The sequence below is a fragment of the Microcebus murinus genome, chromosome 2 (assembly GCF_040939455.1).
Source record: "Microcebus murinus isolate Inina chromosome 2, M.murinus_Inina_mat1.0, whole genome shotgun sequence".
Lineage (NCBI taxonomy): Eukaryota > Metazoa > Chordata > Mammalia > Primates > Cheirogaleidae > Microcebus > Microcebus murinus.
This window is the reverse complement of record NC_134105.1, coordinates 71,419,177-71,491,265: the sequence shown is the minus strand read 5'-3', so window position 1 is coordinate 71,491,265 and position 72,089 is coordinate 71,419,177. Positions and strand designations below refer to the sequence as shown.

Below are 72,089 nucleotides of genomic sequence, written 5' to 3'. Positions count from 1 at the left end.
TTTCAATGACCTTTAACTGGATACTGTATGTCAAGTCATGCACATTTCCTCTGGAGAGATTATAATAATAAATGATGTAATAAGTATGCCTTTTACAATAGAGAGATATCAGGCAGATACTGTTTAGGGCAAAATTTTTCTTCCTCATCCACACCACACTTCTAGACACCCTCAGCCCCATGCTCTTCTTTAAGGGTTTATTCATGCCCTGGGATGAATGCTGTGAACATAGAGGAAATTAGATGTAAAGTGAACAAGAATTTTGCTCACAGTTGAGCATCACTCCTAAGTGGTCAATAAGTTACATTTCTTCTAGATGAAAGGGAGATTTTTCTTACCCATGACTGTCTAAGACAACTGGCTGGGCTTAGTGTGTAGAAGGTGTACAGTTTACAGCATGGTGGAAGCTTCATGATCTATAGGCAGTTATGGTTCTCCTGGGCCCTGCCAAGGATGTGCTCTTTTCTGTGAAGAGTGGATTATGTAATGAGAGGGTCAAATTGCTCACTGGTTAATTACTGCCCTAGCCTCAGTCCTCTGTTGTATCTTCAAACTTAAGCAAGAATGGTAAAGACATGTCTTCACTCCTGAACACATATCAGAGTGTGGCAAAATATTTCAGGGGCAATATGGTTACCCCAAAGGAATTATTGTCCCTGGGAATTTCCTCTATCAAGTATCAACATAACAAATACACTTGAGGAAGAAACAGGCAACACAGTAATCCTATATAATTTTTCTTCTCTCTTTTCGTCCTTAGTGGAAGAGGCAAAAACTAAATCTGCACAGCATATAACCAAAATGGTGGAGGAAGTGGAAAGGAAGTTTGAGCAGACGACAGAATAGAAAGAGAGGAGCTGTCAGGAACATGTGAGACAACTGACTGAAATGATGGAGATGGACACAGCCCAGTTGCTGGCAGAGCATGAGGGGACTACAGCTCGTCAAATTGAGGTATCTAATTGTGTCATCTCGATTTTCTCATTCAGTGGGCAGGGATCAAAGGCACTGATTACAGGTTAGCATACTTCTTGGTCCAGATAAAGGCCTTTTGTAGCCAGACACTGGACTGTAGTTTTAACTCCCATCAATGCCTACCTGTGGTTGCTGAAGGCCTTTTACAAGCAGACCCTGTGCCACAGAGCCTGCACTGTTATTTGCATTAGCAGTGGCTAATAATTGCCAAGTCCTACACAAAGTGCTTTACGTGCATTACATATTTGCAATCTCATCTCATGGTACAAGATCTATTCTATTATACTTTTCAAATGTGAAAATTGTAATTTCACAAGAGATAACATAGTATTCTAGGATATAACTCATGGAAAAGTATCTAGCTTGTATTTCTTACCTAGGGGGATCCACAGTGATTTTGTTTTTGTCATAATCTATGTCATTATATCTGTAAGCGTATGACACATCCAGGTCTATATTGAGTCTGCACGTTGGTCCAGAAATGTTCTATGAGTGCCTACATTCCCAGGATTCCTCAACTTTTTTCTCTTACTACTCCCACCAAAAATTTGGAGGCTTATATTGAATCCCCTAATCAGATATCACCCCTGTATCTGAGCATCATGTAGAAGTCTTCCTAGTGGATCTTGACTATCCTATGGAAATTTATGTAAACATATATACATAAACTATCTACATTATGTGGTAAAGAGTTGAGACGATTTTTTAAAAACAAAATGACAGATTTCAGAGAATAATTCGCTGAATATGGGTTAAAAGTCCCACACATAGATTAATAGGCAACAATATCATAGGAAATATAGACAAAATATTTCTTAAGGTAAAGAAAGCACAGAGAAATTAATACCAGACATAATTAAGAAACTAAAGGGGAACTTATGTGACAATAAATGAACACATTTAGTGATCTTATTTTATTCTACACAAGTTTTAGTCTGTACTTTCCCTTTTCAGAATCAGGAAACATGTTTCAATGAGACAATCAGGAAAATGAACAGTAAACATCAGCAAGAATTACAGAGTATCAAAAAGAAAAAGAAGATTCTGAATCATCACATTCCTTGATGTGAAAAGTCATAAAACAATGCCATTCTCCCTGTTCTCTCCACTCAGGGCCTAGGTTTAGTGAGTAACTTCAGAAATTCTCACATTTGGAATTAAACTAAGCCCAAAATAATAAAGTTTACAAAGCCTAAGTGTGAAGGCAATGTGTTACTTTCTCAAGGGTACTTATTTCATACTTATTCATAGTATTAATGACTAATGTTTAGCTGGATGTTATTAGAAATAATGAACATTTACTCTTGGAATTTTGGATTATATGATTGAGATGCATTTACACCTGTCCAAACTCAAAGGGTTCTGTTTAGTATAAACTTTTCAGACTCAGACATAATGCTCTTCCAGATTTCCTCACATGCATGTTTTTACTCAAGGGTTTACTTGCGTCCTTGCATTCAGTTGTAGTGTTAAATACACTAAAAGACCTACAACTTAACTCCATTCTAATCTCTGCATTTCTGCTATGACATCACTTCATGAAAAACACTGAGGTCATAATGCTTAGCTAGGAAGGAAAAGCATATACAAGGATAAAACACAATTCACAATTGCAAAGCTATGGAAACAACCCAAGTGTCCATCAATTCATGAGTGGATTAATAAAATATGGTGTATGTATACCATGGAGTACTACTCATCTTTAAGAAACAATGGTGATAAAGCACCTCTTGTATATTCCTGGATACAGCTGGAACCCATTCTACTAAGTGAAGTATCTCAAGAATGGAAAAGCCAGCACCACATGTACTCATCAGCAAATTGGTATTATCGGATCAACACCTAAGTGACATATAGGAGTAACATTTATTGGGTGTCGAGAGGGTGGGAGGGGGGAGGAGGGGATGGTGTATACAACCACAACGAGTAAGATGTGCAACGTTTGGGAGATGGACATGCTTGTAGCTCTTACTTGAGGGGGGAGGGGGGCATGGGCAATATGGGTAACCTTAACACTTGTACCCCCATAATATGCTAAAAAAATCAAGAATAATTCAGTAATCTATACATAGGAACCTACCAGAAACATTTTAGAATGGGTATCCAACATCATGCCTTAATGTAATCAACAGAATCCACACAGATTTTAAGTAAAAATTAATTTTACATTGAATTCTGTTTGGTAGAAAAGATTATCCAGGATCCAACTCCAGACTCTATAGCTATTCAGCCAAGAACAATAGCACACATACAGGTCCAGCATCTGAAGTGAAAACTTCACAGCTGCTACCACTTGGAATCAAAATTGATCGCTGGATCAAATGTCAGAAAATACACCAATGTCAGCTCTCGGGACAAGAATACCTCTATGTTTATATTTAAAGTACACAACTTCCTCCGTGATTAGTAGCATCACATCTGCTTCTAAGTCTGACAGAGGTTCATTTTCTTCACAAGCTCTAAATACCTTTGTGAGGGTCTGGGAATGAGGGTGTCTGTCTTCTATATTGAAAGTAGAACTTCATACATTGGAAAATGTCTTCCCATTTAAAGTCGTCCAATCCAGTAAGGTGGGTCACCACGCAGGCTGGCCACATTATGGTGGGAGCCAACTAAGACTCTCATTACTATTTTCATGCACATCAAATGCACTATTTCTTATGTTTATCTTTGCTGTGGACTCTTAATAGTCCTTATATTTTTTCCTTCACTGATTTCAAGTCGTACACTTTATTAACATGCTTAAAGTTATGCTTTACTTCCAAGCATCATACTTAAGAAAGTATTAAAAGGACTATAAAAAGTAATTTTAACAAAAATGGGAAAGGAAGAGTCTTAATGGACCATCCCTCACCTAAAAATGAAAATGTGGTTAAAACTACCAAAACCAACTTTATCAGAACTCTGAAAAATATTCAAGGCCAAATGCAGAAGAGTGCAATTGAATCTTTATATCTCACCATATAAAAAATTTCTCAGTCATATCTGGGAGCTAAATATTAAAACAATGGATCTCATGGAGACAGAGAGTAGAATGATGGTTACCAGACTCTGGGAAGGAGAGCAAGGATAGGGAAAAAGTGAGGTGGTTAATGGGTACAAAAATATAGTTAAGTACAATGAACAATATTTATTAGCACAACAAAATGACTATAGTCAACAGTAAGTTATGGTATACTATAAAAGAACTAAACAAGTAGAATTGGAATGTTCCTAACACAAAGAAATGATAAATGCTTCAGGTGATAGATACTGTAATTACCCTGATTTGGTTATTACACATGGTATGCCTATATCAAAAGATCACATATACCCTATAAATGTAGAAAGCTATTATATACACATAATAATGAAAAATTATAAGTTGTTAAAAAATAATAAAATGTTTACCATGAACCAGGCTCCAAAGACAGATGACACAGATGTAAATGAAAGATTTATTATTCCTGTCCTAAATATGCCAGGGCTAAAATGAATAGAAGCATTCAAGAAATACAGCTTCCTAATGTGAAATAGAGATTCCCAACCCTTGATGTGCATACATATCACCTAAGCATCTGGCCAAAGGTAAGGCTCTGTTTTAGTAGTTCTGAGGAAGATTCTGGGAATCTGCATTAGTATCAGGCTTCCAGGTAATGCTAATAGCATTGAGGAGGCAAATAACTGTTAATAGACATTCTCAGAATTACACAATATAAAAATATTTCCTTTCTCTAAATGCAGTGAATTTCATCCTTTGTATTTGTAGGTCTGGAGGACCTGGTGCTGACCTATATTAATGGCATTAGCACTGGGGATCTGTCCTGCTTGAAGAATGTAGTCCTGGCCTTGGCCTGGATGGAGAATTTAGATATAATGCAAAAGGTTCTTATCTACCATGAACAGCCAGGAAGTGCAGCTTATCACAGAAATCTCATTGGAGCTGCCAGACCTACATAGAGCCAAGGAGAGAGAGGCCATCAAAGTCTGTTAGGAGTCCTTCAAAGATGTAGATCATTAGGACACTGACTTGCAATTAACAATAAATAAATGAATGAATAAAATGTAGATCATTTATTTCAAAAGGATTACTGGTAATATATATTCAAGTTTACATGGGATTAGATGTCGCTATGTCTTGAATATGGCCCTCAACGTTTATGTATTGGAAACTTAATTCCAAATGCAACAGTGTTGAGATGTGGGAAGTAAACCTCTCTTCTTAAAAATTGCCCAGTCTCAGTTATTCTGGTATGGCAGAGCAAAGACTAAAACAGATAGCAAAGTACTATTAAGAAATGAAATGAGTATTTCTTTTGAAAGAAACAATTCTTGCTAGATGTTGAATTTGCAACTCCCTATTTGTAATCATAATAATCAGAAGAAAAAATGTATTACATGGATTCAAGGTTTTGAAACATGCTCTATTTAATTCATGAACTAATAGTGTTGCCTTTAATTAAAGAAATACATGTGGCAAATAGAGCTGATGATACTTTGATTACATACCTACTATTATCAGACTAATTTGCTATCACACTAAACAAAAGCAAAGAAATATATAGTTTTAGTTTTCTGTAGCAGGCTCACAATATGCCACATCTATTCCATTCATAGCTATCTTTAGTTTGATTATTTTGAAAAGCAGAAATTTACATACATAAGTGTGGCATAAAACTAGGAATCTATGCTGTGAACATCATCTCCAAGGAGAAAACAACTTTAGAAAATAGTTTGAGTCAAGAGAAAGGATACAATTTTGTTGAATTGTCTGTAAATTTTTGGGTACATGGAGTTTTTGAGAAGCATTTTCAGAATGCTCATCATAGCATCAAAAGAATCTGGCAGGGTGCCAGGCACATATTAAATGCTCCACCCCATATATAACTTTTAACAAATGCATCAACATTGTTTTTTTTGTTTTGTTTTTTTTTTGAGACAGGATCTCACTCTGTCACCCAGGCCAGAGTGTAGTGGCATTATCATAGCTCATTACAACCTCAAACTCCTGAGCTCAAGTGATCCTCATGCTTCAGCCTCCTGAATAGCTGAGACTGTAGGCCAGTGTAGCACGCCTGGATAACCCTTCTTTTTGTAGAGATGGGGTCTAGCTCTTGCTCAGGCTGATCTTGAACTCCTAATCTCAAGCAATCATCCCACCTTGGCCTCCCAGAGTACTAGGATTACAGGCGTGAGCCATGGCGCCCGGCCTAGCAAATTTCCTTTAAAATGGAATAATTTCCACTACACTTTCAAAATAATAGCAAATGTTCTTTGAGACATTGGTAAGTGGTTTCATATTTCATTTGCATTGAATCCAAATAAACTCACGCCTTCTTAGGCTCATGGAGTCTTCCACATATTTTGAGAGTTCTTGATATATTTATCCAGTTGAAAAACCTTATGTTATTAATAAATCTGTCTTGGTGAAAACATTTTAGTAACTAAACACCATATGCTGACTTTTGGTCCTGGAATAGACTAGTCAGAAGGTAACATTTTCTACAGTTTTAAAAATTTGAATAGTATTTATTATCACAGGAACAAATATATATACCTAAGTAGTCCCAAAATAGAGTGCCAACACTCCCTCAACTTAAAAAGCTTGAAAATGACAGCAAAGGATATCATAAGTCCTTAATTAAAATCCTATGATTTCACAACAAAGTAGGTAGGATATGTCAATAGAAAATAAACGATATTATTTGCTACTTACAGTCACTTGTCAATGTTACACTTGCTAGGAGTGGTAGAAAGCTTTTGTTACATGTTAGTGTTCCTGCTGAAGGGGAAAGGTCAGAAATCTAGATTTTTAAAAAGTAAAGTACAAAAAATTTGTCTAACAAAATCTTTACATAAATATAATGTGGGGCCAGGTGCAGTGGCTTGAGCCCAGGAGTTTGAGGTTGCTGCAAGCTAGGCTGATGCCAGGGCACGCTAGCCCAGGCAAGAGAGTGAGACTCTGTCTCAAAAAAAAAAAAAAAAGAAAAAGAAATATACTAAATGAATTCCAGTGAGATACATAATTTTTCATTCTTATAACTCTATAACTATTGGCTTTTCCCCCTCTTTGTCATATTAGTATATATATGAAATCTATACAGGTTTAAACATAATAATAATGTTATACTTATTAATTTATATAATTTTATGACTTCTAAAGAAGCGAAAGGAATAAATATACATTAAGAGAGCTTGTTATATTAACTTTCCTACAATTTCAGATTCTCTTTATGTATTCTTGTGGGTTCAAGGTGACATCTGGTATCATTTCTTTATTCCAATACAGCTTTGTTTTCACCTACTTTCTTTGTGCCACTGTTACTAAGTATATTACATTTCTATACATGATAGGCCCTGAAATATAATTATATACATATTGTTTCATACAATTTTTTATTAAAATTTGTTAAGAGCAGAAATGAAAAGTTTCTGTTCATGTCTTCTGCCCACTTTTTAATGGGTTGTTTTTTTCTTACTGATTTGCTTAAGTTCTTTCTAGATTCTGGATATTAGCCTTTTATTGAATATATAGCTTGTGAACATTTTTTCCCATTCTGTACATTGTCTGTTTGCTCTGTTGATTATTTCCTTAGCTGTTCACCTTTTTAGTTTAATTACCATTAATGCTGTAATTACCATTGAGTTCTTAGTCATAGATTCTTTAACTAGGCTGATATCTAGAAGAGTTTTCTCTACATTTACTTTTAGAATTCTTATGATTTCATTTAAGCCTTTTGTCCACCTTGAATTAATTTTGTGAGGGGTGAAAGATAGGAGTTCTCTTTCATTCTTCAGTATGTGGCTATCCAATTTTCCTAGCACTGTTTATTTATAGTGCTTCTACAGAAGCTTTCAAACAGAAGATAGACAAATGGCTAATAAAGATTTAAAAATGCTCGACATCATTAATCATCAGAGAAATACAAATTAAAACCACAATGAGATATTACCTAACTCCAGTTAGAATGGCTTTTATTAAAACGCCCCAAAACAACAGATGCTGGCATGGATGCAGCGAAATAGGAACCCTTATATGCTGTTGCTGGGACTACAAATTAGTACTACCTTTATAGAAAACAGAATGGAGATTTCTCAAGAACAAAAAGTAGACCTACCATTCAATCAGCAATCCCACTACTGGGTATCTACCCAAAGGAAAAGAAGTCCTTTTAACAAAAAAACACCCGCACTCAAATGTTTACTGCACCACAATTCTCAATTGCAAAGATGTGGAATTAACCCAAGTGTCCATGAATTCATGAGTGGATTAACAAAATGTGGTATATGTATAACATGGAGGACTACTCACACATAAAAGGGAGAAAATTAACGCCCTTTTCAACAATTTGGATGGAACTAGAGATCATTTTCCTAAGTGAAGTATCTCAAGAATGGAAAAACAAACACCATATGTACTCACTATTAAATTAGAACTAACCAATGAGGATGTATGTGCACAAAGGGAAGTAAAACCTCAGTGGAAATCAAGTAAGGGGTAGGGGAGAAACGGAGGACCAAAAACCTATCTAACAGGTACAGTGAGCACTGTTTGGGTGGTGGGCACACTTACAGCCATTACTCAAGCATTACAGAAGCAATCCCTGTTACAAAAAACATTCGTACTCAATATTTTGAAATAAAAAATTAATAAAAAATAAAAGCCACAATTAAGGAATTGTCACAATATACTATATTAGCATTTTGTAGTCATAATTTTAAAAAGCCTGTGAAATTCCAGTGTTAAACTATTTATATTGTAGTGTAACTTAAATATGTACAATCATAAACCAGGTATACTTCATAATGGGTATAGCTTTTACATAGCTGTAAAGCCAGAACAAATTTATAAATTTGTTATATAGGAACAAAATAAGCCACACACTCCAATAAAAAAGAGTAGAAAGGAGAAGAAATCTGCCTTTAATGCTATCTTTTACACTTACATCAATCCCTACTGGTGCTACTTGTTTCTCCATGTGGATTTGTATTACCATCCACAGTCACTTGCTTTCTGCCTGCAAACCTTCTTTTAGCATTTCTTGTAAAGTAGATCTGCTAGCTAGAAATTGTCTTCAAATCTCTAGACTTGAACTTTGCCCCACATATGGAGTTTCCAAAAAAAGTCACTTCCTTTGGGAAGAGCTTCAGAGCTCTCTGATTATATGTAATACTTCATTCTTTGGGCAAAATCTCTGAGCCACGGCTCCTTCCAGTGGGCAGGGGTGGTGGCCTCCAGTCTGCTCTGCTTGTCTCTCCCAGCACTGACACTCCACCCTGCAAGTGAACCACAGCAAGCGTGGTCAGACCAGGTGTTCTCCACCTGTCTCCACCTTGGGCTAAAGTCTGGCCTCTGTGGCTAGGTCTGGGGAGAGGTTGGGAGTACTCCACATCTGGTCACACCAGGAATTTAGTCTCTACAAGTTGGTGTTGTAGTGGATGACCTGTCCCTCCTTATGGTGTATCTTATCCTTCCTGCCTGGAAGATGAGGGAAGAAAGAGCCGTGTCTTTTTGGCTGTAGCCCTCAGTAGTGACGCTTTTCTCACACTGAACTGGAGACAGAGAGGAAGCAGATCATGACTCAACTCACACAGACTCTTGCCATTCCTACCAGAATTGTGAGAGAGTAGATGATTCTTCTGAGTAGATGATTCGTTTTGATGTATGCTTTTATGAAAATGTGCCAAGATTTTAAATGATTCAAATAATTTTGACAATTTTGGCAATTTTGAAGTAAGAATGATACTCTGAAAAAAATTAATTAAATTACTTTATAGTAACTTTAATAATGATGAAGCTTTGGTATAAAGGAAGGATAGGAACAGCTGGAATAAAGTTATTCTATAATAAGTTGGTAAAAAAACCCCAATAATCTGTATTATATATGCATATCATATATAATTTTAAATATGTATCTAATGAAATTAATGAATAAATGCTTTATATTGGCATTTTACTATTTCTTCTACACTTCCAAATATTTTAATATTCAAATTGGCAAGAATATGGGGTTCATCTCATATTCAGATTCAGTCACCTATAATACCACTGAGCTTCCACTTTACACTTAGCCCTGTTGTAGAAGCAGGTGATACGTCTGTGAATGCATAATATCCTAATATCACGAACTTAAATTTCAGGTTGCCATAAAGGAAATGAATAAAAGATCGAGATGATATGGGGAAGGTTGAAATAGGGGTCACTGCACACCTCTCTGAGAAGATGCCATTTAGCTGAGACAAGGAGCCAACATTGCCAATAGCAGGGTAAGAATGTTTCAGATGCAGGAGAAATGTCAGTTCTAAACCAAATTAAAGTACTACTTATCCACAGATATTTAAAAAGATACTGGAAAAGACTAAAAGAAAAGAGAGTGTACATCTTCATTTGTCAAATTTCGGACATTGTCTTCGAGGTGTAACAAGACCACAGTATACAAAACCCCGTCACAGGTAAAAATAGAAAAAATTAGCCACGTGTGGTGGCATGCACCTGTAGTCCCAGCTATTTAGGAGGCTGAGTCAATCCCTTGAGTCTGGGAGTTCAAGAATGCAGTGAGCTATGATGACAGCACTGCACTCTAGCCAGGGTGACAGAGTAAGAACCTGTTTAAAAACAAAACAAAACAAAACAAAACTGGTGTATAGTAGGATCAACAACAACAACAACAAAAAACCTTACAAATCTCTCTCTTTCTCCTCTCTTTTGTCTTCCTACCTTACAGAAGCAATGAGGAGAGGGAGGAACAGCATAAAGTTTAAAGTTCAACAATTTTTTTTAAATTTTATTTTAGCATATTATGGAGGTACAAGTATTAAAGTTACATATATTGCCCAGGCCCGCCTCCCCTTCAAGTAAGAGCATCAAACATGTCCATCCTCCAAATGTTGCACATCTTACTCCTTGTGTTTGTATATACCCATCCCCCCATCCCCCCTCCCACTCTCCCGACACCCGATGCCGGGTGTTATTCCTATATGTCCACTTACTTGTTGATCTATTAATACCAATTTGCTGGTGAGTACATGTGGGGCTTGTTTTTCCATTCTTGAAATACTTCACTTAGTACAATGGGTTCCAGCTGTATCAAGGAATATACAAGAGGTGCTATATCACCATTGTTTCTTAAAGCTGAGTAGTACTCCATGGTATACATATACCACATCTTATTAATCCACTCATGAATTGATGGGCACTTGGGTTGTTTCCACAGCTTTGCAATTGTGAATTGTACTGCTATAAACATTCTAGTGCAGGTGTCTTTATTGTAGATTGTCCTTTGTTCTTTTAGGTAGATGGCCAGTAGTGGAATTGCTGGATCAAATGGTAGATATACTGTATCGCTTTGAGGTATCTCCATATTGCTTTCCACAGAGGTTGAACTAGTTTGCAGTCCCACCAGCAGTGTAGGAGTTTTCCTATCTCTCTGCATCCACGCCACTATTTATTGTTTGGGGACTTTTTGATAAAGGCCATTCTCACTGGAGTGAAGTGATATCTCATTGTAGTTGTGATTTGCATTTCCTTGAAGATTAGAGATGTTGAGCATTTTCCATATGTTTGTTGGCCATTATTCTGTCTTCTTTTGAAAAGTTTCTGTTCTTGTTCTTTTTTTGATGGGGTTGTTTGATTTTTTCTTGGTGATTTTCCTGCATTCTAAATAGATTCTAGTTACCAGGCCTTTATCAGATGTGTAGCTTGTAAAAATTTTCTCCCATTCTGTGGGTTGTCTGTTTGCTCTCTTGACAGTTTCTTTGGCTGTGCAGAAGCTTTTTAATTTGATCAGGTCCCATTTATTTATTTTTATTGCTGCTGTGATTGCCTTTGGGGTCTTCTTCATGAATTCTTTGCCTAGGCCAATGTCTAGAAGAGTATTTCCAACATTTTCCTCTAGAATTCTAATAGTTTCACACCTAAGGTTCAAGTCTGTTACCCAGTGTGAGTTAATTTTTGTCAGAGGTGAAAGGTGTGGGACTTGTTTCAGTCTTCTACATGTGGCTATCCAGTTTTCCCACCACCATTTATTGAATAAGGATGCTTTTCCCCAGTGTATGTTTTTGTCTGCTTTGTCGAAGATTAGTTGGCTAAATGAGGATGGTTTTATATCTGGGTTCTCTGTTCTGTTCCACTGATCAATGTCCCTGTTCTTGTGCCAGTCCCAAGATGTTTTAATGACTGTAGCCTTGTAGTATAGTTTGAAGTCTGGTAAATTGATACCTCCTATTTTGTTTTTATTGCCTAGGATTGATTTTGCTATACGGGGTCTTCTCTGGTTCCATATGAAGCATAAAATTATTTTTTCTATATCTATGAAGAATGATGATGGTATTTTGATAGGGATTGCATTGACTCTGTAGATCACTTTGGGTAGTATAGAGATTTTAACAATGTTGATTCTGCCGACCCATGAGCATGGTATATTCTTCCATCTGTTTACGTCCTCTGCTATTTCCTTCTTCAGTTCTTCATAGTTCTCCCTGTAGAGGTTTTTACCTCCTTACTTAAATATATTTCTAGGTACTTTATTTTTTTTTTTTGTTGCTATTTTGAAGACAATTCAGTCTTTGATTTGGTTCTCAATTTTACTGTTGTTGGAGTATATGAATGCCTCTGATTTTTGTGTATTGATTTTGTATCCTGAGATTTTACCAAATTCATTTATCAGATCAAGGAGTCTCATGCTTGAATCCTTGGTGTTTTCTAGGTATAATATCATGTCATCAGCAAACAGTGAGAGTTTTATCTCTTCTGGTCCCATTTGGATGCCCTTAATAATGCTCTTTTGTCTGAATGCTGTAGCAAGGACTTCCAGCACTATGTTGAATAGAAGTGGAGATAGTGGGCAACCTTGTCTGGTTCCAGTTCTATGTGGGAATGCTTTCAATTTTCCCCCATTCAGTATGATATTGGCTGTGGGTTTGTCATATATGACTTGTATCATTTTTAGGTAAGCCCCATCTATGCCTATTTTGTTGAGCATTCTTTTCATAAAAGGGTGTTGGATTTTGTCAAATGCTTTCTCTGAGTCTATTGAGAGGATCATATGGTCTTTGTTTTTGCTTCTGTTTATATGGTGAATTACATTTATAGATTTGCATAGGTTAAACCATCCCTGCATCCCTGGGATGGAGCCTACTTGGTTGTGATGGATTATTTTCTTGGCAAACATCTGGATTAGATTGGCTAGGATTTTGTTGAGAATTTTTGCATCTATATTCAAAAGGGATATTGGTCTATAGTTTTCTTTTTTTGTTGCATCCTTTCCTGGTTTTGGTATCAGGGTCGTGTTTGCTTCATATAATGTGTTGGGGAGGATTCCGTCTTTCTTGATGTTGTGGAATAATTTCTGCAGGATAGGCACCAGTTCTTCCTTGTAGGTGTGGTAAAATTCAGGTGTGAAACCATCTGGTCCAGGACTTTTGTTTTTAGGAAGGTTTTTATTGCTGTTTCAATTTCAGTACTTGATATTAGTCTGTTCAGGAATTCTATTTCTTCCTGGTTTAGCCTACGGAGACTGTGTGTTTCTAAAAATTGTCTATTTCCTCCACATTTTCCATTTTGTGTGCATAGAGGTTTCTGTAGTATTCATGAATTGTATCTTGCATCTCTGTGGCATCTGTTGTAATTTCTCCCTTATTGTTCTTGATGGAGCTTATTAGAGATTTTTCTTTTTTGCTGTTCGTTACTCTAGCCAAAGTTGTGTCAATTTTGTTTATTTTTTCAAAGAACAACTTTTTGTTTTGTTAGTCTTCCATTTGGTTTCCCTGTTGTCTATTTCATTTAGTTATGATTTGATCTTAATGATTTCACTTCTTCTGATGGGTTTAGGGTTGGTCTGTTTTCTTTTTCTAGCTCTTTGAGATGATTCATTAGGTTGTCTATTTGTAATCTTTTAGACTTTTGGACATAGGCATTTATGGAAATAAACTTTCCTCTCAGGATTGCTTTAGCTGTGTCCCACAGGTTTTGATAACTTGTGTCTCAAGTTAGAAGAAAGTTGTGTCTCAAGATAGAAAAAAAGATTTCTATTTTTTTAAATTGTTTGAGATGTGCTTTGTGTCCCAGGATACGGTCAATCTTAGATAATGACCCATGAGCTGATTAGAAGAATGTATATTCAGTGGTTTTGGGGTAGAATGTCCTGTAAATGTCAGTCAGGCCTGTTTGTTCTAGAGTTCTACTTAAGTTCATTATTTCTTTGTTGATTTTTTGTTTGGAGGATCTTTCCTGTGCTGCCAGTGGGGTGTTAAAGTCTCCGACTATTATGGTGTTGTTATTTATCCATTTGTTTAGATCAAGTAGAGTTTGCTTTATGAATCTGGGTGCACCAAGGTTGGGTACATATATATTTAGAATTGTTATATCTTCTTATTGAACTGTACCCTTAACCATTATATAGTGACCTTCTTTGTCTTTTATTACTTTTGTTGATTTAACAACTAAGTTATCTGTAATCAGCACCACCATGCCAGCTTTCTTTTGGCTTCTGTTTGCTTGAAATATTGTTCTCCACCCCTTTACCTTTAGTCTATATGCATCCTTGTAGGTTAGATGTGTTTCCTGAAGACACACAAGCAGACACTTAGCTTGTATTTTTTCATCCATTTGGCCAGCCTATGTCTCTTGAGTGGTAAGTTCAAGCCATTCACATTTATTGAGATAACTGATAGGTGGGATAGATTTCTATTCATTATGTTGGGTTGAACTTTGTTGCTTTGTTTTCTCTCTGGACCCATTGTGGTATCTGGGCTTTGATCTTTAGCTTTTGAGTAAATTTAGATTCATGAGTGTTTATTGTGCTGATCTGTGGGTAACACTGTTTTGAGTACTTCTTGAAAGGCTGGTCTTGTCTTGGTGAATTCCCTCAGTCTTTGCTTATCTGAGAATGTCTTGGTTTCTCCTTCATATACTAAACTTAGTTTTTCAGGGAATAAGATTCTAGGCTGGGCATTATTCTGTTTCAGAAGAGTGAGAATGGGGCCCCAGTCTCTCCTTGCTTGTAAAGTTTTCGTAGAGAAATCTGGCATTATTCGGATTGGCTTTCTTTGTATGTAACTTGCTTCTTTCACCTTACAGCTCTTAGAAGGGCCTCTTTAGTTGATATTTTGGTCAGTCTGATGACTGCATATCGTGACGTCTTCCTGTTTGCATTGAATCTCCCAGGATTCCTCTGAGCTTCTTGTACTTATATATCGAGATTTTTACCAAGGCCTGGGAAATTTTCCTCTATTATATCTTTGAATAGCTTATCCAGCCCATAACTGTTTTCTTCTTCCCCTTCAGGTAACCATATAACCCTCACATTAGGTTTCTTCACATAATCCCACATCTCTTATAGACTTTGCTCTTTTCTCTTGTTTCTCTGCTCTATCGCAGTGACTGATTTATTTAATTGGAAGGTGTAATCTTCAATCTCTGAGATTCTTTCTTCTGTTTGATCTACCCTGTTCTTGAGACTTTCCATTGTGTTTTGTAGTTCCCTGAATTGATTCTTCATTTCCAGGAGTTCAGTTAGACTTTTCTTCATTGTTTCAATTTCTTTAGTGAATTTTTGTTCCAGGTCCTGGAGTCCTTTCAGGTTTTCTTTGTGTTGATTATCCAGTTTTTCTTGCAACTCGTTCAATTTTCTTACAATCAATGCTTGAAATTCTTCTTTCATTTTAGTTTCTGATTTTGGTTGGTGTTCATTTCTAAGGGGCTGGTGTTCCTTTTTGGGGGTGTGGTTTCCTTTTGAGTTTTCATATTTCCAGAGTTCCTTCGCTGATTCTTCCCATCTGGGTCAGTTGTTGCTTCTTTCCTTTAGGTTTTCGTTTGGGTAATGACACACCCTGTTTAGTCTCTGAGCCAGTAAGTAGGTGGTGTCTATGGATGAGATTTAACCACACCCTGTATGATGAGTCAGTAGGTGCTGTGAAAAGAGTGCACAGAATGTCTTCCCTGTCAGTAGGTGGCACTTGTTCGGAGCAGGCTACACTGTTGTTTTTGTGTCCTGTGACCAGCTCTTGTTCCTCTAGAGAGGCACTAGAGTGCCTCTCTAGGTCAGTGGGGTCCTGGGACTTCCAGGTGTGTCCTTTTCTCCCCCTCAGTGAGGGCTGGTCTGGGAGTGAGTCTGGGTGGAGCTGGGTTGGGTAAGCCTGCCCTCAGGCACCACAAATGCTGTTAGCAAGGGTCAAAGTTCTGTTCTCTGCTTCTGGAAAAAGCTATCAGGGAGGGGCTGGAATGGCCCCACTCAGTCAGAAAGTCTGCATGTGTGGGTGGGGCTGTCTGAGACCTGCAGTCTGGAGCAGGCCTTGCTTCTTTCCACCCTCCCCAACTCCGCAGCTTCTCTTGGCCTCTGCCAGCAGGCCAGACCTCAAGACACTGGATCTCCCCTGGGTGTGATGCAGGCCAGGAGGTTCCCTGCACAGGGTCCCCGCCTGGACTGGGCACACACCCCACCTTGGGAGGAGGGTTGCCCTCTAGGATGCTGATCTGCCCCTAAAGGCGCACACACCTCAGTAGGCTGTTCACGAAAATCCCTCTGTGCCTGGGCAATGTGAGACCTGGGTGCACGGGATCTGGTCCACAGGTCTGATCTCTGGGCCCCAGGATTCAATCCCTGACCCCACCAGGGAGAGGAGTGCCAGTCCCAATTCACCCACAGGGAGCCCAAGCTGGGTCTATGTCTCTCAGCCTCAGGGTCTGCCCCGTTCTCCTGGGATCACCGGGCCAGCAGCACCTGGAAGGGCTGGCGGGTAGGAGCTCACAGTCTGAGTTCCCCTCAGTCAGCTGAAGGGCCCCAAAAGGGAAGGTCCCATTCCCTGGCAATGTCTCCAGCTTGTGGCTATATTGTCTCTCTCAGCAGTGATAGGGTTGGGGGAGGGGAAAGTGTAGCAATATGGCACCTGCTGCACGGCTCGGGTCTGTGCACACGGAGGTGCCCTGAGGGGGTTGGGAGCCTAGTGCCGCGTCTGCTACTGGCTTACCGCTCACTGGCAGTGGCCATCTCTGGGCCGGTGTCCACAGGTCTCTCCACCCACTGGGGAGCCCACCAGCAGTCGGGGATGCAAGGGAGAGGAAAGTTAACTACTCCATCTACCCTTGCTGCTGGTCTCCAGACTACTCGGGAGGTCTCTTCTTCCAGTTCTCCTCTGCAACCTTCTCCCATGGAGTCTCCCGTAGTCTCCGGTACCCTCCTTCCAACCTTCGGCCGATGTATGCTTGTCTGCTTGCTTCTTTCTTCTAATTTCTTCTAGAAACTGTCTTCTTTGCAGAGACACTCTGTCTGGCTGTGTTTCTCGTCCACCATCTTGCTCTGCCCCCTAAAGTTCAACAAAATTTAAAATTTGCATCCCAGCTTTATAACTTGCTTAGTGAATTGGGGCAGGGATATTCTCACCCTACCCCAGCCCTCTTGTCTTCACTGTAAAATAGACATAATGCCATCTCTTTTGCATGATTTTAATCAGAACTGAATTAAACAGGTAACCTATGTAGCCCTTGGAAAATAATCGGTAAACCAAAATCATTATTTTTTACAATTATTCACTCAGCAAACAGACAGAGGCAGCATAGTGAAATGGTTGAGACTAATTGGTTTCACATCACTTACAGTGTTATGATTTTAGACAACTCATAGCATCTATTTGTGCCTTGTTTTATAGACAATGATGGGAAAATATTTATGAGACCCAAGTTGAGTAACTGGGATAATAGCAGTTTGCATTGAGCCTGGAACAGGTGTACAATACATAGAGCCCCTTCCTGACTGTGTACTGGGCATTATGCCCCAGGTGCTGGGTTGGGTCCTTGGTATTCATGAATGTGTAGGACGTGCTCTTTCCCTCACTTGGTGCTTCTCTAAATGAACCAGGTCAATTGTGAGTGTGTTCTTTATTTTAGAAATTAAACCTAAAAAATATAATGCCTCTTCATTCTAAGATTCTCAAACTGACCCCCAATCTTGAGACACATTCCATTATATTCAATATCTAATGGACATTTTTTAAACAGCAAATGATCTCTAAGGATCTTATTAAATAAAACCTTCGAACCTTGTGGTTGAGAAATCATTTTACCCCTCCCACTAAACACAGCTCCAGAGATTTATTTTGTGGTTTCTTGACTTAACTGCCTTGGACAAAGTACATTCAGTTTCATATTGCCCTACATCTGTTACAGAGCTTGCTACTTCTGATTATTTGGTCACTGACGGAAATCCAGATACTCTCACAACATTGAGGGGTGAAATAAAAGTCTAGGAATCCAGTGAGAGACAACAAGTGCTAGAAATCACTCCCCCTGAACTGAGAAAAGAAAACAGGTAAGAATTTCTACTAATCTTAATCAAAGCAACTAACTGTCTTTTTCCAGCTCTAAAGAGCCTCTGCTCAGGGACATGGAGCCTATAAGGTTAGGGCAGGGATGGGAGGGGATTTATAAGGGTCAGTTAGTTTTCTTAATTTTAGGGTGGAAAGCCTAGTAGGTGCTCATGGCGCACAGGTGGAAAAAAGTTTCTCATGCAGAGATTAGGATATACAAAAGTAAAAATGTTTATTTTATCCTTTCAGGAGAGAGAATGAGTGAGTGAGAGAGAGAAAGGAAAGAGAAGGAGAGCAGGGAGATGAGGTGACATCCCAAAGAAAGAAAAGGGGGTGCCAGAATGGAGGCCAAGTGGCTTGCTGATTTCAAGGGGGACAAAGAGAAAAAAAATAGTGATGGCTGCCAGTTGATAACAAATGGGCTGCAGGATGTCAAAGTCCTTGAGTTGGTTTTCTGACCTTTCCTTGGAGACGGGGTTAATTGCAGGAGATGTGACTCTGCCCTGGAGGTATGGTTGAGGCTGTACCTTGTTCTCCTGCTATTTACTCAGGAACTCTGTAAAAGGAGATTCTCAAAAAACAATTTTAAAGAGAAAGATTTACATCTTGTTTCCATCCTTTCAGCTCTTTTCAGAAGTTACGCAAAACAGAACTCCCATGGGGTACCTGTTACTAGGAGAACTCACAGGATTGATCTTTAACTGTTACTAGAGAATTGCAGGATTAGGTATTTTCCTGTTATTTTAGCAAGGCCGCCCCTTTTATGCCCTCCGATTAAAATTAAGATTGATTAAAATTAAAGATTTCCATTTTAAAAAAATGAACTCAGAAGACTGGGTATTAGGGATAGGGGTATCTTTCTTCTATAACTGCTTTCTCCTGAGAAGGGTCATTGGTAAACGTTTTATGGGGAGAGTTCGTTTGAATCGTTAAAGGGGAGGAATTGAAAATGGATGGTCCCGAAACCTAGGTTAGAGGTGGTTTTGTATGAATGTTGTCAGATAGCAGAGGGTGTAGGGTCCAAAAATGAGAACTTAAAGTAGAGCCAGTAGGGGCACTAGCCAAGAAACCTAAGGCCACATATGGCAAGAAGAATTTATAGTTCTGAGAAGGTAGAGGGCCTCTCAGACTGTAGGCCCATGGGGATATTATAGAACGCCTGCAGTGGGGGGATGGAAAGTAAGGTTATTATTATTAGGGTTCCCAGCATGGGCAAAGAACTGACTGGCCTGGTATTTAATTAAGCTGGGCTGTGGTGGCATTCATAGAGTGACGTGAGAAGTACAAAGAGGAGGAAAAGGGTGATAAGGAGCCATATATACCACAGAATATTATCAGGAACTGGTGTCTGTGACGGACTGGACTTTCAGAGAGTTTGCATGGGAGGGTCCAGGGCCAAATTCCCAGAAGCTTAGCTGTACTGGGACTAGGGAGAATTATTTAAAAGGACCTTTCTCTATGGTTGAAGGGGGCCCAATTTGTTCTGGGAAATCCAGAGTAAAATCTAGTCTCTAGGCTGTGAATATCACAGTCCCCTTAAGAAAGCCGTCCAGTTAGTTTGACTGTTGGCAGAGTTAGTGTCAGGTGGAGGTGGAGAAAGATCAAAAGGAAACCAAACACTTAGTATTAATAACTTGACCCCTTGAGATCAACCCTTACAGCAGTGAATAAGATTGGGCCAGGCAAGATTTAACAGTTTTAAATCCTGCGGATATTAGATAAATGTTTTTATTTCTTGAATACAGTTTAATATGCCAGCAAGCCTAATAAGTTTTTTCTTAGGCTTCTAGTGTCTCCACTATTAAATGTTAGTTTGAGGTTAAAAAACAAATCCAGAATTTTGTTTTGGAGAGCCTGTCACACATTACAGGTCTAAAACATTTGTTTGAATAGAAGCAAAGTTCACTATAACAATGGTTTTCATTTAACCAAGAGTGATAGTCATAAGAAGACTTTAAAGGCAGTGCGGGAAGTTACATGGGTGTAAACTTTAACCCTCAAAGTTTAGTCAAAAACCCAACAAAGATAATATAGGGATTATTTTGTTAAGGCATAAAATCTTTGTCTCCCTCAGGCCAGTCATCAAAGAGGCAAAGGAAAACTTTCAGTAGCATAACTGTTATTGGTGACCTTCTTGGATGCAGCTACTTTTATTGCCATATTAATTATGATCTTCAAATATTTAAACTTTAATAACAATTTTAAAATTAGTTTCATTTATCAAAGGTTGCCAAGGTCACATGAACTAAAAGGCATTTGAGTTCTTCCTTATGTTCTTAATAAAGTATTTGATGTTCTTAAGATGTGGGTCTCCCCCCCTGAGATCCCTGTTGAACACTACAATTATTTGAACACCATAGTTTCAGGCTGTCAGTACCAATTTGATGGCGAGTAGATGTGCAGCCATTTTCCAGGTCCTGTGTCGTCTCGCTTTGTATTACAGGCTTAAGCTTAATCCATGATAGCATAAACGGTGCTAGTTCACTATCGTTTCTTAGGATTGAGTAATATTCCATTGTGAGTATATACCACATTTTAGTTATCCATTCATGAATTGACGGGCACGTGGGTAGTTTCCATGACCGTGCAATAGTGAATTGTGCTGCTATAAACATTCGGGTGCAGATGTCTTTATAATAGAGTAACTTGTGTTCTTTTGGATAGATGCCCAACAATGCTATTGCTGGGTCAAATGGTATTTCTATTTTTAGTTGTTTTAAGGATGTAATGAGCATTGTAGGTGGGAAAGGATTACCTCTATCCCTTTTTAGGGAGAGGCAAAGAAACACACTGTAACCAAAATGTCTAAAAAAAAAAAATTTTGTTAATGGGAGGTGAACAGGTGGAAGGGGGGAGAAGGGGAAGGGTACGCACTTTCATGGTGGGTGCAGGGCGCACCACTTGAAGACTGGACACGCTTGAAGCTCTGGCAGAGAGGGGTGGGGAAGGGGGCAGGGGCAAGATATGTAACCCTAACAATATTTGTACCCACAGAATTTGGGAAAAAATAAATAAATTTAAAAAAAGTATTTGATGTAAGTTCTTACTTTTTCTTTAAGCCAATTAATTAGAGTCTTTTATGTATTTTGGTAATGAAACATTACATATACATGACATATATGGCACCCAAGCATATACACATGTAGAAGTAGACAATTTTAGGTGAAACAAGGCAGAAATTTTATAGTTTGAAGGTTCAGAGCATACCAAGGAAAGGAAAAAGTTGCATGTAAAGTTTGAATTAAGCTTTTATCAGAAGTCAAGGAAAGGAAGCCATAAGATCTTTTCCCAGCGGGGATAATTCGGAAGCACAATAAGGGGTGGGCAAAGACTTTATCTCCTAGCAGACAGAGAACCTGTGGAATACACAGGTGGGGAGGTGTATTTTACCTTTCACTCTGACATGGGGGTAGGAGAGGGAAACAAAGACCCTGGAAATTCAGAAAGAGCAGAGGATGTGTGTCTCCAGTGTTTGTTCTTACCTGTGCCAGATAGAGAGTTACCTAAGGCCTGGCCACCCCAGTGTGATGAAGTTTTGAAGGGTCTGTGGAAGATGCCAGTTCAGGCACCCACAATTCTGGAACACAGTGTGATCTCCCATTTTAGGAAGAGGGCACTCACTCTTCCAGTGTCCTTTTTTTTCATAGGGCACGCGGCCCTGGAAGAGCCTACATCCTGGGCCATTTTTATTCCAGGGACCCAGTGTCATAGTGGAGGGAGGGCTCAGTTCCCATAAAGGGGCATAGTCTTCTTCCCTGGGCCTTTTGAGTAACTCTGTCTCTGGAAAATCTCTCTTAGAGCAGCAGCCACTATTTGAAAAGCTTTTTCTGCTTTCGGGGAGTCCAACTGTCAGTCCAACTGTCTTTTTCCTCTCGCCTCTCCCCATCTCGGTTATCAAAGACCTTGAAGGCCAGGTTTAAAGTTCTGCCTCTGGAGTCTGAGGCCCCTTGTCAAGTTTTTGGAATTTATGCTGAATATCAGGGCCAACTGAGAGATGAAGTTTTGCTAAGTTATTGCTAAGATGGATTGTCCTTCCTCAGTGTCAGGATCTAAATTACCAAAGAGGCAAAAGGCTTCAGACAGGTAAAGGGCTGGAATTTGATCCAGGCTTGGAGTGATTTACAATGCCTTCTGACCTTGCGGTCTCCCAGAAATGGAGTTGGTGTACAGGCAGGGAGAGAATTCTGGAATGGCCAGCCAGAGCAGGTGTGGCCAGGCAAGAGAAATGGAGAAGAAGGAGGAGGAACAGGGAAGCTGAAGGAGAAACATCCTTTGGAAAGTGGAAGCAATAAGAGAGATGCAGGAGTAAGAAGTAACATGAGGCAGGCAGAATGAAGGCCAGAAATTCTAGCAAGTTTAAAGAAAGCTTGAAAGTAGAGGACTTTAGACTGTTCGACGGCCAGTGGCAATAGAAGGTCAAGTAGTAGAGCATGATCTATTAATAAGAGATCCATTCTGGGGAAAAAGAAAAGGATGTTTTAGGAATGGTCCTATGTGGAAATCTGAGAAGGCATCAGGAACTCAGATAACTGTTGGAGGTCTGAGCAGATATCAGACATCCCAAAAATCTGAGTCAGACCAAAACCTAGTGATCTCACCAGAACACCGGCATCCCCAAGTTCTGACTCAGACTGTGAGGTATTCCCCATAGCCAGGCATCCCTAGGTCTGGGTGAAGACTGATGTTGACAGTGCCACTCCTGGGAAAGAGTGGTTTGGAAGCGGCCCTCCATGCCACCCTTCCAAGTGGTAGACCCAGCGATGGGTTTCCCTTGACCAAACCAGAAAGCTACCACTCTCCACCTTGTGCATATAACCATTCCCAAAGTTTCCAGAGACCAAGAGACTCATCAAATACCAAATGAGAGCATCGAGGATGAAGTCCTGGGAGCTGTACAGCAGAAGAGGGAGCACTCTCAGGACAAAGGCAGAAAACTGATCTTCCTCCTAGGGAGATAGAGAAGGGACTCAGTTTCCCCATGAAAGCTCAGTATCTTAAACATAGGAAGACCAAAGCTGAGTTAGACTATAGCTGAGCCTGAGGTAGGACACGGGTCAGGTGAAATCCTGATGTTATGGGACAGCATGTCCCTAAATGCCACTGCTGTGCTTGTATTGAATTAGACACCAGCAGACAGGGGATAAACTAAGAGTTTGAAATGTACTAGGATTGCTTTTCTGTCCGCTGACATTGTCTGTGTAGACTGGAGACAACATTAAACTTCCATTGTCATTGTTGAGGTTTGTTTTGTCCTGCTGCTACTGCAGCTAAGAAATTGAAAGGGCTACAGATGGGTTCTTTTCACGAGAAGGGAAGAACACTGAATGAGATGCAGGCTAAGCAGCCCCCACTGACATTGTTGGAGACAAAGAAAGAACAAACTGAAACCCACAGTGAAAGATGAAGATTCATGAAAGCAGCACACTTTTTAACCGTACATGTGAACTTTGTTTTAAAGTAAGTTTCTTCCTTCAGAAAAAGTGCAGACTCATTTATTTAATGGCCACTCTCCCCCTCCCCCATGCAAGTAGAATTCCTTCTCACTACTTTACTAAAGGGCTTGTTCTCTAAAGAATCTCCTATACAGCCTCAGTAAGGGGGACATCTTTGTTTATCTTGACCTTTCCATGTCTTCAGACAACCTTAACCCACCTTTTGGAAACTTCTCCCCTGAATGCCTTGGCAAGGCACCAACCTCATTCATCCAGACCTTACGCTCTTCCTCCTCCCCAATCCCTTTACTCCTCCTCTTCCTATTTCTCCCTCTCCTTCCCTAACAAATGGAAAAACAAAACACAACAGAAAACCTAAACGTGTATGGATAGAAATAAAGATGGTTTCCTTAAACAACTTCTATCCAGCTCTCTGGATCTGCCTCCTGATCTTTAATACATATTTCATAGTCTTTTTTGGCAACATTCAGTATTTGCCATTGTGCAGTCATACTACACTGAGTTAGAGAACAATTCACTGTGAATCCAATGGAGCTCAAGTTTCAGGACCCTGTCTTGCATGTGCCCCTTCCGAGGCCTTGGAAGGGTCCCCACCTGTATTTTTCAGATGGTCACATAGTTTTATAAAATTTGCAAAAGGAAGTTATGTTGGTTCCATTCCAAAATAATAATGCAAGAAGTTTTGTGGATCCTCATTTCAGTAACATAGCATAACTAATTAAAGGTGGAGGAGGGAACACATTTAAAATCTCTGGAAATGCCCTTTCCACTCCCACTGCTTCACTTGACCAGCCTTAAAAAATAAATAAATAAAATCTCTGGAAATTATACCAAGGGCATACATCAAACAATGAAAAATTTATTCATGAAGATCTTTATTAAATATAAGAATAAATAAATAAATATTAAATTTTTACATATAGCCAGTAGACAAAACAAATTCCATAAATAAACTATTGTATTTTCCATTTGCTACCTAATATAAATTTTTAATATAAATGCAAAAGAAAAGTTTTTCACATAAAATAAAATAAAAGATTTGGGTCATGAGAGTAGTTGAATGTTAGTCACTGTTATACCAACATTCTTGTAACAAAATACTACAATAATACTTTCCTTAACGTTCTATAATGATACAGGAGTTCCATCATTTATCTTAGTGAGACATAAAGAATTTTTAGGCCTTGCTGGAGAATTTTAAGACTTTACCTTTAGAATGCAAAAGACTAGAAATTCAATTTATTCCACTTATTCTCTTGCAGTCAAGGGAACGCCCTGGACATGGCTTCAGCAAGCCACATGCTAGGCCCAGTGTGTCTCATTGAGAACACTAAAGGGCAACTGGTGGCTAATCCGGAAGCTTTGAAGACCCTGTCTGCCATTACCCAGCCTGTGGTGGTGGTGGCTATCGTGGGCCTCTCCCGCACGGGCAAGTCCTACCTGATGAACAAGCTGGCTGGGAAGAAAAAGGGTGAGTGTCACCAGCAAAGCTCAGATGATACCCTTCTGTCCACCCATACTGTCAGCATCCAGTTTGGGTACATGAGGAGACAAAGTTAGAGATGGGGATTGCTATAGTCTGGATATCCTTCATTTGGCACCTTCAAATCTCATATTGAAATTTGATCTCCAATATTAAAGATGGTGACCTAATGGTAGGTGTTTGGGTCATGGGGATGGATCCCTGATGAATGACTTGGTGCCATTCTCATGATAATGAGTGAGTTCTTGCTCTTTTAGTTCCTGAGAGACCTGATAGGTATAAAGGGCCTGGCACCTCCCTCCCCTCTTTCTATTGCTTCCCCTTTCACCATGTGATCTGTACATGCAAACTCCCTTTCCCCTTCCACCATGAATAAAAGTAGTGTGAGGCCCTCACCACATGCAGGTGCTGGAGTGATGATTCCTGTACAGCCTGCAGAGCCATGAGCCAAATAAACCTCATATATATATATATATAACATATATATATCATATATATGTTAGTCTATTTAGAGTTACTATAAAGGAGTAGCTAAGGCTGGGTATGTAAAAATTGCCTAGCCTTAGCTACTCCTTTATAGTAACTCTAAATAGACTAACACAGGGATGAATACTGAAAGCTAATTTTACATTCATGGTTGGGCTTTTTATCTTCACTCTCTTCGAGAAGATGAGTCAGCTCACTAACTTTTCCTACTATGTCTTAGTTTCCCTTTTTAAAAGCATGAATCATTCCTTTCCTAAGAGTAAGGTGGTAATAATTAATATACATAATGAACTGTAATAAAATATAAGACATTTATTACAGTGTTCATATAGTAACAGCAAGTTTCCACTGATCACTAAGGTTAGAAAAATGTTTCACTCTATAGTGGATATTCATTTTTATTGTAAAATATACATAACATAGAACTTACCATTATAATCATTTTTTTTGGAGAAAAGGTCTCCCTATGTGGCTCAGGCTGGTCACAAACTCCTGCACTCAAGGAATCTCCCAAGAACCTGGGATTATAGAAACATACCACCTTCCCCTACAGCCCTTCTAACAACTTTTAATGGTACTGTCTGTGGGCTCAAGTAATTCACATTGTTGTGCAGCCATCACCACGATTCATCTCCAGAACTTTTTCATCTTCCCCAACAGAAACGTTGTACCCATTAAACAAAAGCTCCACATTCACCCCTTTCCCACCACCATTCTACGTTCTGTCTCTATGGATTTGACTATCATTACATTATGTAATGGTTAGCACTCTGGACTCTGAATTTGACTGCTATAGGAACCTCATATAAGTGGAATCATACAATATTTGTCCTTTTGTGCCTGGCTTATTTCAATTTGCATAATATCTCAAAGGTTTAGCAATGTTGTAGCGCGTGAAAATTCTCTTCCTTTTTTAAACTGAATAATTGCATGTATATACCAACTTGTTTATCTGTTCATCTGTTGATGGACACTTGGTTAAATTCTACACTTTAGTGATTACGAATGATCCTGAAATGAACAGGGATGTACAAATATCTGAGTCCCTGCTTGCATATCTCTTGGGTTTATACCCAGAAGTGGCATTGCTGTGTCATACAGTCATTCTGTATTTAAATTTTTTAAGGAATCACTGTACTGTTTTCCACTGTGACGTATCATTTTAAATTCCCACCAGAAATACATAAGAGTTCAAGTTCTCCACATCCTCTCCAACACTTGCTTTTCTGGTATTTTGATAGTGGTCATCCTAATGATTGTGAAGTAGAATATCACTGTGGTTTTTTATTTATTTGCATTTCCCTAATGAGTTTTTACATTGAGCTGCTTTTCATGTACTTTTGGCCATTTATATATTTCTTTGGAAAAATGGTCTATGCCAGTCCTTTGCTCATTATATAATCTGATTTTTTTATTTGTGTTGCATTGTAGGAATTCTTTATATATCATGAACATCAATCCCACCTCAGACACATGTCTAGCATATATTAACTCCCATTCCATCTGATGCTTTTTTACTCTGTTGATAGTATTGTTTGATATACAAAAGTTTTTAATTTTGATTAAGACAAAGTTAGGCATTTGTTGTGTTGTCCATGGTTTTGGTCTCATATCCAAGAAAATCATTGAGAAATTCAATTTACAAAGCTCTTCCCCTATGTTTTTGTCTATGCATTTTACGGTTTTAGGTCTAACATTAGGTATTTGATCTATTTTGACATAATTTTTTTATGGTGTAAGGGTGTAAGGTAACCATCCTTTTTTTCTTCTTCTTTTTTTTTTTTCTCTTTACATATGGACATCCTGTTTTCCTAACATCATTTGTTGAAGAGATTCTCCTATCATCATTGAATGATTTTAGACCCTTTTGAGAATCATTTGGCCATATATATAAAAGTTTATTTCTAGGGTCTCTATTCTCTTCCACTGGTCTCTATGTCAGTCTTTAAGCCAGTACCACAGTTTTAATTACTTTTTATAAACAGTAAGTTTCAGAACTCAGAAAGTGTGAGACCTCAACTTTCTTTTTCCTTTTCAAGAGTCTTTTTACTATTTGGAGTTATCTTTGGAGGTATGGTGAGATTTCATATCAGAATTATGGTGGATTTTTCTATTTCTACAAAACTGTAATTTGGAATTTGGTAGGAATTGTACTGAATCCGTGTATCACTTTGGTAGTAGTGACATCTTGAAAATATTAAGTTGTCCAAGCCATGAACTCAGGATGTCTCTCTAATGATTTGTGTCTTTAATTTCTTTCAACACTATCTTACTGTTTTCACTATATGCCTTTAACTTCCTTGTTTAAGTTTATTCATGAGTAGTTGATTCTTTTGATGCTCTTATAAATGGAATCTTCTTCTTAATTTATTTTAAGATTGTTCATTGTTAGTATATAAAAGTGTTACTGTTTTCTTCATGGTGATTTTGTATGTTGCAAATTTGCCAACTCTTTTATTAGTTCCAATAGGTCCTTTGTGTAATATTTAAGGCTTTCTACACATAAGATCATGTCATCTGTGAGCAGATCATTTTACTTCTTCCTTTATATTTTGGGTGCCTCCTATTTGTTTTTCCTGCCTAGTTACTCTAGATATGACTCCCAATGCTTTTTTTTTTTTTTTTTTTGAGACAGAGTCTCACTGTATTGCCTGGGCTGGAGTGCTGTGGTGTCAGCCTAGCTCACAGCAACCTCAAATTCCTGGCTCAAGTGATCCTTCTGTCTCAGCCTTCTGAGTAGCTGAGACTACAGTCGTGCGCTACCATGCCCTTAATTTTTTCTAAATATTTTTAGTTGGCCAATTAATTTCTTTCTATTTTTGGTAGAGATGGGGTCTCGCTCTTGCTCAGGCTGGTTTCGAACTCCTGACCTTGAGCAATCCGCCCGCCTTGGCCTCACAGAGTGCTAGGATTAGGCGAGAGCCACCGCACCCGGCCCCAATGCTGTATTGAACACAAGTGGCAAAGTGGGCATCCTTCTCTTGTTCCTGATCTTAAAGGAAAATCTTTCAGTCTTTCACCACTGAGTATGATGATGGCTGTGGGTTTTTCATATGTGGCCTTTATTATGTTGAGGTAGTTTCCTTATATTGCTTGTTTATTGATTGTTTCTTTCATGAAACTGTTGGATTTTTTTCATCTACTTTCTCTATTTCTCTCATTCTAAATAAGATCGATGCAGGTTGTGGTGTAGGTTATGGTTCCTAATTTTGATTATGCTAAATTTTATCTCAATTTCCTGAACTGCCTGATATTGAAATTCCACCCCCTCTTATCTCCACTCACCCTTTCAGGCTTCTCTATGGACTGCACGGTGCAGTCTCACACCAAAGGAATCTGGCTGTGGTGTGTGCCCCATCCCAACAAGCCAGACCATACCCTAGTTCTGCTTGACACCGAAGGCCTGGGAGATGTAGAGAAGGTAAGAATTGAGAATTCAATTTTGCAACATTTTCTTCTAGAATTCTTATAGTTTCATGCCTTAGGTTGAAATCTGTTATCCACCATGAATTCATTTTTGTGAGAGATGAGAGACGTGGATCCTGTTTGAGTTGGTCTAGGGTAAGAACGGTGCTCTAGCACCTCTTGTATTATCCTGGTTAGAGCTGGAGCCCATAAGTGAAGTGGCACAAGATGGAAAAGCAAGCACCACATGTTCTCACCATCAAATTGATCTTAAACACTTAAGTGCACACATAGTAATCACATTCATCAGGTATCAGGCAGATGGGAAGAGGGGGAGGGGATGGGTATATACACACCTAATTGTGCAGTGCTGTGCGCACCATTTGAGGGATGGACATGCTTGAAGCTCTGACTCTGGTGGGGCAAAGGCAATATACGTAACCTAAACATTTGTACCCCTGTAATATGCTGAATTAAAAATAATTTTTAAAAAGAAAACCCCAAAGGCAATCACAGCAACAACAAAAATAAATAAATGGGACCTGATCAAATTCAAAAGCTTCTACAAAACCAAGGAAAGTATCATGAGAGCAAACAGCCAGCCTATAATATGGGAAAAAATATTCACATGCTACACATCCGATAAAGGGCTGATAACTAGAGTCTATATAGAACTCAGGAAAACCAGCAAAAAAAAAAAGAGAAACAACCCCATTAGAAAGTGGGCAAGGACATCAAGAGACTCTTTTCAAAGGAACAGACTAATGGCCAAGAAACATATGAAGAAATGCTCAACATCTTTAATCACCAAGAAAATACAAATCAAAACCACAATGAGTTATCACTTTACTCCAATGAGAATGACTTTTATCAAAAAGCCCCCAAATAATAAATGTTGTAGTGGATGCGTGGATGTCGTGGATGAGATAGGAACACTCAAACACTGCTAGTGGGACTGCAAACTAATATAACCTCTGTGGAATGTAATATGGAGATACCTCAAAGAGCTATAAGTAAAACTACCAATTGATCCAGCAATCACATTACTGGGCATCTACCCAAAGGAAAAAAAGACATTGTATAAAAAAGACATCTGCACAAAAATGTTTACAGCAGCACAATAAACAAATAAGACCTGATCAAATTAAAAAGCTTCTGCACAGCCAAAGAACCTGTCAAGAGAGCAAACAGACAACCCACAGAATGGGAGAAAATTTTTGCAAGCTACACATCTGATAAAGGGCTGATAACTAGAATCTATTTAGAACTCAGGAAAATCAGCAAGAAAAAAAATCAAACAACCCCGTCAAAAAATGGGCAAAGGACATGAACAGAAACTTCTCAAAAGAAGGCAGAATAATAGCCAACAAACATATGAAAAAATGTTCAACATCTATAATCATCAGGGAAATGCAAATCAAAACCACAATGTGATATCACTTAACTCCCGTGAGAATGGCCTTCTCAAAAAGTCCCCAAACAACAAATGCTGGTGTGGATGCGGAGAGAGAAAAAAACTCCTACACTGCTGGTGGTACTGCAAACTAGTTCAACCTCTGTGGAAAGCAATATGGAGATACCTCAAAGCGATACAAGTAGACCTACCATTTGATCCAGCAATTCCACTACTGGGCATCTACCCAAAAGATAAAAAGTCACTTTATGAAAAAGACACCTGCACTCGAATGTTTATAGCAGCACAATTCACAATTGCAAAGCTGTGGAAACAACCCAAGTGCCCATCAATTCATGAGTGGATTAATAAAATGTCGTATATGTATACCATGGAATACTACTCAGCTTTAAGAAACAATGGTGATCTAGCACCTCTTGTATATTCCTGGATACAGCTGGAACCCATTCTACTAAGTGAAGTATCTCAAGAATGGAAAAACAAGCATCACATGTTCTCACCATCGAATTGATATTAACTGATCAACATTTATGTGCACATATACTGTGTTTCCCCAAAAATAAGTCCTGCCCATAGAATAAGCCCTAGCAGGATTTCTAAGCATTTGCACAATATAAGCCCTACCCCGAAAATAAGACCTAGTGATGGGCGTGGCTACCCAGCATATCTGCACAACCCATGCACTTCGTCGTTGAGCGGTAAAGAAGACGAGCCCTTCTCATCTGCCCCATGATGACAGCTACTATCCCAGAGGTGATTGGAAAGGTGTGGGCAGCCCCACCAACAAGGTCGGCTCCCCCTGTCAGGTCCCAGCCATCCTGTGCGTGCTGCAAGCTGACACTTTGAAAGGAAAATAACACATCCCCTAAAAAATAAGCCCTAGGGTGTCTTCTTGAGGAAAAATAAATATAAGACCCTCTCTTATTTTTGGAAAAACATGGTAGTAGTAACATCCATTGGGTCTTGGGCAGGTGGGGGGAGGGGGGGCCGGGTATATTCACACTAAATGGGTGCAGTGTGCACTGTTAGGGGGATGGACATACTTGAAGCTCTGACTTGGCAATATATGTAACCTATGTGTACCCCTGTAACATGCAGGAAAAAAAATTAAATTAAAAAAAGGAATTTAAAACAGAATTCAATTTTGGAATAAGCCCTTCATATTCCCTGAATATTCTGTACACTATTTAGTTTTTCCTTAAATAAGAGCTTGCACTTAACCATAATTTTTTTTCAATGTCTGTTAAAGTGTTCTGAGGTCATGTTTGGCAATGAGAAGTGAGGAAAATACTCATAAAACAGAATCCTTGCACACAGTATGGTGATAAACAGACAGTATGTTTTTTTTTTTTTTTTTTTTTTTGAGACAGAGTCTCACTTTGTTGCCCAGGCTAGAGTGAGTGCCGTGGGATCAGCCTAGCTCACAGCAACCTCTAACTCCTGGGCTCAAGTGATCCTCCTGCCTCAGCTTCCCAAGTAGCTGGGACTACAGGCATGCGCCACCATGCCCGGCTATTTATTTTTTCCTATATATGTTTTGAGTGGGCCAATTAATTGCTTGCTATTTTTAGTAGAGACAGGGTCTCGCTCTCGCTCAGGCTGGTTTCCAACTCCTGACCTTGAGCGATCCTCCCAGAGTGCTAGGATTACAAGCGTGAGCCACCGTACCCGGCCAACAGACAGTATTTTGACTATTAACAACAGTTAGCTATATGAGTCAATGCAGATGCATAAAGGCAGCACAAATAAACTCAGTGTCCTGAGTCTTATACTGCAGAGACCTTTAGATATGGATTTGGGTACGGAAGCCTTATGACTTTGTGTTTAAATTTATACTCTGTCACTAACTCAGTGGCCTTTTCACATTATGAATGTGAAATTATTTGACTTCTTTTAGTCTCAGCTTACTGATGTGCAAAATGGGTGTGATGAGTCTGTATTTTCCTCATAGTATTGTTTTGAATATTTCATAAGAAAAATGATGTGTCAGGTGCATAATTGCTCAAGAAATAATCGCAAGTATTACTATCTTACAGTCAATTTTGCTATTACGAAAGAATAAACATTTTTAAATTTAAATTATATATAAAGCCTTGGAATGTACACCAATAATTGTTTTCCAATTATCTGCCAATGATAATAATAGGATCTGGTGAGAAACTGTATAATCCAAAAATACTACTCGAAAATTATTCAAACTTCAATCATTTCTATTTGGATTTGAGTTCCTTTTATAGGTCACTAGTCTGAAAACCATAATTTAATGAGCATGATTTTATCACTGGTCATTTGGAAAATGCTTCTGTTCAATTGCATTCTGACTTCCAGGGAGACAACCAGAATGACTCCTGGATCTTTGCCCTGGCCATCCTCCTGAGCAGCACTTTTGTGTACAACAGCGTGGGAACCATCAACCAGCAGGCCATGGACCAACTGCAGTATCCTTTTTGTGCTCCAGAACAGCCCAAATTGAGAATAAAGACCTGCCCCAATAAACCAGCTGCCAGACTGTGATTGTGAGCCTTGGTGAATCAAGCTCAAAAAGAGAAAATATTTTTAAAAATTCAAGAACAGGAGAAAGGTCCCAGTTCTTTTACTGGAGATTTGATAGTGAGTTTTAAAGACAAAGCCAAAATGAAGGATTGGAGATATGTGGAAAGAATATGGGCTGGGGTCCCTCTTCATTTTGCTGTGTTTCCTTAGTTAACTACTCAGCTTTGTGACAGAGCTGACATATTGAATTCGAGCAAAATCCTCCCCTGATATGAATAACGGTGAGGATTCAGTTGAATTTGTGAGCTTCTTCCCAGACTTTGTGTGGACACTGAGAGATGTGACCCTGAAGCTGGAGGTGGATGGACAGCCCCTCACACCAGATGAGTACCTGGAGAACTCCTTGAAGTTAAAAGAAGGTAACAGATATATTTCCTCCCTGTTTTCCAAAGAATTAACAACTTTGTGTAGGTGCTTACATTCACAGTTTTCTCTTTCTATTCACCAGGATATTTCTAAGAAGGAATTCTTGTTTAGTATTTGATTTAAAAGATTAATTTTTATTGCATTATTACTCTGGTATGAAGACAAGTTTCTTTTTTTTCTTTTTTTTTTAGTTGACACATAATAATTGGACATGTTTATTGGATACAGAGTGGTATTTCAATAAGTGTATACAATATATAACATTAAAATCAATGTAATCAGCATATCCATCACCTCAAAAGTTTATGATACCTTTGTCTTGTGACCCTTCTAAATCCTCCCTTTTAGTGTCTTGAAGTATACAATAAATTACAGCTAACCATATTTACCCAGCAGTGCTTCAGAACGTGAGAAATCATTCCTCCTATCTAGCTGCAAATTTTTATCTGTTAACCAACATTTTCCCATTCTCCCTTCCCTGCCAGCCTTCTCACCCTCTAACACTCACAGTACTACTCGCCACTTCCATGAGATCAAATATTTTTTTCAGCTTCCACATGTGAGTGAGAATATGCAGTATTTATTTTTATGGGCCTGCCTTATTTCATTTAACATAGTGTCCTCCAGGCTTGTCTTAATGACAACAATATATGTCGTCATGAATGATAGAATTTTATTATTGTCATGGCTAAATAGTATTCCATTGTGTATATATACTGCTTTTTTTTAATGAATGCATATGTTGGTGGACATTTAGGTTGATTTCATATATTAGCTGTTACAATAGTGCTGCAATAAACATGGGAGCTCTATATCTCTTTGATATGCTGATTTTCTTTCCTTTGGATAAATATCCAGCAGTGAGATCGCTACATATGTAGTAGTTCTATTTTCAGTTTTTTGTGAAATGCCATACTAATGGCTATAATAATTTACATTGCCACTAATAATATGTAAGAGTTCCCTTTTCTATGCTTCCTAAGTAGCACAGGTTTGTTTGTTATTGTTGCTGTTGTTTTCCTTTGAGATAATAGCCATTCTAGCTGAGTAAGATGATATATCATTATGGTTTTCAAGGTTTCTTTGCATATTCTTAATAATTAGTGATGTTGAGCATTTTTTCATATTTTTCTTGGCTATTTGTCTGCTTTTGAGAAATTCTGTTGCCCACTTTTTGATGGTATCATTTAGGGGCTTTCTGGTATTTAGTTCTTTGAGTTCTTTGTATATTCTGAGTATTAGTCTTTTATCAGATGAATAGTTAATACATATGTTTGCCCATCCTATAGGTTGTCTCTTCACTCTGTTGTTTCCTTTTCTCTGCAAAGGGTTCTTAGTTGAACATAGCTGCATTTGTCTATTTTTGTTGCCTTTGTTTTTGAAGTCTTAGCCTTAAAATCTTTGCCTAGACCAATGTACTGAAGTTTTTCCCTATATTTATTTGTAATAGTTTTACAGATTTGAGTCTTACATTTAAGTCTTAATCCATTGTCAGTTGGTTTGTGTATATAGTAAGGGAGAAAGAATTAGTTTCATTTTTCTGCACATGGAAATCCAGTTTTCTGAGCAGAACTTATGGAAGAGGGTGTCCTTTCCCCACTGTACATTCTTGGCATCTTTGTCAAAAATCATTTGGCTGTAGATATAAGGATTTACTTCTGGGTTCTTTATTCTGTTCCATTAGTCTATGTGTCTGTGTTTTTACCAAAACCATGCAGTTTATTTTACTATGGCTTTGTAGTGTAGTTTGCAGTTTTTATCCACATGAATTTATGGGGTACAATTGTACTTTTGTTACATGTGCAGATTGCATAGTGGTAAAGTCAAGGCTTTTAAGGTATCCATCACCCAAATAGCATACATTGTATTCATTAAGTAATTTATCATCATCCAATACCTTCTGTCTTCCAAGTCCCCATTTTCTAACATTCCACACTCTACATCCTGTGTATACATTATATAGCTCCCACTTATAAAGAAAAACAAGCAGTATTTGTCTTTCTGTGTCTAACTTGTTTCATTTAAGATAATGGGCTCTGGTACCATCCCTCTGCTGCAAAAGCCATGATTTCATTCTTTTTTATGGCTGAATAGTATTCCGTTGTGTATATATACCACATTTTCTTCATCCAATCCCCACTGATGGAAATTAGGTTGATGCAATACCTTTGTTGTTGTAATATTACTGCAATGAACATACAAGTGCAGTGTATTTTTGATAGAATGATATTTTTTTTTCCTTTTGGGAGGTACCTACTAATGGGATTGCTGAATATAATGATAGGTCTAGTTTTAGTTATTTGAGAAATCTTCATACTATTTTCCAATATGTTGTATTAATACTAACTTACATTCCCACCAAAACTGTATAAATATTTCCTTTTGTCATCCTTCTCACCAATATTTGTTATTTTTTGTCATTGTATTAAGAGCAATTCTAACTAGTGTAAGATGATATGTCATCGTGGTCTTAATGTGCGTTTCTCTTTTTATTGGTAATGTTGAATATTTTTTCATATGCCTGTTGTACATTTGTATTTCTTATTATGAAAAATGTCTATATATCCTTTTCCCAATTTTTAGTGGAATTCTTTGATTTTGTTATTATTGTTGAGTTGTTTGAGTTCCTTGTAAATTCTGAATATTAGTCCCCTATGGGATGCATAGTTTGCAAATATTAAAATTCATTTCTACAGATTGTCTGTTCACTCTGTCCATTATTTTTTTGTTGTTGTGTAGAAGCTTTTTAGTTTAATTAAGTTCATTTGTCTAGTTTTGTTTTGTTCCATGTACTTTTGAGGTCTTAGTCATGAATTCTTTGCCTAGACCAATGTCCATAAGAGTTTTTCCTAAGCAGTTTTCTAGTGTCTCTATAGTTTCATGTCTTATATTAAAGCCTTTAATCCATCTTGAGTTGATTTTTGTATATAAGGAGAGGTACACATTCAGTTTCATTCTTCTGGATGTGGCTATCCAATTTTCCCAGCACCATTTATTGAAAAGGCGGTCCTTTCCCTAGGGAATGTTTTTGTCAGCTTTGTCAAAGATCAATTGGCTGTAAATATGTGGCTTTCTGCCTGGGTTCTGGATTCTGTTCCGTTGATCTACGTGTCTATTTTCTAAATCAATATCATGCTGTTTTGGTTACTTAGCCTTGTAGTATTAATATAATTTGAGGTCAGTTAATGTGATACATCCAGCTTTTTGTTGAGGACTGGTTTGGATATACAGTATTTCTTTATGCTTCCATATGAATTTTAAAATTTTTTTCTATTTCAATGAAAAATGTCATTTGTATTTTGATAGGGATTATGTTAAATCTGTAGCTTTCTATTGATAGTATTATAATTTTAACAATAATATTCTTGTGATCCATGGGCATGTGATGTCTTTCTATTTGTGTCCTCTTCAATTTCTTTCAGCAATGTTTTGTAATTTATTTTGTTTGGTTGCTTTTTTGTTTTGTAGTGGTCTTTTAAAAATTTTTTTTATTTCAGCATATTACAGGGTAAAAAATGTTTAGATTACATATATTGCCTTTGCTCTACCATAGTCAGAGCTTCAAGCATGTCCATCCCCCAGACAGTGCACACCACACATATTAGGTGTGTATATACCCATACCCTCTCCCCCCTCCCATGTGCTCCACACCAGATGAATGTTATTACTATATGTGCACCTAAGTCTTGTTCAGTTAATACCAATTTTATGATGAGTGCATATGGTGCTTGGTTTTCCATTCTTATGCTACTTCTCTTAGTTGAATGGGCTGCAGATTTATCCAAGATAATACAAGAGGTGCTAGATCATCATTGTGTTTTGTGGCTGAGTAGAACTCTATGGTATACATATACCACATTTTATTAATCCACTCATGTATTGAGGGGCACTTGGGTTCTAGAAAAAATAATTCTACACTTTGTATGGTCTTTCATCTTGGTTAAACTTATTCCTGGGCGTTTTATTTTTGTGTTTAGCTACTGTAAATGGAATTACTTTCTTGATTTCTTTATCAGTATTTTTATTGGTGTATAGAAATGTTACTGATTTTTGCATGCAAACTTTTTAATCCTTAAAATTTACAGAATTTTTATATAAGTTCTAAAAGTTTTTTGGTGGAGTCTTTAGGATTTTCTATATATAAGATCATGTCATCTGCAAAGAGGGACAATTGTACTTTCTACTTAACAATTTGGTGAGGTTTTTGTAGTAATACTGTTTGATTACATTCTTTTTCTCCTCTGTTTTTGTGCTCTACCAGTAGGTTTTATATTTTTGTGTGCTATCATGATGGTAGACAGCCCATCAGGTGAGCTGGTCCCCAGGCACCACTGGTGGCAGTAGGGAACCCCAGCAGGCCAGTCCTCAGTTCCCCGGGCAGCCTGCGGGGTGCAGGTGAGCATCTTGGGCAGAGCAGGTAGACTTTCAAGTCCCTGAACAACATGCATTGTGTCTGCAGTGGCACTAGTGGTGACAGACAGTCCTCTGGCCCCTGGGTTGCCCGCGAGGGCACCTGCAGTGGCAGTGGCAGGCTAGGCAGGCGAAGACCCAGACCCCAAGTGGCCTGTGCAGGAGGGCAATGACAACAACAGAGTGTGTGGTTCAGACTGCCTGGGTCTCCACTAGATACACAAAGGTGCCTGTGACAACAGGCTAGGAATGCCTACCCTTAGGACCCTGGAAGTGCATGCAGGTGCTGCTTGTGGCAGCAGTGGCCACAGGTGAGGCAGGCCTGTCCTTAGGTTCTTGGATGACTTGCACAGGCACAAGCTCTGGTGTACAGGAAGGGCCTCCCTAGGTCCCATCAATGTGCACAAGAGCACTGCCAATGCCAGGCAGGGCAGTTTTGTCCTCAGACCTTCGGACCACATGCATGTGTGCCATAATAGGTAGCAGGAGCTAGTGAGGTAAGAATATTCTCAGAACCCTAAGGGTTCACTCAGGTACATGGCAACCCCAATGGAAACCCCACTTTGGAGAGGGTAGAGTTGAATCACTAGGCTCTCAGGCTCTGGAAAGCAAGTACTTCAGCACCCTTTGTCCTGGTGACACCCCCCTGGATCGGCTGCTCTTCCTGCTCCCTGAGATGTAGGGTAAATTGCTAGAGAACTGGCTACACCAGCTGACATCATGACACTGGAACACTTTGGGTGAACACCAGGGGTTGACTGCAGGTTTCTAAGGATGGGGATATCCAGGAGTATTGGGCTAACGTGCAAGATTTAGCCTTGTGGGTGCTGGGCTCTCAATATAGCACAATGCTTCAGGTAGTTGGATCTAGAGTGGTGAGTAAGACCCAGTGTAAACTCCTTCTCTGAAACAGTGCAATCATGTGGACTCGAGGAAGTTACTTATACTAGGCTCAGAGCCTGGGATGGCCAGAGGCTCTCCTGTGATCAGGATTTCTGGTGACTGTAGTGAGAAGGTGAACTGGTGGTGATCTCTTGCTTACTACCTTTTCCCCAAATTGGAAAGTCCCCCACGGTTTTGAGACAATCCTGGCCAGATGACTCCTTGGCTTCCTGCTCCTTCGGTGCCTCATTGGGTCTCCATCACTTCCCTGCTGAATTCCAGTGTTCCTTCTCAGATGCTCTATTCAGTGTGTTTTGTTCCTCTTTTTGTGGAGGGGACTGGCATCTCTAGTCTTCCAAACTCAAAGTTCATTTCCTTTCCCTTTTTCCTGTACTAGTAGGTGTTTGCTGTCATCTCTCTCCTTAGGTTTTATGAAGCTGCGTATAGGTAAAGAAAATGCAGTAGATGAAACAATTATTTGAAGACATTTTAAATGGCACATTAACACTGTACTAGATACAACCCCCTTTTATTTTTCTCCAGGGACAAATGAAAAAGATAAAAATTATAACCTGCCCAGACTCTGCATCCACAAGTTCTTCCCAAAGAAGAAATGCTTTGTCTTCTACCCACCCACTGAGTGGAAGAAACTTGACCAGCTTGAAACACTACAGGATGATGAACTGGATTGTGATTTTGTGCAACAAGTGGCAAAATTCTGTTCCTACACCTCCAGCCATTCCAAGACTAAAACTCTTCCTGGAGGCATCAAGGTCAATGGACCTCGTGAGTCCCCAACCCAGTCTTTCCACTCATTGTTAAGACTAAGGGGGCAAATAACATTCACTTATTTTCAGTTTTGAAAAGTGCAGGGTCTCCCGCTATAATTTGTGAAATTCTAACAGTATCAACAAATATCTGATACTTAACATTAGTCAAATCATTGGGATGGGAAGAGATAGATAGTGAAGGCCAAGGTAAAGAATCTGTATTCTTAATATTTTCCCAGTGGGCAGAACTTACACAGTACAATTAGGTAGGCAGTAGACATAAGGGTTGCCATTTAAATTTAAATGCAAATTAATTAAAATTTAAGAAAATTAAAAATTCAGATCACATAGCATTTTTTCAAGGGCTGCAGAGCTACATGTAGTTAGTGGCTTCCATAATGGACAGCGTGGACATAGAACATTTTATTTATCCCAGAATGTTCTATGGAACAACACTGAGTTAGAATGAACCAAATGAAGGATGCCATCTGACTGGGATGGCACTCTTTGATCTACAGATATGGATTAAAGGCTAACCAGGGGGCATGATACAGAAGACAGATGATACAGACATAAATGAGAAAGATATGGTTCCTGTGCTAATGGTGCTTAGGGCTCAGGTAGATACAAGTACTCAACACATTTCCCTATACAATACGGAAATTCTCAACCTATGGTGCACATACATGGCACCTGGGTATGTTGTCAAGGGCAAGGTTCTGTTTCAGCAGGTCTGAAGCAAGGTCTGACAATCTGTATTTGTATCAGGCTCTTCCCTATGATGCTCATGACATTAATGAGGCAAATAGTTAAAAATAGACAAGCTCAGAATTAAACAAAATAGAGACCTTCCTTCACTCAACCTACAACCAACATCATCATTTGTTCTGTATTTATAGGTCTACAGAGCCTTGTGCTGACTTATGTCAGTGCCATCAACAGTGGGGATCTGCCCTGCATGGAGAACGCAGTCCTGGCCTTGGCCCAGACAGAGAACTCAGCCGCAGTGCAAAAGGCCATTGCCCACTATGACCAGCAGATGGAGAAGGTGCAGCTGCCCACAGAGACCCTCCAGGAGCTGCTGGACCTGCACAGTGCCAGTGAGAGGGAGGCCACTGAAATCTTCAGCAGGAGTTCCTTCAAAGATCTAGACCACAAATTTCAAATGGAATTAAAGGTATTTTTTTCTCTCAGGTATACATGGATTAGTGTCATGGAAACCAAAGTACTACCAGGAAATGAAACAAGTATTTATTCTGATAGAAGAAATTCTTACTAGCTTTTCAAATGGTGACAACTACATATTTGTAATCATAATAATTAGAAGGATCAATTTTATTTTTACAGACTCCAAGTTTTAAAACATTTTTTAAAAATAAATATATGTCTAACCTTTAATTAGATGCATATAACTACAATCAGAGCTTTTTTCTACTCAGGTTACAAACCTACTATCATCAGGTTTATCTGCAATCATACTAACCAAAAGAAATGAAATTTATAGTCTAAGTTCTCTTCAGCAGGCTTATGCTTTACATTTGTGCCATTTATGGCAATCATCGGTCCCATTGGAAATTCAGAGTTTTATGTGTAAAAGTTTGCATAGAGCTCAAAATCTCTGCTCTGAATATCACACCTAAGGGTAAGGAGACTTCAGAAGAGCATCCAAGTCAAGAGAAAAGACAAAGGTTCTCCTAGTTGCCTATAAGTTTGAGGAGACATAGAGTTTTTTGAGAAACCTTTCCAGAAATTCTGAGGCCTTACTAACATCATTTTCTGGTTATATTTTTTCTTTTCTATTTTTACAATCAAGTGTCAACTAGACAAAAGGTGGAAAGACTTTTGTAAACAGAATCAGGAAGCATCATCAAATCATTGCCAGGCTTTAATTAAGCTTATTTTCAGTCCTCTGGAAGAAGATGTGAGCCAGGGGATTTACTCAAAGCCAGGGGGCTATCATCTCTTCATTCAGAAGACACAAAAGCTGAAGGAAAAGTACTTTGAGGAACCGAGGAAGGGGGCACAGGTAACCAAAATTTAGCTGTGTGTTCTGGGAAGTTACTGAGGTGCCTCTTTCAAACACCCTTATGGCCAAGCATAGTTGCACATCCATCTGGTTTTCATCTACACAGCACTTATGTTTTTATTCAGTAAACATGTTGAGGAGTGTATTAGATCACATATGTTCTAGGTTACATCAAACAGAGTACACTCAACTAATATTTGAGAAACCAATTGAATTTGCAGATTAATCATTAGGGTACCACTCTATTACAACTGGAAATTTGATGTTTCCAAGTACAGAAGCCACTAGCTGTTGCTTAAGCAGAAACACTAATTTATCAGTTTAGGCTTCACGCTGGCTGTAAGGAGAGCCTGGATCCAAGATTACAAACAATGTCATCCATTTTTTCTCTGTTTGTCACTTCCTCTTATCCCCACAATTCCCTCCATTCTTCTTCCACCTCCATCTCTCTGATCTGCTTACTCCACGACAACTTCATGCTCCAGCAAACTCAGCCCTTGTGGAACCACAACAGCCACAGCTCCAGACTTAGAGTCCTCACTCTAAACCAACATGGAATCTCTACTTCACAGTGTCTATATCACTCCCCCTAAAAAGGACGCTGCTGAGTGGGGTGCTCTGATTGTCCAGCTTAGCCTGTGCCTGCCCCTGTGACTGGGAGTCTTGACTACCAGGCAGAGCAGGGCCAGGAGGAGCAATTCCTAGTGAAAACATGGTGGGCACACAAACAGGAACATTTGTGCACAGCCATTTCCTGATGCTAACTCTGCTCTCTGGAATCTAAGGCTGATGAGGTTCTGCGGACGTACTTGAGCTCCAAGCAGTCTATGATTAATGCAATTCTAAAGACAGACGAAGCTCTCACAATAAAGGAAAGGGAGGCTGAAGGTAAGGAGTAAGCCAAGATACTTGATATGCACAAAAGGTCTTAAAAGTTTAAATGTTTTTTCAAGTAAAACTGTGATTATTAAACTAGAACGAAAACCATAAAAATAATTGTAACTCTTGAAGTCATTCTGAGAGTGACGTAGGCAGTCAATTACATTATAGTTACCCCTAAAGAAAAATGTTTCCAGGAAAATATAAGATGTGCTATATCACCGTTGTTAGAGCTGGAACCCATACTACTAAGTGAAGTATCCCAAGAATGGAAAAATAAGCACCAGATATATTCTCCAGCAAACTGGTATTAACTGAGTAGCACCTAAGTGGACACATAGGTACTACAGTAATAGGGTATTGGGCAGGTGGGAGGGGGGAGGGGGCGGGTATATACATACATAATGAGTGAGATGTGCACCATCTGGGGGATGGTCATGATGGAGACTCAGACTTTTGGGGGAAGGGGGGGAAATGGGCATTTATTGAAACCTTAAAATCTGTACCCCCATAATATGCCAAAATCAAAAAAAAAAAAAAAAAAAAAGAAAAATGTTTCCAGGAAATTTCTTCTATCAAATGTCAACAATAACAAGTGAATGTGGAAGGAAGAAGAAGGAAATTTTGTGTCTTGCTAGTTGGGACCAGTATAACAGAATATCATAAACAGGTAGCTAAAGCAACCAAAATTTGTGTCACACAGTTTGTAGGCAGGCAGCTGAGATCAGGCTGCGAGCGTTGGCAAGTTTTTCCTGATTAGGCCCTCTTTTCGGATTACAGATGGCTGCTTTCTTGCTGTATCCTTACAATGGATGGTGGAAAGAGTGAGCTCTAGTCTCCTCAAATTCTCCTGAGAACACTAATCCCATTATTGGAGCTCTACTCTCATGATCGTGTATAAATGTAATTAGCTCACCAAGGCAAACCTATATAAACTTTCTCTTTTTTCACTTTTCCTCAGTGGAACGTATAAAAGCTGAATCTGCAAAGGAGACTTCAAAACGGTTGCAGGAAATGCAACAGATAAACAAGCAGATGATGGAACAGAGAGAAAAGAGTTATCAGGAGCAAATACAACAATTGAATGAGAAGATGGAGAGTGACAGGGCCCATTTGTTGGCAGAGCATGAGAGGAATGTAGCTCATAAGCTTCAGGTATCCAATTGTGCCATTTCTTTTATCTTTCATTGTACAGAATTAAAAGCACAGTATAGAGCTTAGAGTATGTAGAAAAAGGAATTTTCTAGCCCATATACTATTAGGCACTTTCATTCCCTTACTCTGTCTAGCCATGGTCATCTCTAATTACTAAAAGCAATTTGCTTACAGAATAAAACCCCATGAAATCCACTTTGTTAAATCACTACTAAACAGTAGCTATTCACTGCCAATCTTTGCATACATATTTTATAGGCATTCTGTAGTTGATTTTTGGCTAATGGAACAGGAACTATTTTATCTTCATTTTTTAAATAAGAAAATTATAATTTAATTAGTTTTAGTAAACTTTCTAGATCATAACTCATGAAAATGTGTCTGGCCTGGGAGAGAGTAATTTTTTTCCCATATCTATTAGCACTTTATCTTTGGAAGCACCCTAATGAATAGGGAGACAAATAACCACATAGCACATTGTTTAAGCTTCCAGGTTTATTCCAGAGTTTATGTGTATCCTGGAATGTGCCAGAGCTTTGAGGCCACATGGAGAGTCAGACTGGGAGTTAACAAAATCTCTGGCCACAGCTGAGCATCACTTTTGCCAGTGGTCAACATTATTCCAGGATCTTCCTGTTGCTTGGCCCCACACAGAGTGCATGTTGAGTCTGCATGTAAGCCCAGAGATGCCCTATGGGCCATAGCAATCCCTGATCTCCTCAGTATTAGTATTTCCTCGTACTGGTCTCACTGAAATTTGAGAGCTTATTTAGAATTCCCTCATCAGACAGCTCCTTCGATTCTGATATTCATGTAGGAAATATTCCTTTGAATTTCAAATGTTCTTCTGGAGTATGCTTATGGGAAATCCACAGTATATAAGTGAAAGTTGAAACAAACAAAACATTGACAATTCAGATTGGATAACTACTTTCAATGTGGAATCAAAAATCTCAGGATGGAATTCTGTGGCAAAAATATTTTAGGTGTTATAAATAGGAAAAATATATACTTAACCTACAGAAGAAAAATTCAAGAAAAATTATAGCAAGGATAGGTGACTCCAGAGAGACAAAATGGGATTTTAGGAGGACAGAATTGAAGAAAGAATGTCAAAGCTCTTAAGGAATTATTGCAAGTACTAAAAGAAGAATTAACATAAAAATTAGGTGACAAATTTAGTAATCTTATCATTTTCTGTACTAAGTTCAGTATTTCCAGGCACTATTCCAAATCTATTAATTGTCTGAATGTCAGACCAGAAATGCCCTCCAGACACCAGAAGTCCTGATGTTCTCAATGGTTTTTTCTTACTATGCTTACCAAAAGTTTGCAGACTTATACTGATTTCACCATCAGATATTTCCCCTGCTTCTCAGCATCATATGTAAATCTTAGCAATATTCCTATTAGCCATGACTCTGGAACAAATATCCATATGTGTGAAAATCCACATTATATAGAATGAGAGTTGAAGGGGAAAAAGTGTGGCAATTCTACACAATTATTGTGTATAATTGGTAGTTCAAGGATCCCATAGAGGAATTCTAGAGAAACAATATTTCAGGGATGATATGAATGAAAGACATCTGAAGATAGAGAAAAAGTCCTAGAAAAATTAAAAACAAGCTTAGGATCCTTAAGAAAGAGTGACCCAATGGAAGATAAGGGAGGACGAAATTCAAGAAATAATATCAAAATCTATTAGGAGATTAATTTAAGGAATGAAAGGAAAACTTATTTAGTAATTAATGAACAATTTCTATAAAATTAGTACATGCCAAGCCACTTTCATTATCCTCTTTCCCTCTTTAGGAACAAGAACAACAGCTCAAGGATAAAACTACAGAAGAGAAAAGAAAATATCAGAAAGAAATCCAGGAAATGGAGATGAGAAACAGAGAAATGAACCTATCATGTATTATAATCTAAAAATACAAGATCAAAATTTTCCTATCACACAGCCTGTGACCAGGGCACAAGTGCAATGATCAATTTCAAAGATCCAAACAATTGCCACTGGAATTGATATTATGATCACTATACTTACATTGATCCATAAATTTTACCTAGATGAAGTTGAAATGGGAAGGAACTGAGTTACCTACTAAGGCTATTTATTTCATGCTTATTGTAGTAATGATTTCAATTATCTTTAACTGGATACTGTACATCAACTCATTCACATTTCCTCTGGAGAGTTTATGTTAATAAATGATGTAATAAGTATGCCATTTACAATAGAGAGATATCAGGCAGACACTGTTTAGGGCAAAATTTTTCTTCCTCATCCACACCACAGTTCTAGACACCCTCAGCCCCATGTTCTTCTTTAAGGGTTTATTCATGCCCTGGGATGAATGCTGTGAACATAGAGGAATTAGATTTATAGTGAATAAGAATTTTGCTCATGGTTCAGCATCACTCCTAAGTGGTCAATAAGTTACATTTCTTCTAAGCTAAAGGGAGATTTGACTTCCCATTACTTTCTAAGACAACTGACTGGGTTTAGTGTGTAGAGAGTGTACAGTTTACAGCATGGTGGAAGCTTCACAGTCTATAGGCAGTTATGGTTCTCCTGGGCCCTGCCAAGGATGTGCTCTTTTCTGTGAAGAGTGGATATGTAATGAAAGGGTCAAACTGCTCTGTTGTTAAAAGCTCACTGGTTAATTACTGCCCTAGCCTCAGTCCTATGTTGGATCTTTAAAGTTAATCAAGAATGGTAAAATTGTATCTTTACTCCTGAACAACTATTACAGTGTGGCAAAATTTTTCAGGGGCAATATGGTTACCCTAAAGAAATTATTGTCCCAGGGAATTTCTTCTATCAAGTATAACATAACAAATACATTTCAAGAAGAAAGAGGCAACACAGTAATCCTACATCATTTTTCTTCTTTTTTTCATCCTTAGTGGAAAAGGCAAACACTAAATCTGCACAGTATGAAGCCAAAATAGAGGAAATGGAAAGCAAGTTTGAACAGAAAGAGAAGAGTCATCAGGCACGTGTGAAACAACTGAATGAAAAGATGGACAGGGAAAAGGCCCAGTTGCAAGAAGAGCATGAGAGGAATACATATCATAAACTTAAGGTATTTAATTTTGTCATCTTGATTTTCTCATCCAATGGCCAAGGATCAAAGGCACTGATTACAGGTTAGCATACTTCTTGGTCCAGATAAAGGCCCTTTGTAGTCAGACACTGGACTGCAGTTTTAATTCCCATCAATGCCTACCTGTGGTTGCTGAAGGCCTTTTACAAGCAGACCGTGTGTCATAGAGCCTGCGCTTGTTATTTGCTGTAACAGTGGCAAATAATTGCCAAGTCCTACACAAAGTGCTTTACGTGCATTACATATTTGCAGTCTCATCTAATGGCACAAGATCTATTCTATTATCCTTTTTCAAATGACAATATTGTAATTTCACAAGAGATAAGACAGAATTCTGGGATATAACTCATGGAAAAATATCTAGCTTGTATTTCCTACCTAGGGGGATCCACAGTGTTTTTGTTTTTGTCATATTCTATGTCATTATGTTTGTAAGCGTATGCCACATCCAAGTCTCTGTTGAGTCTGGATGTGGGTCCAGAAATGTTCCCAGTACTCCTCAACATTTTTCTCTTACTACTCCCACAAAAATTTTGCAGTCTTAACTGAATTCTCTATCACATATTGCTCCTGAATCTGAGCATCTTGTGGAAATCTTGCTAGTGAATCTTGACTAACCTATTTAAATTCATGTAAATATATATATTCATGTAAATAATTTTATGTTAATATAATTCATAAAATATCTACATTATATGGTTCCGAGTTGAGATGATATTTTTTTTAAATTAATAGACTTCAGAGAATGATTTCCTGAATATGGGTTAAAAGGGTTCCAAATAGATTAATGGAAAATATTATCATAGGGAATAGAGACAAAACATTTCTGAAGCTAAAGAAAGCACAGAGAAATTAACACCAGGCATAATTAAGAAATAAAGGGGGAACTTATTTGACAATTAATGAACACATTTAGTAATCTTATTTTATTCTACACAAATTTTAGTCTGTACTTTCCCTTTTCAGAATCAGGAAAATAATTTCAATGGGATAATCAACGAAATGAAAAATAAACATCAGCAAGAAATAGAGGATTGGAAAAAGAAATCTGCTCAGTCATCATGTTCCTTGATGTGAAAAGTCAAAAACACAGAGCATTCTCCTTGCTGTCTCCACTCAGGGCATAAATTTAGTGAGTAACTTCAGAAATTCTCACATTTGGAACTAAACTAAGCCCAAAATAATAAAGTTTGCAAAGCCTAAGCATGAAAGCAATGTGTTACTTTTTTGAGGGCATATATTTCATACTTAATTCATACTATTCATGATTAATGTAATGTTGAGCTAGATGTTATTAGAATAAATGTACATTTACAATAGGAGTTTTGTATTATATGATTGAGATGCATTTATAACTGTCCAAACTCAAGAGATGTATCAGGCAGGTTCTGTTTAGTATAAACTTTTCAGACTCAGCCATACCATTCTTCCAGATTTCCTCAGATGAATATTTTTACGAAAAAGTTTACTTTTGTCCTTACATTGAGTTTGAGTGTTAAATACCTTAAAAGACCTACAATATAACTCCATCCTAATCTCTGAATTTCTACTCTGACATCACTTCATGAAAGACACTGAGGGCAAAATGCCTAGCTAGGAAGGAGAAGAAAATAGAAGGATAAAAATCAAGAATAACTTAATAATATATACATAGGAACCTACCAGAAACTTTTTAGAAAGTATATCCAACAACGTGCCTAATGCAATCAACAGAATCCACTCAGATTTTAAGTAAAAGTTAATTTTACATTTATTTCTATTTGGTAGAATAGATTATCCAGGATCCAACTCCAGACTTTATAGCTATTCAGCCAAGAACAATAGCACACATATAGGTCCAGCATCTCAAGTGAAAATCTCACAGCTACTACCACTTGGAACCCAAATCACTGGATCAAATGCCAGAAAATCCATCAATCTCAGCTCTGAGGACCAGAATCTCTGTATCTGTGTATTTAAAGTACACAAATTCCTCCATGATTAGTAGCAACACATCTGCTCACGTCTCCTTCTAAGTCTAATAGAGGTTCATCTTCTTGACAAGATCTAAATGCCTTTGTGAGGGTCTGGGAATGAGGGTGTCTGTCTTCTATATAGGAAGTAGAACTTCATACATTGGAAAATGTCCATCCACATTAAGGTTATCCAATCCAGTTCAGGTGGGTCACTTGTGCAGGCTGGCCACATTATGGTGGGAGGTAACTAAGGGCTATTACTAGTATTTTCATGCACATCAAATACATTATTTCTAATGTTTATCTTTGCCGTGATCTCTTAATATTCTTTATATTTTTTCCTTCACTAATTTCAAGTTGTACACTTTATTAACATGGTTTATGATATGCTTTATTTCTAAGCATCATACTTAAGAAAGTCTTAAACAAACTATAGAGAAGTGACTTTAACAAGAATGGGAAAGTAAGAGTGTTAGTAGATCACCCCTCACCTAAAAATGAAAATGTGGTTAAAACTATTAAAACCAACTTTATCAGAACTCTGAAAAATATTCAAGACCAAATGTAGGAGAATGAAACTGAATCTCTATCTCTCACCATATAAAAAAGTTAACCCCCAAAGTATTAAAGACTTCAATGTAAGACCTGAAACTATAAAAATCAGCAAGAAAACCGAGGAGAAACTTCTGAACATTGGCTAGGCAAATAATTTATGACTAAGACTCCAAAACAAATGTAAAACAAAAACAAATAAATGGGACTTATTAAATTAGATAGCTTTTACACAGCAAAAAAGAAAAAAATGACAATAATAATCAAGGCTAAATAGATAACCTACAGAATGGAAGAAATTATTGACCAACTATAGTTCTAATGAAGGGCTAATATCTAGAATCTACTGGAACCTCAAATAATATGTAGGAAAAAATAAGAAAAAAACAAATAACTCCATTAAAAAGTAGACAAATGATATGAACTGATATGTTTCAAAAGAAGACATACAAATGACCAAGAAACATATGAAAAATTGCTCACCATCAGGGAAATACAAATTAAAAGCACAATGAGATACCACCTGATGCCAGTCAGAATAACCATTATTAAAAAGTCAAAACAAAAGGAGAAAAAATGGCAGAGTAAAGGTAACCCCCCGGATTCCTGCTCCTAGAGAAAAAGGCATAGACGTTGGTCTCCTACACACAAATGGATCTCTTCCTCACAAGAACAGCATCGTGAATTGGCAGAGGTTCAGGGTGGGACTCTCAAAAACGGAAAACAACAAGGTGAATGGGTGATAAGATCATGTTCTCTGAAGAATGCAAAACAAACAATAGGGCACAGAGCGTGGGAGGACTCCAGCCGCCAGGCCAGGGAGTGAAGTGGGATCAGACCCACAGGAGAACTTCTTGCTTCCCCATTGACCTTCACACCCACTCAGCCAGGGATCTGCCTGAAGTTGGTGCAAAATAACGGCAGAAGTAGTGGGAGCTGTAGAAAGTGGTCATTAGCGGAAAGCACTGTGAACACCCGGAGCTCCGTGCTAGGATGTCACCAAGTGGGAAGAAAACAGGTCTGAAATGCTAGGGAGGCAATTAGATATCTTGTCTCTGGTAACCAGTGGGGTCAGTCCTACAGAGGTGTTCACTAAGTCGGGAACTCTAAGCTTGAACCACCTCGGGGGAATAGGCCTGCCCAGGGTGCATCAGTAAGAGCAAGAGGTATGGCTGTACAGGCATGAGTTGGTGGGAAGGTGGTATAAAGGAGGCAACAGGCATCCTGGTCAGATGAGCCAGCTCCCCAATTTGTCACCTGCCATCTCCCGAACAGTTGCCCCCGGAGCTGGTACTCTGAGTGGGTGGGCTGTTGCCATTGTGGGGGTCCACAACCCAGCTACCATGGTGTGATACAGTGTGACAGGCAGATCCCCTCCCCCAGCCCAGAGACTCAATTGACAAACTCCTCCCTTACACAATCTATGATCAACTAGCCAGGCCTGTCTGGATTGATGAACTCTGAACTCTAGTACTGAGGAGGCTAAAGCCAATAGGAGTTACAACCGCTGGGGTGCCAGGGTGCTGGGCAGACTAGAGAGCTACCTCCTCCCCCTAGCCTGCATCTTTCTGGCCAAAAGTGGTAGGCTCCACCCCTAGAGGCAGGGTGAGACAAGAAAAGCCACTTTCCCCCGATCTAGGGTGAATCTGCCGGGCCTTGGCACATATCAATAGCTGACAGCCTAATGACTTTGCTATCCAGACCAGATTAGGTCACCCAGTTGATCAAAATGCAGAGGCTGAATCTCCTCCCCCAGTCAGCTGCCAACTGTCACGGCAGTGGTCAAGGAACAAATCCCCCTACAAGTGGCCACAATAGGTTCCACAAGTAACCCCTACCATCAGGGGTAGCCTCCCAAGTGTGGTGGAAGAGTTCTGCACAGTGGCAGATCAAGAAACCATAGAAGGGAGGATGCCCAGGTTGCCTCCTTTGTATACCACCCCCAGAAATAGTGTATACACAGAGTCTGTTATGTATCATACAAAAAAACCCCAGCTGATCCAGATGGGGAGGGCTCAGTGAAAGAATTCTGCATCTGTGAAGAATCAAACTGAAAACACTCCTCCAAAGAGATACAACAGCTCTCAAGCAACAGATATTAACCAAACCCAAAACACTAATGACAGAAGAAGAATTTCAAAATTTGATTGTAAGAAAGCTCAATGATATGCAAGAAAGAATGGATAACCAACACAAAGAAACCACAAAAATAAATCCAGGACTTGGAAGAAAAATTCACTAAAGAAATCGAGATCTTAAAGAAAAATTAATCCGATCTCCTAGAAATGAAGAATTTATTAAGGGAACTACAAAACACAGTGGAAATCCTCAAAAATAGGGTGGACCAAACAGAAGAAAGAATCTCAGAGATTGAAGATGACACCTTCAAATCAAAAAAGTTAATCACAAAGATAAAGCAGAAAAATAAGAGACATGAGAAAAGATTAAAAGAATTGTGGGATTATATGAACAATTATTACCTGAGTGTATTATGGATTCCAGAAGGGCAGAAAGAAAAAAATGCAAGGGTTGGATAAGGTATTTGAAGACACAATTGATGAAAATTTCCCAGGTCTTGCTAAAAAGCTAGATATCAAAGTAAAAGAAGCTCAAAGGACCCCTGGGAGATACAATGCAAACAGAAAAACACCACAACATGTAGTCATCAGACTAACCAAAATATCAACAAAAGAGACCCTTTTATAAGCTGTAAGGTGAAAGAAGCAAGTTACATACAAAGGAAAGCAGATTTGAATAATGTCAGACTTCTCAACTGAAACCTTACAAGCAAGGAGAGACTGGGGCCCCATTCTCACTCTTCTAAAACAGAATAATGACCAGCGTAGAATCTTGTACCCTGAAAAACTAAGTTTTATGTATGATGAAGAAATAAAGACATTCTCAGATAAGCAAAGACTGAGGGAATTCACCAAGACAAAACCAGCCCTACAAGAAGTACTCAAAACAGTGTTACACACGGATGAGCATAATAAATACTCATGAATGTAAAAACACTGAAAAGCTAAAGATTAAAGGCCAGATATCACAATGGTCAAAGGAGAAAACAAAGCAACAAAGTTCAACCCAACAGAATGAACATAAATCTGCCCCACCTATCAGTTATCTCAATACATGTGAATGGCTTGAACTCTCCACTCAAGAGACATAGGTTGGCTGAATGGATAAAAAAATACAAGCCATGTATCAGCTGTCTTCAGAAAACACACCTAATCTGCAAGTATACATATAGACTAAAAATAAAGGGGTGGAGATTAGTATTTCAAGCTAATGGAAGTGAAAAAAAGGCTGGCGTGGCAGTTCTGATTTCAGATAATGTAGTTTTTAAACCAACAAAGTAGTGAAAGACAAAGAGGGTCATTATATAATGGTGAAGGACATAGTTTAATAAGAAGAGATAATAATTTTAAATATATATGCACCCAACTTAGGTGCACCCAGATTCATAAAGCAACCCTTATTGGATCTAAGCAAATTGAAAAACAGCAACCCCATAATAGCCAGAGATTTCAACACCCCACTAATAGCACAGGACAGAGCCTCCAAACAGAAAAATAATAAATAAATAAATAAATAATAGACTTAAACAACACTCTAGAACAATTGGGCCTGACTGACATTTACAGGACATTCTAGCCAAAATCCACTGAATGCACATTCTTCTCATCAGCTCATGGGACATTCTCTAAGATTGACCATATCCTAGGACACAAAGCAAGCCTCAAAAAATTTTAAAAAATAGAAATTATACCATGTATCTTATCAGATCACAGTGGAATAAAAATAAAAATCAACCCTAACAAAAAATCACATTTCTACACAAAAATGTAGAAATTAAACAACCTTCTGCTAAATGATTACTTCATAAATGAGGAAATCAAAATGGAAATCAAAAAACCTTTGAACTTAAAGACAATGGGAAGACAAGTTATCAAATCCTCTGGGACACAGCTAAAGCAGTACTGAAAGGAAAGTTTCTTTACATAAATGCCCATATCCAAAAGTCAGAAAGATCACAAATAGACAATCTAATGGATCGACTCAAAGAGCTGGAAAAAGAAGAACTGATCAACCCCCAAACCAGCAGAAGAAGTGAAATTAACAAGATCAAATCAGAACTAAATGAAACTGACAGAAGGGAAACTATACAGAAGATTAATAAAACAAAAGTCAGTTCTTTGAAAAAATAAATAAAATTGGCATGGCTTTGGCTAGACTAATGAAAAGCAGAAAAGAGAAATCTCTAATAACCTCCATCAGGACAAAAAAGGAGATATCACAACTGATCCCACACAGATACAAGATATAATCTACGAATGCTACAAAAACCTTTATTCACACAAACTGGAAAATGAGGAGGAAACGGACAAATTTCTAGAAACACACAGCCTCCCTAGGCTCAACCAGGAGGAAATAGAATTCCTGAACAGACCAATATCAAGAGCTGAAATAGAAACAGCATTTAAAAATTTTCTTAAAAAGAAAAATCCCAGACCAGATGGTTTCACACGCAAATTTTACCACACCTACAAAGAAGAACTGGTGCCTATTCTTCAAAATTTATTCCACAACATTGAGAAGGAAGCAAACTTACCGAAGTCATTCTATGAATCCAATATCACTTTGACATCAAAGCCAGGAAAGGATGTAACTAAGAAATAAAACTACAGACCAATATCACTTATGAATATAGATGCTAAAATTCTCAACAAAATTCTAGCTAACCAAATCCAGATGCTTATCAAGAAAATAATCCATCACGACCAAGTTGGCTTCATCTCAGGGATGCAGGGATGTTTCAACATACGCAAATCTATAAATGTAATTCACCATATGAAGAGAGGCAAAAACAAATTTCATATGATCCTCTCAATAGATGCAGAAAAAGCATTTGACAAAATTCAACACTATTTCATGATAAGAACACTTACTAAAATAGGCATAGAAGGGGCATACCTAAAAATGATACAAGCCATATATGACAGATCCACAGCCAACATCATACTGAATGGAGAAAAATTGAAAGCATTCCCATCTAGAACTGGTACCAGGCAAGGTTGCCCACTATCTCCACTTCTATTCAACATAGTGCTGGATGTCCTGGCTATAGCAATCAGCCATGAAAGTGGAATTAAAGGTATCCAAATTGGGGCAGAAGAGATCAAACTTTTGCTATTTGCTGATGATATGATATTATATGTGGAAAATCCCAAGGATTCAACCAAGAGACTACTGGAATTAATAAATGAATTTGGTAAAGTCTCAGGATACAAACTCAATACACAAAAATGAGAGGCATTCCTATATGCCAATAACAGTCAAATTGAGAACAAAATCAAAGACTCAATAACCTTCACAATAGCAACAAAGAAAATAAAGTATGTAGGAATATATTTAACTAAGGAGGTAAAAGAGCTCTACAGGGAGAACTATGAAATACTGAAGAAGGAAATAGCACAGTATGTAAACAGAAGGAAATCCATACCATGCTTGTGGGTAGGCAGACTCAACATTGGTAAAATGTCTATACTACTCAAAATGACTTACAGAGTCAACACAATCCTTATTAAAATACCATCATCATTTTTCACAGATATAGAAAAAATAATTTTACGCTTTGTTTGGAACCAGAGAAGACCTGATATGGCAAAAGCAATCCTAGGTAATAAAAACAAAATGGGAGGTTTCAATATGCCAGATTTCAAACTATACTACAAAGCTATAGTAATTAAAAGAGCTTGGGACTGGCACAAGAACAGGGATATTGATCAGTGGAACAGAACAGAGAACCCAGATATAAAACCATCTTCATATAGCCATCTAATCTTTGACAAAGTAGACAAAAACATACACTGAGGAAAAGAATCCTTATTCAATAAATGGTGCTGGGAAAACTGGATAGCCACATGCAGAAGACTGAAACAGGACCCACACCTTTCACCTCTGACAAAAATCAACTCATGCTGGGTAACAGACTTGAACCTTATGTGTGAAACTATTAGAATTCTAGAGAAAAATGTTAGAAATACTGTTCTAGACATTGGCCTAGACAAAGAATTTATGAAGAAGACCCCAAAGGCAATCCACGGCAGCAACATAAATAAATAAATGGGCCCCAATCAAACTAAAAAGCTTCTGCACAGCCAAAGAAACTGTCAAGAGAGCAAACAGACAACCCACAGAATGGGAGAAAATTTTCACAACCTAAACATCCCATAAAGGGCTGATAACTAGAATCTATTTAGAACTCAGGAAAATTAGCAAGGAAAAATCAAACAACCCTGTCAAAAAGTGGGCAAAGGACATGAACAGAAACATTTCAAAAGAAGACAAAATAATGGCTAACAAACATATGAAAAAATGCTCAACATCTCTAATCATCAGGGAAATGCAAATCAAAACCACAATGAGATATCATTTATCTCCAGTGAGAATGGCCTTTATCTAAAGTCCCAAAACAATAAATGTTGGCATGGATGTGGAGAGATAGGAACACTCCTACGCTGCTAGTGGGATTGCAAACTGGTTCAACCTCTGTGGAAAGCAATATGGAGATACCTTAAAGCGATACAAGTAGATCTATCATTTGATCCAGCAATCCCACTACTGGGCATCTACCCAAAAGAACAATCTATAATAAAGACACCTGCACTCGAATGTTTATAGTAGCACAATGCACAATTGCAAAGATGTGGAAAAAACCCGAGTGTCCATCAATACATAAGTGGATTAATAAAATGTGGTATATGTATACCATGGAGTACTAGTTTGCTCTAAGAAACAATGGTGATATAGCACCTCTTGTATATTCCTGGATACAGCTGGAACCCATTCTATTAAGTGAAGTATCCCAAGAATTGAAAAATAAGCACCACGTGTACTCACCAGCAAATTGGTATTAACTGACCAACACATAAGTGGACATATAGGAATAACATCCATTAGATGTCTGGCAGCTGGGGGTGGGGAGGGGATGGGTATATACATACATAATGAGTGTGATGTGCCCCAACTGGGGGATGGACATGCTTGAAGCTCTGACTCAAGGTGGAAGGGGGGCAAGGGAAATATATGTAACCTTCACATGTGTACCCTCATAATATACTGGAAAAAATTATAAAATGAGAAAAAATAAAAATAAAATAATCAAGCAGGAATTGTAAAATAGCAAAAAAGAAAAATTAGCTTCCAGTATTTAAAAATTACAACATTTTGGTCGGGCACAGTGTTGGCCAGACTAGGCCCACCTGTAACCCTAGCACTCTGGAAGGCTGAGGTGGGAAGACCCCTTGAGGTCAGGAGTTCAAGACCAGCTTGGACAAGAGTGAGACCCCATCTCTACAAAGAATAGAAAAATTGGCCAGGAGTGTTGACACATGCCTGTAGGTCCAGCTACTCAGGAGGCTGAAGCACGAGGATCACTTGAGCCCAGGAGTGTGAGGTTGAGGTGAACTATAATGATGCTACTGTACTCTAGCCTGGGCGACAACTCCAGAAGCTACTCTCAAGCAGTTGGATGGGTCATTCATAACTGTCCTGGGTCATGAGCATCCAGCACAATGATTCTGAACTTACTGCTTGCTCCTGAGCTCCTGTTCATTGCTACCTACCTTTGCCTGTAAGGTAGCCTTCCATGAGGAAGAGCCCATGCCTCCCTTTCTTACCATGCTATATCCAGTTGAGAGCTTGGTTTGGTACCTGTGCCTATGAGACACCTCTTAGACACCACTTCATACCCTCTCAGCCCCACCTCCCACTCCAGCTACTGCCTCAGCAGCCAGTTCTCTGCAAGTTTAAACCCACTACGTGCAGGTGCAATCTGTCTGTACCTCACTTGGGCTTCAGACATGTACCTCTCCCTTCCTGTCCTTGGGTTCTTCTGGCCAGAAGTGTGTGATCTTGTAAGAACCCCCTGGACACACAAGCATGGAGAAGCTTGAGTGCAGGGTGTTAATGCCTGTGGGGCTACATTTGGCCAATGTGGGCAGTTATGAGTTCCATTTCAGAAAGCTTCTCGGGAGGTTTAGGGGGTTGGATCCTAGTCACCCATAGCACTAGCCAACTCCATAACTCATCCTCATACTGTCTTTCCCTCCTTCCTTTTTCAGTCCCTAGCTTCCCTCCTGCTTCCTGGGATCACTTCCCAAATAAACTGTCGCCAGCTCTGCTTTCAGGGAAATCCAGGTTAAGCCATGCTGCAATGAAGTTTTCTTCGATGGACAAGTGAATGAGTAAAACTTTAACCATGTTGAATACATGAGCATAATTGGGTCACCAAAAACACCATAAATTATTATTTGCATTTGGGTGGCAACGTTTTGAAATTTGCAATTTTTTTTTCACGTAATCCACTATTTGTCCTTTATTGAACTTTTAAGGAGACAGAATGTTTTGGTTTCTTTTTTTTGTATTTTTTTTTATTTTGGTATATTATGGGAGTACAGATTTTAAGGTTTCAATAAATACCCTTCTCCCCCCCCCCAAGTCTGAGTTTCCAGCATGACCATGGATGGTGCACATCTCACTCATTATGTATGTATATACCCATCCCCTCTCCCCTCCCACCTGCCCAATACCCTATTACTGCAGTACTTATGTGTCCACTTAGGTGCTGCTCAGTTAATACCAGTTTGCTGGTGAGTATATGTGGTGCTTATTTTTCCATTCTTGGGATACTTCACTTAGTAGTATGGGTTCCAGCTTTAACCAGGAAAATATAAGATGTGCTATATCACCGTTTTGCAAGGCTGTGGAAACAGCCCAAGTGCCCATCAATCCAAGAATGGATTAATAAAATGTGGTATATGTATACCATGGAGTACTATTCAGTGCTAAGAAATTTGCAATTTTGTAATCTCAAATTATAAAATTCTGAAAACAGAATTATCTCCAATAGGAAGAAGGAAGGTTTTTGTCTCAAAGAACTATTTTAAAAGAACTCATTAAAAACCAAGAAGAGGCCAGGTGCGGTGGCTCATGCCTGTAATCCTAGCACTCTGGAAGACTGAGGCGGGAGGATCGCTCAAGGTCAGGAGTTCAAAACCAGCCTGAGCAAGAGTGAGACCTCCCGTCTCTACTAAAAACAGAAAGAAATTAATTGGCCAACTAAAAATATATAGAAAAAATTAGCCAGGCATGGTGGTATATGCCTGTAGTCCCAGCTACTTGGGAGGCTGAGGCAGAAGGATCACTTGAGCCCAGAGTGTGAGGTTGCTGTGAGCTAAGCTGATGCCACAGCACTCTAGGCTGAGCTAGGCTGATGCCACAGGCAACAGAGTGAGACTCTGTCTATAAATAAATAAATAAATAAATAAAATAAAATAAAATAAAAATCAAGAAGACAACAGTGATTTTAAGGAGCTGAGGTGAAAAGAGAATGAGGAGTTGTTTTTTTGTAATGGGTACAGTTTCAGTTTGGGAAGATGAACAATTTCTGAAGATGGTTAGTAAGGATGGTTACAGAACAATGTGAATGCCATCTTGTCTCTTCTCGGGGCTGCCCAGGACACGGCTTCTGTTTGTAAGTCCCCATTAAATGTTTCTTTCTGAAAAAAAAAAAAAAGAAAGAAAAGACAAGACAAGAAAAGCAAACAAGCACCACATATATGCACCAGCAATTTGGTATTAACTGATCAGCACCTAAGTGGACACATAGGAATTACATTTATCGAGTATTGGGCAGGTGAGAGGGGGGGAGGAGAGGACAGGTATATACATACATAATGAGCACCATCTGAGGGATGGTCACACTTGAAGCTCAGACTGGAGGGGCAAGGGGAGCAAGGGCATTAAATGAATCTTAAAATTCGTACCCCCATAATATGCTGAAATTTAAAAATATATAAAACTAAAAAAAAAAAGTCAAAACATAGTATCTGTTGGCATAGATATGGTGGAAAAAGGATACACATACACTCTTGGTGGAAATGTAAATTAGTACATTACTACTGCATAGAAAACAGTATGAAGATTTCTCAAAGAACTAAAAGTTCCATCCAGCAATCCTACTACTGGGTATTTGGCCAAAGGAAAAACAGTCATTATATCAAAAAACACCTGAACTTGAATGTTTATTGCAGCACAATTCACAATGGCAAAGATATGGAATCAACCTAAGTGCTCATCAATTCATGAGTTGATTAAAAAAATGTGGTTATATATATATATATATATATATATATGACATATATATAATGACATGTATATATATAAAATATATACATATATATATACACACACACAAACACCATGGAATACTATCCATACATAAAATAACAATAAAATAATGTCTTTTGCAGCAACTGGGATGGAACTGGAATCCATTACAATAAGGGAAGTAACTCAGGAACAGAAGACCAGATACCATGTGTTCTAATTTATAAGTGGGAGCTAAGCTGTGGGTATGCATGGTCATATACAGTGGTATAATGGAAATTGGAGACTCAGAAGAGGGGAAGATGGAAGGGGAGTGAGGGATGAAAAGTTACCCATTGGGTACACTGTACACTATTCAGGTGACACGTGTGCTAAATGCTCAGACTTCACCACTATACAACTTATCTCTGTAACCAAAATGACTTGTAATCCCTAATTCTATTGAAATTTTTTAAAAGTTTGCAGGAAATAAGTAAATGCTTAACCACTTTGGTATGACGCTCACTGGCCCAAAGCCGGCACTCATAGTCCGCACAATAGTTTGTGCTGTGCATTGACGATGAATCCATTTTGCTCTTGTGTGATGAGGAAAGCTTTAAAGCACTGAAAGCTTGTTTTACTTTACAGGCAGCTTTACTTGTAATGTAAATCAGAGTAGGTAACATATACATATATGTTTTCATTACATTATTTTTTTTTCATTACATTATTTTTAAATGTTCACAATTTTATTTTGATAAATGAAAAATTAGAAAAGTCATATCACAGCTATCGGCTAAAGTCGCTGTGTGCATTCATCTGTGGCTATCCACTATAGTCAACACTGGTACTGAAGTGGTTAACCAGGAGAGAGGCAACTGAAACAGGGTAGAAAAGCTTTGTGAACTTTTAGCCTTTTCCCATGCCCTTCATTGGTGCAGCAGTTTTGAAGCTATCCAGTTGCATTCTTGGAGGATTTTGAATCTCAGAGGGAATACAATTGACTTTGTTCCCAAGGAATTTTATTTGTCTGTTTTGAACTATATGTAGGTCTCCTGAAAGACTGAAGTAGGGGGCTTGTATATGTTTTACCTAATTCAGAGTTCTCTCAGGGTGTACAAGTAGCTAAGCACAAGATATTCTGTGAAAACATTGGGAGAAAAATAAACTACCCCTGCTACCTGCCCCCCCCCCAAAATTTTTCAGGCAAATCATAGACATGCCAAAAGTTCAGAGGGAAAAGCGAAGAAGTGAGAATTTTTGAAAGAATAGCAACTTAAATAAGGTCTCCTATATAGTGAGAAATTTAGAAAGCCAGATGTGTGCCAAGAGCAGGAAACATGCTCAGGCCTGAGAAGACCATATGCTTCACCATTGGCCACTGTCTTAGTCTGTTTTTGTTGCTATAAAGGAATACATGAGACAGGGTAATTTATAATGGGAAAAGGTTCATTTGACTCACAGTTCTGTATAGTAAGCATGATGTCAACATCTGCTTCTGGTGAGGGCCTCAGGCTGCTTCCACTTTAGGTGGAATGTGAAGGGGAGCTAGAATGTGTAGAGATCACATATTGAGACAGGGAACAGAAAGAGTGGGAGGGAAGTGTCAGGTTCTTTTTTAACAACCAACTCTTAGGGAAACTAATAGAGTGAAAACTTACTCATGCCCTTCAAAGAGGGCATTAAGTGATTCTTGTGGGATCTGCCTCCAAGATTCAAGTACCTCCCATTGGGCCTGAAATTCTACAGTAGAAATCAAAGTTCAACATGAGATTTGGAGGGACAAACATCCAAACTATAGAAGCCAGTCCTCTGGCTCAGCACAAGTAGCAAAGCTAAGGCAGAGTTGTAAACAGCCCAGCTAGGCATTGGAATAGTGTTCCAATAGAAAGGCAAATGCTACAGACCATTTAAAAAATTTTTTCATTCTATTTTTCCTCTCACAACATAATCTGCAAAATGTCCACTATTAAATATTAAAAAGCATGCAAAAATAAGAAAGTATGACACGTATATAAAAAAATAAATATAAAAAATAGATTTGTGTATGTTGAACCAGCCTTGAATCTCTGGGAAAAAGCCTGCTTGGTCATGAAGAATTATTTTTTTGATGTGCTGTTGGATTCAATTTGCTAAGATTTTGTTGAGGATTTTTGCATCTATATTCCTGAAGAATATTGGTCTGTAGTTTTCTTTTTTTGTTTTATCCTTTCCTGGCTTTGGTATCAAGGTGATATTGGCTGAGTTGAGGAGAATACCATCCTTCTCAATGTTTTGAAATAATTTCTGCAGTATAGATATGAGTTCTTTGTAAGTTTTGTAAAATACAGTTGTGAACCCATCTGGTCCAGGGCTTTTTTTTTTTTTTTTTTTGGAAGATTTTTTATTGTGGCTCCAGTTTCTATACTTGATATTGGCCTGTTAAGGAATTCTATTTCCTCCTGATTGAGCTTAGAGAAGTTGTGTGTTCCCAAGAATTTTTCCATTTCCTCCACATATTGTAGTTTTGAGATATATAGATTATTATAGTATTCAAAGACAATATCTATTTAACATAGTGCTGGAAGTCCTTACCAGAGCAATCAGAGAAGAGACGGGAATTAAGGGTGTCTGAATGGGAGCAGAAGAAGACAAACACTCACTCTTTACTGACAATATGCTATTATATCTAGAAAATCCCAAGGATTCAACCAAGAGACTCCTGGAATTGATAAATGAATTCCGTAAAATCTCAGGATACAAAATTAATGCACACAAATCAGTGGCATTCATATACACCAATAACAGTCAAACCAAAAATCAAATGAAAGATATAACACCTTATGCAATTGCATCAAAGACAATTAAATATTTATGAATATATTTAACAAAGGAGGTGAAAGACATATATAGGGAGAGCTATTAAACACAGAAAATAAATTGTAGAAGATCTAAACAGATGGAAATCCCTACCATGTTCATGCATTGGTAGAATCAGTATTGTTAAGATGTCCATACTATCTAAAGCGATTACATAATTAACACAATCCCTATCAAAATATCGCCACAATTCTTTATAGACTTGGAAAAAATAATTCTATGCTTCATCTGGAACCAGAGAAGACCTCGTATAGCAAAAGCAATCTTAAGCAAAAAGAACAAATTGGGAGGCATCAGTATGCCAGACTTCAAACTTTACTTTATTATAAGGCTATAGTAAGCAAAACATCATGGTACTGGCACAGGAACAGAGATACAGACCTTTGGAATAGGACGGAGATCCCAGATATAAAAACATCCTTATATTGTCGTCTAATCTTTGACAAAACTGACAAAAGTATACATTGAGGAAAAGAATCTCTATTCAATAAGTGGTGTTGGCAGAACTGGATATCCACATGCAGAAGATTGAAACTAGATTCACCATCTCTCACCGCTCACAAAAATTAACTCATAATGGATAACAGACTGAATCCTAAGGCATGAAACCTTAAGAATTCTGGAAGAAAATGTCAGGAAGACTCTTTGAGACAACGGCCTGGGCAAAAAATTTATGAAGAAGACCCCCAAAGCAATCACAGTAGCAACAAAAATAAACACATGGTACCTGATCAAATTAAAAAGCACAGCCAAGGAAACTATTATTAGAGTGAATAGGCCACAGAATGGGAGAAAATATTTGGTTTCTACACATCCAATAAAGGGCAATAATAAGAATCTATCTAGAACTTAAAAAATCAACAAGAAAAAAATTAAACAACTCCATCAATAAATGGGCAAAGGACATAAACAAAAACTTTTCAAAAGAAGACCTATGGCCAGCAAACATATAAAAAGGTGCTCAAACTCTCAGCAGCGCAGTGATTGGATGAAAAAGAAGCTCCAAAGCACTTCCAAAAGCCAAACTTGCACCAAAAAAGGTCATGGTTGCTGTTTGGTGGTCTGCTGCCAGTCTGATCCAGTACAGCTTTCTGAATCTCAGACAAACCATTACATCTGAGAAGTATGCTCAGCAAATCAATGAGATGCACCCAAAACTACAATGCCCGCAGCCAGCATTGGTCAAAAGAAAGGGCCCAATTCTTCTCCATAACAACACTTGATCACACCTTACACAACCAAAGCTTCAACAGTTGAACAAATTGGGCTACAAAGTTTTGATTCATTCACCATATTCACCTGACCTCTGGCCAACCAACTACCATTTATTCAAGCATCTTGACAACTTTTTGCAGGAAAACACTTCCACCACTAGCAGGATGCAGAAAACGTTTTTCAAGACTTCCTCCAATCCCACAGCACAGATTTTTACACTATAGGAATAAACAAACTTATTATCATTAGCAAAAATGTGTTGATTGTAATGGTTCCTATTTTGATTAATAAAGATGTGTTTGAGCTTAGTTATAATGATTTGAAATTCACGGTCCAAAACCACAATTACTTTTGCACCTACCTAAATAAATAGAACACCAAAAGTGTATGAAGTAAAAAAAGAAAAAAATAGATAAATTGTTCTGTTTAAAACTTTGTGCATCAAAGGACATTAACAGAGGTATGAAAAGACAACCCCAAAAGTGGGGGAAATATTTGAAATTCAAATACTTGATAAAAGCCTAGTATCAGAATATAAAAAGAACCCTTACTGATCAACATCAAAAAAAGCTTAATTTAAAAATGGACAAAAAAACCTAAATAGATATTTCCCCCCCCCCAAAGAAGATACACAAATAATCACATGAAAAGACAGTCAACTTCATTAGTCATTGGGGAAATGCAAATCAAAAGCATGATGAAATGTTACTTCACACTCACTAGGATAGCTACAATAAAAAAAAAAAGAAAAGAAAAGAAAAAGAAATAAAGGAAAAAACAAGTCCTAACGAGGATATAGGGAAACGGGAACACCTGTACATTATGAATTGAAATGTAAAATGATGCAGCCAACTATACAAAAGAGTTTGACACTTCTTCAATAATTTAAACATAGCATTACTATAGGACCCAACATTCCACTTCTAGGTATATAAGGAAAAGAATTAAAGACAGCCACTCAAAACAATACTTGCTTCTAAATGTTCATATCAGCACTATACACAATAGCCAAAAGGTGAGAATAACCTATATTCCATCAACAGATTAATAAACAAAATGTGACATATACATACAATGGGAAATTATTCAGCCATAAAAAATAATGAAGTACTGATATGTGCCACAATATTGAATAACCTTAAAAACATTATACTAAGCAAAAGTGTTCTATTGCACAGCACAGTGACTATAGTTAATAATAATGTATTATGCATTCCAGAATTACTAAAAGAGAGAATTTTAAATGTTCTCGCTGCAAAGAAACGATAAATATTTGAAGTGATGGATATGCTATTAGCCTTATTTGATCATTTCACAACATATGTTAGTCTCATTCCCTAACTCTAGCATTTACTTGTGCCTTGGAAAGGGCTTGGAGTGTTGTGAGGTAGGGTGGATCCAATCGGCACTGCACAGAGCCATTAGGCACTGTGCGTCACTACTGCATGGTGATCAATGACTGTGGGCTGGAATGAGCAGAGGGAAGTCCCCATTAGTCAGCAATGTCAGGGGCAACTAACTTAGATTCTATGTGCAGCTTGTGTACAGTACTCCATTGAGTGGAGGCTGCATTTTCTATGGGTGTTGATGGGAATCTTAGTCATTAGCAGAAGTGCTTACCTCTTTGAAGAGTGGATACATAAGTGGAGGCTCAGCCTTCTCTGCCCATAAAAGCTCTTTGGGTACTTACTTCCCCCCTTCCTAGGTCTGGTTCACCTGAGATCACAGAACTAGAAAAAGAATGGCAAAGGTGGGTCTTAGTTCCTGAAGCTATTTCTCAGTCTGGCATATGCAACAAGCAGCTTTGTGGCTACCCTGAAGCAAAAAAAAAAAAATGGCCTGAGGAAATTTCTTTTATGAAGCAGCAACAATAACAAGAAAAAAGTGAGTGGTACTGAATCATACATAAATTTTTCTTCTTCCTTTTCATTTGCAGTTGAACACCTAAAACTTGAATTTACAAAAACTGCTTCAGAATATGCAGAAAAGAATAAATAGATGATGGAAAATACAGAAAAGAGTTATCAAGAACATGTGAAACCACTTGAGAACAGAGAGTGGGATAAGGCTCAGTTGTTGAAAAAATAAAACAGGACTCTAGCTCTTAAATTTCAGGTATCCATTGTTCCATCTCAATTTTCTCTTCTGCTAGCCCCAGGCCAAAACACAGTGTAAGCGTTAGAGTATTATGTCTGGAATAGTGGCTTTCTAGCCTCGGCACTCTACTGCACTTTTTATTCTCTTCCACTGAGTGGATGACACCCACCTACATTAGGATGGTAATCAGCTCACTGATTGTGAATGTCAATCACACCTAAAAAATACCTTCATGGCAATATTTAGACTAGTATTTGATCAAACAAGTGGACACTATAGTCAAGCCAAGTTGATACATAAAATTAACCATCATGCCAGGGCAACAATATTTCAGGAACAATAAGAAAAGCACTTCTGAAAAAAGAAAAGAAAGTTCAGGAAAAGTAGTCACAGACCTAGAAGACTCAGAGATGAATGATCTATTTGAAATTAAAGGAGGAATGAATTTCAAGAAATGGTGCACCAAAAGCTCTTGAGGAATTAATGTAAATACTACAAGAAGAATAATTTAGCCATATGGGGCAAGTTATAGTACATATGGGATAGGGAAGATGAAGAGAGAGAGAGCCCAGTTGTAGACAGCAAGGGAGGGCCCTGAATCGGAAACTTGGGTATTCAACTGCACATTTTTATTTTCCATTCTACTGCTCATCAAAAACAGTGTGGGATTAGAGCATGATGCCCACAAAAAAGTCTTTCCATCGCACACAACCTACTCCAATTTTCAATCCATTCCTTTTCTATCACTGCTAATCTGTGCTTGCTAAGAATCTTTTATAAGTAGACCATGCTCCAAGGAGCCTGCATTATTAATATCATTCAGTATACAGTAGCTATGAATTTCCAAGCCCTACACAAAGTGCTTTATGCATTGCAGATTTAAACCCTCATCTATGGCATAGGAGACACCTATAATACTTTTTCCAATCAGAAATTTGTGATTGCATGAAAGATAAGGGACTGTCATTGATCATACCTTAAAAAAATACAACCTGTCTTTCCTACAAAATGGGGTTCATAGTGATTTTGTTTTTTGCATTACCTGGTATGACTATCTCTGAAAGCACTATAGTGAGCATGAAAGTGCCCAGCATGCCAGTGCTTTCTGATTCTCCAAGACTTACTCCAAGTCTATGTTGAGCCTAAAGTTTAGCTGAGAAATGTCCTGTGGGCCACACAGGTCCTGATCTCAATATTGTTCTCTTCCTGCTCCTACTAACATTTTGGAGGCTTCCATGGAATTCTCTAATTTGATACCTCTCCTGATTCTGAGAATCTTGAAATGACTTTCCTGTCAGATTTCAACCATCCTTCTTAGGTCCATGTATGGAAATCCAAAATGTATAGGTAAGATTTGCAGAAAAAAACAATTATTTTCTATTAATACAACCATTCACACAAAATGGTGAGTGTAAATATGAGTTTAATATGAGTTTTAAAAATGAGCTTAAAAAATGAATTTAAAAATATATGAGTTTAATATGAGTTTCAATATGAGTTTAAAAAAATCCCAGGATTGAATTCAAAGGTAATAATATTACAGGGAAAATTCTAAAAAACTCTTCAGAAGCTAGAAAAAAAGGTCCATGAACATTAGCACTAGGCACAGGACCCTCAAGGAGAGTGATACCATCACAGTTAAAAAGAAGAAAATTTCAGGAAAAAAATGTCAAAAGCTCCCGAGGAATTAATGTAAATACTAAAAGGAGACTATTTTAGCCATATGGAACAAATTTTATACCATGTAGATTTTTAGGTTTGTCTTTCCTGCTTTAGGTGTGGAAAGACTTTCCCAAGGAGAGATTCAGAGAAGACAGCACAAATCTTCTGAAAGATATTGTGTATATTCAGAGAAGCAGAGAATCGAGGCCACCATGTATCATGCACTAAACATCCAAAGAACATAGCTTTCACATCCATCTCCTTCTGCACACTACACAAGTTGAGTGAGCAACTTCAAAATATCAGGAAAATTGCCACTAAAATTGAAAAAATTTACCTGTACATTTTTGGGCCATTAAGTTTGCTATTCATTTCTTGTTGTTTGTTGTAATAATGGTTAATGTGATCTTTAACTGGATACAATATTTGAAATCATGCATATTTACTCTGCAGAAATTGAGTAATCAAGATGCATTTCATAACATGGAGATATTAGAGTTCTATTGAGGGTAGAGTTGTTCTTCCTCATGCTCACCACACTTCCAAATATCCTAGGCCCACACTCTTTCTCGAGTTTTTACTTTTGTCCTGGGATGGGGTTGGAGTGTTGTGAGCCCTTAAAAAGCTCAAAATTTGACTCTGATTTTCTCTCTACTTTTCTACTATAACATCAATTCCTGGAAGTGACTGAGGAAAGAATGCTAAGCTAAGAAGGATAAGACAATAGAAGGTACAAAAGTAAGAACAACTCATTAATCCAATAATATCAATCTAGCCAACTGTTTCAGGATGTATATCACTCAGGATCCTTTAGTACAAACAAAAGATTCTGATTTTTAGTCAAGAAAATTAATTATTCAGATTATTAGGAAGCATATAGAATCCACAGGATGGGAAGAAAGCCAGACTGCATGGCCGTTCAGTGAGGAACAATGCCACCGTGGAATGAAGTAATAAGGCCAAACCCACAGCTCATGCTGCCTGGCACCATGTTCTGCATATTGACTGCCTGAAGCTCTAACAACATCAGTGCTGAGGCTATGGACATGTCCACCTTCACATTTGCAGAAAACCAACTCCTCACGTAAAGCAGTGTCCGTGAGTCACTCACATTTGCATCTAAGTCTCGCAAAGGTCAACCTGCTTGGCAGAATCTGAATCTCATGCTTCACCATAGCAAAGACAGAGAATTAGAATTGTCTGTCTTCTAATATGGGAAGTAGAGACCCCTATAGCCTTTTCTGCCTCATTAATGTCATCCAAACCAGCAAAGTAGAGCACTGTGTTTGTTCATATTATGGTGGGAATAAATTAAGGATTTTTTTAACTAAATTCATATAACTAAATATGAACACACAATGAATATGAAGATGCAACAATCTTTTTAATTTTTATCTTTGCTAGGGAACTCAATATCCCTTTTAATTTTTTTTCCTCTACTGGTTTATAAGTTATACACATTATTAACATTCTTTAGGTTACTTTTAATTTAACGTTCATATTTAACAAAGCTTTAAAAAAAAGAACTACATGCATACCTCATTTTATTGCACTGCACTCTTTTGTGCCTTGTAGATGTTGCATTTTTTACCAATTGAATGTTTGTGGCAATCCTACAAGGAGCAAGTCTATTGGTTCCATTTTTCCAACAGCATGTGCTCACTTTATATCTCTGTGTTACATGTTGGTAATTCCTACAATATTTCTAACTTTTTCATCATTTTTATACCTGTTATGGTGATCTGTGATAAGTGGGCTTTGATGTTACTATTGTTATTTTGGGGCACCACTAACTGTACCCATAAGGATGGCAAACAAACAATAATGTTGTGTATGTTCTCACTGCTCCACCAACTGACCAGTCCTCCATTTCTTTCCCTCTCCTGTGTCCTTGCTATTACCTAAGACATGATAATATTGCAATTAGGCCAATTTATAACCCTGCAATGGTATCTAAGTGCTCAAGTGAAAAAGAATAGTCACATCAAAAGGTAGAAAATGAGTAAACTTAGTAAGAAAGGTATGTCAAAAGCCAAGATAGGCCAAAAGCCAGGCCTCTTGTACCAAATAAGTAGCCAAGTGGTGAATGGAAAAAGAAAGTTATGGAAGGAGATTAAACGTGCTGCTCCAATGAACACATAAATAGTAAGAAAGAGAAACAGCCTTATTGCTGATATGGAGAAAGTTGTAGTGGTCTGGATAGAAGATCAAACAAGCCACAACATTCCCTTAAACCAAACATTAATCCAGAGAAAGGCCTTAACTGTTTTCAATTTTATGAAGGCTGAATGAGGTAAAGAACATGCAGAAAAAAAGTTAGAAGCTAGCAGAGGTTGGTTCATGAGGCTTAAGGAAAGAAACCGTCTCCATAACATAAAAGTGGAAGACGGAATAGCAAGCGCTGATATAGAGGCTGCACCAAGTTATCCAGAACACCTAGCTAAGATATTTGATGAAGGTAGCTACACTAAACAACAGATTTTCAATGTACATAAATAACCTTCTATTTAGGAAGAAGATAATAACCTTCTATTTAGGAAGGAGATGTCATCTGTTTGACTTTTATAGCTGGAGAGGAGAAGTCAATGCCTGTCTTCAAAGCTTCAAAGGACAGTCTGACTACCTTGGCAGTAATGGAGCTGATGATTTCCAGTTAAAACCAATACTCATTTGCCATCCTAAAAACCCTAGGGCCCTTATGAATTATGCTAAATCAACTCTGCTTTTGCTCCATAAATTAAATAATCAAGCCGGTATGACAGCACACCTGCATACAACATGCAAATGTTTTAAGCCCACTGTTGAAGCATACTATTCAAAAAAAATTTCCTTTTAAAATATTATTGCTCATTAGCAATGCACCTGGTCACCCAAGAGCTCTAAGAAAGATGTACAAGGAGTTTAATGTTGTTTTATGCTTTCTAACACAACATCCATTCTTTAGCTCATGGATAAAAGAGTAATTTTGACTTTCAAGTCTTATTATTCAACAAATACATTTGTTAAGTCTACTGCTGACATAAACAGTGATTCCTTTGATGGATCTGGTCAAAATAAATTTAGAAACCTCTGGAAAGGTTTCACCATTCTAGATGTCATTGAGAACATTCATGATTCATAGGAGGGCATCAAAATATCAACATTTACAGAAGTTTCTTCCAAACTTCATGGATGACTTTGATGGGTTCATGACTTCCATGGAAGAAGTAACTGCATATGTAGTGGAAATAGCAAAACTAGAATTGGAATAGAGCCTGAAGATGTAACTGAATTGCTACAATCTCATGATCAGACTTGAATTAATAAAGATTTACTTCTTATGGATGAGCAAAGAAAGTGGTTTCTTGAGATAGAACATACTCCTGGTAAAGATGACATGAATATTGTCAAAATGGCATCAAGAGATCTAGAATAGTACATAAACTTAGTTGATAAAACAGTGGCAGAGTTTGAGAGGAATGACTCCAATTTTGAAACAATTTCTGCCATGGGTAAAATGCTATGACATGCCATAGCACACTATAAAAAAATCATGTATTAAAGGAAGAGCGGATCGATGTAGCAAACTTCTTTGTTGTCCTATTTTAAGAAATTTCCACAGCCACCCCATCCTATTGCACACTTTATTTTTTTTTTAATTTTGGCATATTATGGGGGTACAGATTTTAAGGTTTCAATAAATGCCCATTTCCCCCCCTCCCCCCAAAAGTCTGAGTCTCCATCATGACCATCCTCCAGATGATGCACATCTCACTCATTATGTATGTATATAGCCGCCCCCCTCCCCCCTCCCGCCTGCCCAATACCCTATTACCGTAGCACCTATGTGTCCACTTAGGTGCTACTCAGTTAATACCAGTTTGCTGGAGAATATATCTGGTGCTTGTTTTTCCATTCTTGGGATACTTCACTTAGTAGTATGGGTTCCAGCTCTAACCAGGAAAATATAAGATGTGCTATATCACCATTGTTTCTTAGAGCTGAATAGTACTCCATGGTATACATATACCACATTTTATTAATCCATTCTTGGATTGATGGGCACTTGGGCTGTTTCCACAGCCTTGCAATTATGAATTGTGCAGCTATAAACATTCGAGTGCAGGTGTCTTTTTTGTAGAGTGTCACTGGATCATTTGGGTAGATGCCCAGGAATGGGATTGCTGGATCAAATGGTAGATTCACTTGTATCGCTTTAAGGTATCTCCATATTGCTTTCCACAGAGGTTGAACTAGTTTGCAGTCCCACCAGCAGTGTAGGAGTGTTCCTCTCTCTCCGCAACCACGCCAGCGTTTATTGTTTGGAGATTTTTTGATAAAGGCCATTCTCACTGGGGTTAAGTGATATTTCATTGTGGTTTTGATTTGCATTTCCCTGATGATTAGAGATGTTGAGCATTTCTTCATAGGTTTGTTGGCCATTCTTCTGTCTTCTGTAGAAAAATTTCTGTTCAAGTCCTTTGCCCACTTTTTAATGGGGTTATTTGATTTTTTCTTCCTAATTTTTGGGGGTTCTAAGTATATTCTAGTTATCAGTTTCTTATTGGATGCATAGGATGCAAAAATTTTCTCCCCTTCTGTAGGTTGTCTGTTTACTTTCATGACTATTTCTTTGGCTGTGCAGAAGCTTTTTAGTTTGATCATGTCCCATTTATTTATTTTTGTTCCTGCTGTGATTGCCTTTGGGGACTTCTTCATAAACTCTTTGCCCAGGCCGATGTCTAGAGGAGTGTTTCCAACTTTTTCCTCTAGAGTTCTAATAGTTTCATACCTTAGGTTTAAGTCTGTTATCCAGCGTGAGTTGGTTTTTGTGAGAGGTGAAAGGTGTGGGTCCTGTTTTAGCCTTCTACAGGTGGCTATCCAGTTTTCCCAGCAACATTTATTGAAGAGGGATTCTTTTCCCCAGCGTATGTTTTTGTCTGCTTTGTCAAAGATGAGATGGCTATA

General features: G+C 38.2%; 1 protein-coding gene and 1 long non-coding RNA gene across 2 annotated transcripts in view; both read left to right on the top strand.

Annotated features, from left to right (window-relative positions):
* The window catches only part of LOC142866572 (uncharacterized), a 3,191-nt gene extending 1,176 nt beyond the window's left edge, over positions 1 to 2,015 (top strand). Inside the window, exons 1-2 of the long non-coding RNA XR_012916509.1 lie at positions 1 to 954; positions 1,930 to 2,015. The exon at positions 1 to 954 is cut by the window's left edge and continues 1,176 nt beyond it. This is a non-coding gene — a long non-coding RNA (uncharacterized LOC142866572). The remainder of the gene's footprint in view (positions 955 to 1,929) is intronic.
* Positions 2,016 to 18,103: 16,088 nt separating this feature from the next.
* On the top strand, positions 18,104 to 47,861 carry LOC105862721 (guanylate-binding protein 1-like). The gene is given in 13 exon segments (XM_075999788.1): positions 18,104 to 18,257; positions 24,971 to 25,179; positions 28,971 to 29,098; positions 32,825 to 32,934; positions 33,212 to 33,408; positions 39,251 to 39,493; positions 40,377 to 40,654; positions 41,291 to 41,503; positions 42,289 to 42,391; positions 43,344 to 43,537; positions 45,353 to 45,455; positions 46,451 to 46,629; positions 47,617 to 47,861. Coding segments are annotated over 12 exon segments (2,049 nt in total). The 5' UTR covers positions 18,104 to 18,257; positions 24,971 to 24,989; the 3' UTR covers positions 47,728 to 47,861.
* Positions 47,862 to 72,089: the final 24,228 nt, after the last annotated feature.